Genomic DNA, 72,089 nt, shown 5'->3' on the forward strand with positions numbered 1-72,089 from the left:
TCCCCTTCCAACTTCCAACCTCCATTTTCAACTTTCAACTTCCAATAACTTTCATTTCCAACTTCCAACTTCCAATAACTTCCACTTCCAACTTCCAACTTCCATTTTTAACTTTCAACTTCCAATAACTACTTCCAACTTCCAACTTCCAAATTTTAATTTCAAATTTCAAATTTTAATTTTCAATTTTCAATTTTAAATTCAAAATTTCCTTTTCTAAATTTTAAATAGTTTTCTTAAAACATGAAACTAATTTGAAAAGTTTAATAGATTCTTCAAAAACAATCAAAAACTCAATCAGGAACAAATATCAAAGACAATACAATCAAACACACAATCAAAAATACAATCAATCAATCATAAAACACAGTCAATCAAATTCAATCACAATCATCAAGGACAGTCTAAACTCAAGTAGAAAACAAGCATTAAAAGTAATCAATCAAAGACAAGTGACCTGTTGGTATCATTTGATATTACTTGTTGGGGTTGTTGATCAAGTGGCCTTTGTTTGTTGTCTCCATAAATCGCATATTCACTTTTTTTGGGGGAGAAATGTGGCCTTCGTTTGTTGTCTCCATAAATCACATATTCATTTATCTTGGGGAGAAATATGAATAAACTTTGATGCATGCCATGTGTTTGGAAAAATTGCTATCAATGTATCGACTTTGTTCTTCTCCATTTTCATAGTCTTTCATCATGATACCTAGACTTATGATTTTCTTCTCTGAATCACTTGAATAATTTATGACATTATCTTCCCAAGTGATGTATCCTTTCTTTTCTTTCTTCTCTTTGAAATTCATCTTGTCGGAATTTTCCATTCTTCTTTTAAACACAGGACAATTGAATTTCATGTGCCCAAGTTGATCGCACTTAGCATTTTGGGGCTAAAGAGGAATCTTCTTCTTTCTTCTTTCATCATCGTCTTCTTTCTTCTTTAGTTTTTTTTATATAGTTGCATTTCTCTCTACCATTGTAGGAATAAAGGAATCAAATTCAATGGCTTCCCATATCTTTAGATCTATGGCTTCTATAAAGATCTGCATTCGGCTTTTCCAATAATGATAACCCTCACCATTGAACATAAGAGCCTATTGATAGAATTTTCCTCAGGAAATGGAAATTTGGATAAGACCATATCTATTCTTGAAGTTTTTAAACTTTATACAAGAATCCTTCTCTGATACCACTTGTTGGACCTTGTGGCCTCAATAATCTTAAGAGGGATAGGCTTAGAATGCAGAAAAAGCAACAACAATCAATTTAATAATGTTCTATAAACATGCAAGGCAAAATTTATTGCAATAACATAAATGAGATAAGGGAAGAGAGAATGCAAACACAATTTTATACTGGTTCGGCCACTTCCCGTGCCTACATCCAATACTCAAGCAATCCACTTGAGATTTCCACTATCTTTGTAAAATCCATTACAAATTCTGAACCACACAGGGACAACCCATCCCTTGTGTTCAGGAATCCTTTACAACAAGAGACTCACAGTCTCTTAACCAATCTCATTGAATAAGAAGAATGGAAGAAGAATTCTCTCTTCAAGAGAAGAATATTACAATGAAGATCATGTAAAAATCCTTATAGATTTTGCAAGTGTTTGGCCAAGGATTTCTTTTGGGAGAGCATTTAACAATGAAGTTCTTTTGGAATCCCTCTACTTGTCTTTTGAGAGGATAAGACATTTTTGCCAAGCAAAACTCTCTATATAATTCGTGCCCAAGTCACCTATTTATAGGCCTTTGACGGTCATTCACAAATCTAATGAAAAGATGTGACTGTTGGCAGATTTTCTGAAAACTTTCCACTGGTAATCGATTACAATGTTTGTGTAATCGATTACACAGTTATAATTTGAAGGGTTATTACTTGAATTTGAATTTCCAAAGTTCCGTTGCTGGTAATCGATTACAAACATATGGTAATCGATTACATGTTGAAAATTCAAATTCAGAACTTTTTTCAACAGCTATTTCTCAACCCTGTCTTCTGGTAATCGATTACACTTCCTGGTAATCGATTACCAGAGCCTTGCATGTCTTGAAAGCACTTTGTTTTAAGGCAAGGCTTGGTCTTTAGTGAATCTTGAAACAAGGCTTTGTTTGTTGAAGCAATCTTGAATTATTCTTGAAGCAAATGCTTATCATTTGAAGCAGCCTTGTTAGATTCTTCTTTGACATCATCAAAATCATGTATGTATACATTCACATTTTCTGAAGTGTCGTTGCTGGTAATTGATTACAAACACCTGGTAATCAATTACATGATTCAAAATTCAAATTCAAAATCCTTTTTAAACCTTTTGCTTCAAAATTGTCTTTTGGTAATCGATTACACTGCCTGATAATTGATTACTAGAGCCTTGGATGTTGGAAACAATGTGTTTTGAGGCAAAAGCTTGATCAACCAATGAGATTTTTTTAGGCCTTATCTTTTTCTTGATCTTGTTTGCTTTGACCTTGAATTATTCTTGAAGCAATGCTTAACCTTTGAATGTTTGTTGAAGCAACCTTGTATTAATCTTAAAGTAATGCTTAATCTTTGAATGTTTGTTGAAACAACCTTGTTATTTGATTCTACTTTGGTATCATCAAAACCCTATATTCATACATTCATAAACCCCCTTTTCGACTAAGTTTCCATCTCGATTCATTCGGCTAACTTAAGATATTTTGACATGTAACACATTAATTTTAGTTATTCCCTTAATTTTTTTATCTTTATGCAAATTGTTATTTTGATTTAGTTACTTCAATTCTCCCAACATCCATAGTCTATAAATTTTACTATTAATTATCCAATTGTTGCACAAGTCCCTATGGAGACGACTTTACTTATCACTATTGTTACTTGAGTGATTTGGTACTCTTTGTGGAAGCAAAGCTTCATGATGAATCAACAATGATTCAAAGGTGTTTTGATGATAACAATGATGACAACAAAAGATGATGACAAAGGTGATGAACAAAAAGCTCAAAAGATTAAAGAATAGCTCAAGTGAATCAAGAACAAGTCAAGAGTTCAAGAATCAAGAAGAATTCAAGACTCAAGAAGAAAGTCTACAATCAAGAATCAAGATTAAAGATTCAAGACTCAAGATTCAAGAATGAAGAAAAGACTCAATCAAGATAAGTATTAAAAAGTTTTTTCAAAACTTTGAATAGCACATGAGTTTTTGACAAAACCTTTACCAAAGAGTTTTTACTCTCTGGTAATCGATTACCATATTATTGTAATCGATTACCAGTAACAAAATGAGTTTGAAAAAGTTTTCAAACTGAATTTACAACGTTCCAAATATTTTCAAAAGGTTGTAATCGATTACAATGTTTTGGTAATCGATTACCAGTGTCCTTGAACATTGAAATTCAAATTTAGAAATGAAGAGTCACATTGTTTCACTCAAAAGCTTTGTGTAATCGATTACACTTATTTGGTAATCGATTACCAGTGACTGTTTCTGAAAAATCAAAAGATGTAACTCTTCAAAAAGGTTTTGACTTTTTCAAATGGGTTTTAAGTTTTTCTAAAAGTTATAACTCTTCTGAATGGCCTTCTTGACCAGACATGAAGAGTCTATAAAAGCAAGGCTTTGTTTTGCATTTTCAATCAATCTTTCTAACAATAATCTTGAATACTTTTCCAATCAATCTCTTACAATCCTTTACAAGCCTTGAATCTCTTTGAACTTCTTCTTCTTCTGTGTACTAAAAGCTTTATGAAGTTTTCTGGTTTTCTAAACCTTGAAAACTTGTGCTATTCATCCTTTTCATTCTCTTCTCCCTTTGCCAAAAAGAATTCGCCAAGGACTAACCGCCTGAATTCTTTTTGTGTCTCTCTTATCTCTTTTCCAAAAGAACAAGGGACTAACCGCCTGAATTCTTTTGTGTTTCCCTTCTCCCTTGTCAAAGAATTCAAAACGACACAGTCTGAGAATTCTTTTGATTCTTCCCATTCCCTAATACAAAAGCGTTCAAAGGTTTAACCGCCTGAGAATTCTTTTGTATCCCCTTTCACAAAGTATCAAAGGTGTAACAGCCTGAAATCTTTGTCTTAACACATTGGAGGGTACATCCTTTGTGGTACAAGTAGAGGGTACATCTACTTGGGTTTGACTGAGAACAAGAGAGGGTACATCTCTTGTGGATCAGTTCTAGTGGAGGGTACATCCACTAGGGTTTCAAAGAGAACAAGGGAGGGTACATCCCTTGTGGATCTTTGCTTGTAAAAGGATTTTTACAAGGTTGAAAGAAATCTCAAGGACCGCAGGTTGCTTGGGGACTGGAGGTAGGCACGGGTTGTTGCCAAACCAGTATAAAAACTCTTGTGTGTTTGTTTCCTTCTTCCCTACTCTTTTACTTTCCGCTGTGCATTTAATTTTCGCTTTTACTTTCTGTTAAGTTTCTCTTCTACTCCATATTCTCTTAACAACAAAAGTAAAAGCCTTAAAAGAGTAATTTTTAATTGGTAAAGTTTTAGTAATAATTAATTCAACCCCCCCTTCTTAATTATTCTGAGGCCACTCGATCCAACATTCTTATCAAAATCCCAATAAATTTATGGCACCTTTGTTGGAGTCTTCTATCTCAGTGATTGGATATATTTTTAGTATTTTTTTGGACTTTAAACATTCTTTGTTTTTCTTTCGCATTTTTTTTTATTTTTTTATTCCTAACTCATTTGCTCTAGTTGTTTGTGAAATTTTTTTATACATGATGTCAGACCCTAATTTCGTTCGGGGACTATCGTTTGCTGATATTTTGATTCTTGTTAGCCGAATTATGATCTTAAGCGCCAGTTATAGAGCAAAGCAAGGAATCACTCAGTGTTTTCATCAAGAATACAAAAGGATACCAAAGGTCTTTTTTTGGATTTTTCTGGACCCTAGCTCGCCCAGACTAGCATCTGGTTCGCCTGGGCCATCAAATAACTTCATGGCTGAGAAATTAGCTCGCTTGGGTGAGCTCCAGCTTGCATGGGCGAGCTAGTTACTTCAGGGCTAAGGTTCAGATCGCCTGGGCGAGCTGCAACTGCCCCAAAGTGGCCTTTTGCCTATAAATGGGCATCCTAGGGGGGGTTTAAATGGGTTCCAAGGTTCAACACTTGCGGGAATTGAGAGAGAAGAAGAAGAAAAAGAGAAAGAAGAAGAAGAAAGAAGAGGAAACAAAGCCGAGGTGCTATTGAATTGCAACCGCGATCATTCCCTACATCATTTTCTTGTTCTGTGTTCTTTGTGCAACTATCAGTTAGTTTTATTTTTAGGGATTTAATGTGATCTATGTACCCTTAGGGGTCCCCCTTGTTATCATGTGCACATTCATCTTCTCCATCTGTCATCAATGATCTCATTTTTATTTGTAAAGTTTAATCCTAACCGATCACTAGTGCCGCAAAATTGTCTTTAAAAGAGATTGAAAGTTAATAAACAAAACCAAGATAAAACCAACTCATAACTAAACTTCATTTCATCAAATATCACTTGAGATCGCTTCAAGGTCCAACGCCTTAATGATTCTCTCTGCTTTTCAAAAATTTAAAACGTTGTTTCAAGGTCCAACGCTTTAATGACTTTTTGTGTGGGTGGCCTCCATTTTGTGCAGGTCCAAAGTAAGCATTCCTTCCCACCATATGGTCTCTCTCCCAACTATACACCACCCAATGTCGCACATACTCCGGATGAGAATGTTGATAACTCTGCTCCCGTACCCATTGAGAGTCAACAACCCTAATCTGGTCATGCACATGTCCCTCAACCCATGGGGGAGACACATGAAGTACCCTGAGACCACACTCTAGCTGACTTCGAGCCTTACCTCAGATATGCCACTGAGGGGCAAACATTTTGTGGCATGACCCTGCAAAACACTTTGAGGGGCCCTCAGTATCGCCCACAAACACAACCCTTACATTTTGCAGTGGGAAGAATGTCTCCTGCTATGGTGGAAATGGAGAAATTTGATCATATAGAGGAAAGGCTGAGGGTCATTGAAGGAGGTGGAAATTATGCATTTCTTAACATGGCAGAGTTGTGCCTAGTGCCCGACGTGGTCATTCCTCCGAAGTTCAAGGTGCCAAATTTCGATAAGTACAAGGGGACTACTTGCCCCAAGAATCACCTGAAGGTGTACTGTAGGAAAATGAGGGCATACGCGAAAGATGAAAAATTGTTGATGCATTTCTTCCAGGAAAGTCTTACTGGGGTAGCCATCACCTGGTACACCAATCTAGAATCTTCCCGGGTCCGTTCCTCGAAAGACCTAATGATTGCCTTCAATAGGCAGTATCAGTACAATTCTGATATGGCTCCGGATAGAATGCAGCTACAGAACATGTGTAAGAGGGAGCATGAATCTTTCAAAGAATATGCCCAAAGGTGGAGGGATCTGGCAGCTCAAGTAGCACCCCCAATGATGGAAATGGAAATGATAACAATGATAGTAGACACACTACCTGTGTTCTACTATGAGAAAATAGTGGGTTACATGCCTTCAAGCTTTGCAGATTTAGTGTTTGCTGGCTAGAGGATCGAAGTGGGTCTGAGAAGAGGTGAATTTGATTATGTTGCTTTGATGAATAGGAAGCCTGGGGCAAATGGAGAGAATAAAAAGGAGGGAGAAACCAGTGTTGTGACAACCATTCCTACATGGCCAAATTTTTCACCAGCTTATCAATATCAATACTCAGCCAATATCAGTCATTCTCATTACCCACCAACCAGCCAAGAACACCCAATCATCCATAAAGGTCACCCCTAAATCAGCCACAAAACTCGCCTGTTGCACATCTGAGGCCAAACACCACCCTTAATATGAACCAAAACACCAACCAGGGAATTTATTTTCCAGAAAAGAAGCATGTAGAATTCACCCCAATTCCGGTGTTGTATGCTAACTTACTCCCATATCTACTCAATAATGCAATGGTAGCCATAATCCCAACAAAGATACCTTAACCTCCATTTTCCCGAGGATACAACTCGAATGCAACATGTGCTTATCATGGAGGAGTTTCGGGGCATTCCATTGAGCATTGTATGACCCTGAAACATAAGGTGCAAAGTCTAATTGATTCAGGCTAGCTAAAATTCTAGGGGGACAATCGCTTGTAAATTCTGGCGTTGTCGAGAGACACTATGCATGATACTTAGGGCAATTTGAAGGTTGCTGTTAGATATCTCCAATGACTCATTAGGATTTTTCAAGTTTATGTCATTACTGTAAACAACAGTCATAATGCTAATAATATGGATAAATTTGATGTCTTTCCCTCTCATTCTCTCACAATTATATCTTTGTGTATTTATTTAACATTCACTGGAATGTGAATGTATGTCGTTGGCTTGTTTGCTTAAGTGACTTGCGCTTCTAAGTTATTCTCCAAGTCTGTTCTATCAGAAATTGTTCATTCTACACGTTTGGTGGGGGTGCCTTAAACGACGAGTAAAGTTAAAAAAATGTTTGATTGACTATCTTTCAAATAAAAAATAAGAGGTAAAAACATTCATGTGACCTCATTTTATCATTCTTAAAAGTTGTCTTTTTGAGAGAAAAGTGAGTTGTCAAGAACAAGAGTCATTCAACTTAATATGTCAATTAAAAATCTTTTAAATATTTCTCGTCCTTGAAAATTCATTTTCGATAACATGCATAGTTTCTTCCATTTTCCTTGCTACAAGGTCATGAAAGACAACAATAGATACCTTAGAGCCCTACACTAGGGCAATGAGGGGCACCATGCATGAGCCTCAAGCGAATCTAGGGGCAGATCAGAAGTTCTCACCCGGTAGGTTGAAAACTTGAAAGGTCGGCCTAGGCAAAAATTAGGGTAATATAAAAAGAAGAAAGAATAAGGAGCGTGTTTATCAATGTTTTGTCCCAAAATCCAAACCACAAAAAGATCTAAGTCAAGATTTGAAATGACACATGGCCATGTTTCAATATCCCAAACACTAATTTATCCCTTGCTACCCCCTCCGAGCCAAAGCATATTTATTTTCTAAAAGCAACACCAAAAAACAACAAAAACAAAATAGAAACCCTGAGTAGGAACCGCCGCTAAACCGACAGGAAGAGCAATGCAAACAACACATGCATGAAGTTGAGCAATAATGAAAAGAAAAAGAAAATAAAATCCACCAAAGGCGAGTGAAAGAAAAGAGAGACAAAAGATCTCCAGATTTTACAAGAAAGACACAAAAGTGCAATAAGGATTATGTATAAGACAAAAGGAGTAGAGCCCAACCCAAGAGTTGAAATGAACAAAAGTACAAGCAACGTTCTCAAGGTTCTTTCTCAATATAACCCTTAAACACTCTTTGAGCCTCTTTGATCCTTTCTTTCATAGCCCTCTTGCCCTTGACCACGTTACAAGCCCAATAAAGCCCATGTGGATCAAGGAATGACTAATTTTGTTTTTAAGTTGGGATTCTGGAATGGAACCCACATACGCTAGTGATTGTTGAAATATATATATACATATATACATATATATATATATATATATATATATATATATATATATATATATATATATATATATAAAGAGAATCCTTGAGGTTTCACACTTGCACATTTGAGAAGAAAACTCATCCGACCAAGAGCTCGTGGAAAATGCCCAAAGACAATTGTGATACTAGGGCACATCTAATGTTAGTCGCTCATGTAGACTCCTTAGGATTCCTTTTGAATCCAAGGGTGGCCTTTGTTGTACCAATTCTTTCGGGATCAGCCCATGTCATCAAGTTTCAGCGGGATTGACAAACCCTTGACATCACTCTACGATCTTAAATTAGGAAAGTTTTGCTTGGTCACATACCGAAGTGTGACAATCCATTGCCATCCTTCAATGAGACGCACGATCGATCCCAAAGTCTTATGTTTCCTTACTGTGCAGAATAATAGAAGGTTTTAAACAAAAATAAAGAGACGAACCCTAGGATCAATATTTTAATTGATTGATTAAATGTCAAACGGCTCCACTGCAGTCACCCAAAACTGTCAAGTGATTAAATCAAAACATACACTTTAAGGGAGTTTTGCAAAAGATGGGATGAGTTTACATGAGTTATCACATCTTTTAAAAAGAGACAATTAATCTGTTTTTGTCACACAAAAAAAAGAGAAAAAAAAGAAAACAAAAACTCATTGGATTCACATCCATTGATGGATGAAGATTGTAGGTACCTCCACATCCATTGGATCCACGTTCCACAAAAACTCATCCTAAAGAACATATAGGCCAAGAAATCCCATCTTATTGAGTCGTAGGCTTTTTTAAAGTTTGCCTTGAATATGAGGCATTGCTTCTTTACTTTCACCCCATAACCTTCTTAAGTCTTTTTGCTAGGATCTTGGTTATGATGATCTTATACAAGCAGCCAATTAAGGAGATCAGCATAAAGTCACCCAACCCTTGAGGGTTGTCTTTCTTTGGAACAAGGGTGGGAAAAGATATGTTGGATCCTCAAGGCAAATGTGCATGACGATGAAATTCACTGGTCGCCTTAACAATATCAACCTTAATTACCTCCCAACAAGTCGTGATGAAACTAAAATTAAAACCATCGGATTCTAAATTCTTATCTCTTTCTAGGTGTTGGATAGGACATTTCTATCAAATATTTTTTTTATATTCATTGGTTGCACAATTCAACAAGATTCACCAAACTCAGCAAACCCCCCGTGAGTTACTACGTGTAAACTCCCGATCATGACATTTGACTATGCTCAATAGCCGCTGTTGAATTTCAAAGTTTTAACTGCTACACCACATGTGTTAGTTGCACATATCGTCAAAAAAATAAAATAAAAAACTTCGTTTATTTATTCTCTCAAGTAAAATGATGCATAGCTACACGCAAAGAATAACAGCAATTTCAACATATCAAGATGCGGTGGTTCGCAATCTCGCATTGATACACTTGACCTCACGATTTCAACGTACGTCTTCAATCATAGACGAATTCTCGCCTCATGCCTAGAATTTATTTTTAACGGTGCATGAATCATGATGAATGATGTATAGATGACAGCTAGTCAGTATAAATCGTCTTTGCCAAATTCTCTTCTTTTAGAAACTCGCAAAATTTATAATGATTAACGATGCTTATAAAAATTGGGTAAGGATATGTTCTCCAACTATATAATTCTTTAAATATTTTATGAATAAATATTAATAAAATATAAATACATTATATAGAAAAATAATAAATTATTCTTTTACATGTTATTTGAACTATTCACACACTTTATATAATTTATGTAAATATATTTTTTTCTTTGGAAAATGATAAAGGAGGCTTCAAACATATGATATTAGAGTCTTTTACATTATTCTACTCTTCCCCACTTTGCAACAATTTCGATGCGTGCCTTTTATGTGAGGCCAATTTATATACATACATATAATGTGTGGATACCGGATAGTATGGGTTTATGCCTATCTTAAGTAATAGTAGTGGTTGGGCTCACTTTTATTCGATAGTAAGTGGTTTGGCTCAATTTTTAGATAGTAATAATTGGTTGATTGGTTGTTTTTTTAAAAGAAATAATCCTGTCATTTTATAGCTTTATGGAAAACAAGTGCAGTTGGGTAGAAGAGAAAAACAACTTTAACATTGTTTAATTGTCGTACTTATTTGTATAGACTGATGTCAGAGTCAATTAAATCAAGAGCTATTTGATAAAATGTGTAACTTTTATTTGTTTTTTTATTTATCATTTATGTTCACTGTTCTATAATATTCATCACATCATTAGGATACTATTGATCTTCCTACTTGTCATCCCTCTGTAAATAGGATTAGTTTTTTTTATTATTTTTATGAGAAATGGCTTGAAGTGCGAGCCAACCTTTTTAATTAAAAAAATAAAACGTGGAATGGGACTTTTTTTTTTCGTTTCCAGAAAGATCATTGATAGATGAATAAAAGTACTAAAGAAGGTTATATAATATATAAAATGTTAAAAATATTTAATATATTTTTCAAATTTAAAATAGTTAATAGAAATTACTAAATTAATATTCCTTAGCTTATATTTCTAACGATGTTTGCTAACAATTGAAGACTAATATATAAAAAGTTAAAAATATTTAATATATTTATCAAATTTAAAATAGTTAATAGAAATTACTAAATTAATATTCCTTAGCTAATATTTCTAACGATGTTTGCTAACAATTCAAGACTAATATAGGAAGCTACAAATTTTAAACCCAAGTTTGGTCGTGGGTGTCGGTGAGGTCATCTACTTCCTAAACTAATCACTTCATTTTTTTTAAAAAAGAAATAACATATTGAATAATTCAACGTTACATTAGTTTGGTAAGAAGTAAGAACAAATAATATCAATGTTTCAACTAGATTCATACGCTTTAGATAGTAAAAGGGCGTGTCTAAAATTTTAAATCAATCAATTAAGTAAATAAAAACATATTAAACAGAATTTTGTTTTTTAAGTTCAATTGTATAATATTTATTAAAAAATAAAAAACTAATAAAAATAATGAATCATTTTTGTAATTCTAAATCAGTTCTATGCTTTTTCTAAATAATTATTTTATCACGAATAAAAATTTAAGAATCTTTTTGGAATAATGGTAAATTTTTAATTTGCAAAGCAAAATGTATTTAACATGTAATATTAATATTATAAAATAATTTTATAGCGTAATCTAACACTCTAATAACAGATAACATGTTTCATAAATCAATTAATTTTTATATTAATTATCTAAAAAGATATATAAATAGTAGTTTGTAATTGAATAAATATAAAAGTATTTTGCATTATACATATATAATTATTAAACTCATATTTTTTTACTCAATTTTAAAATACGTTTAACTTTTGTCTCAACCTTTTTAGTTCTATTAATGCAGTTTTTATTTTAAGAACAATGATATTTGGATATATTGAAGAATTAATTCCTTAAATAAATATCAGTATCTAAAAAATTAATTTATTACTCTTAATTTCCAAGGTTCATTATTATTAAAGGATGATATTTGATTTGTGAAATATATCATTAATTATTGTGTACTCTTTTATATGTACGGCGCAATCCAATTTTTAATCTCCTATCTTTTTTTTTTTAATTTGGGAATGGAAATATCTAATCTAAATAATCAGAAAATTCACTCTTAATCTTGGTAATAATATATATGACTTATATGTAAATCCTAAAAATAGGCACTTCTTCCCGAAAAACAAAGTAATTAAATAAAAAATATGTCAAGTATAAATTGTGTACGGATGAAATATAAAAGCTAAATGGTATTGTTGATAGAGAGATATCTCAGTTCACAAAAAATATATACTCAGAAATCTATTTTAAACGATCTCCATCTTTATTTTTTTTTTCTCGAATCAAATCAAATACCTATTACATTTATCAGTTTTCCATGTTATATAGTGTGAAAAAACATTTCACTCATTCCCAGTGGTCCTCTTCAAGCAATTCTCACTTTCTCACAAATGGCCAATCCCTTCCCAACATTCCTCCCCTCTTCCCTCATCTTCTTTTCCTTCTTCTTTTTCTTATTCTCCCCTCTCACCGCCGCCAAAACACACCGTTTCGCGCGCACCATCTCCCCCTCCTCCCTGGGCCTGGACGGGGAGCCTGAGAAACTAAGCCACCTCCACTTCTTCTTCCATGACGTTGTCAGTGGCCAAAACCAGACCGCGGTGCGAGTCGCGGCGGCCCCGGCCACCGACAAGTCCCCGACGCTCTTCGGTGCGGTGGTCATGATGGACGACCCCCTGACGGAACAGCCCGAAGCCACCTCCAAGGTTGTGGGAAGGGCGCAGGGGATCTACGCCTCGGCGTCGCAGAGCGAGCTTGGGTTCCTCATGGCCATGAACTTCGCCTTCACCGAAGGGAAGTACAACGGGAGCTCCCTCGCCGTGCTTGGGCGGAACACGGTGGCCTCCGCCGTGAGGGAGATGCCGGTGGTGGGCGGCAGCGAGCTGTTCCGGTTCGCGAGAGGGTATGCTCAGGCCAAGACGCATTCTTTCAGTGCGGTAGAAGCTATTGTAGAGTATAACGTGTATGTGTTCCATTATTGAGAACGGTTTTTTCTTTTTTTAATAATAATAATAATAATAATTTATTGAAAATTCAAGCATGATTGCCACGGGGAATAATCCTCGACCCTGTTAGTGACGGAGGTCAGACATTGTCCATTGACTGAAATTAGTGTTGTAGTAAGAGGATAAGTGTATGTGTTTCATTTTTTTGTTTATGTTATTGATGCAAAAAATGTTTCTTATACATATACATTCTTGGGGTGTTTATAAAAAGAGAAAAAAAAAAAGAGATGGGTGAATAAATGATTGATTTAGTTAATGACCTAGTGTGATAGGAAAATAAAAGAAAGATAGAGGAATTGAGAGAAAAGAGAGTTGTTGATTGAGTTTTACAATTAGATAGTTATATCATAACTTTAGGTCAGGGGCATTAGTCGCTCATGATCATAGCAAAACTAGAACATAGACATACCAATAAGACATTAAGATGATCATGATCTATTCTCTTGGTGTTGTCTATATTTCATAGCTCTTAAAAGTCCTCAAGGTTTTTTCAAATTTATAAAAAGATAAAGTAAATAAAAGATTATTTTCACAAAGTATAGAGATCTATATATAACTTCACAAAGATATCATTCTAAAAGGGCACACTATGTTCGTGGTAAAATCCACCACGGTCGTGGTCGAAAGTGACACAAAAATTTTGGGGTGTTGTGGATCGACTATCACCCTTATGATTGACAATGATTCTAATGAATTGATCAAGTCACGATGAATTTATCACGATCGTTGTCATAACAATGTTCTAGAGGGTTGTTATTATTTTACTGTGGTTGTGTTGTTTATCACAGTCGTGCTAAATGTACCAAGACCGTGATCAAGTACAAAGCTTTCAAACCTTCATAAAATCGTGTAATTTTCAACTCTTTCACTCAATTAAGTGGTTATACTTTTGCAATACAAACTAGCTAGTAACGAAATGTAAATTCTGCTAAGAAAATACATGAAAAATGACACAAAATCTCGCACAAAATATCACTTTTTAAGTGATTTATCATGAAGCAAGCTTGTTAGCACAAGCATTACCTTCACAATATATGTGAGTGATCCTAAAGTTTAAGTTGTTAGTTGGCTTTTTACAATTCATCCAATGAGTATAAAGAGACCAATGCACTCTTAAGGGATGACTGAAAGCATGAAGTAGAAGCATAAAATCAGTTTCCAACCAAAAGTGAATCCATTTAAAGTGGACAGATTTTTCGATGGCTAAAATGGCTGCCATAGTTTTCGCAAAAATTGTTTAACTGATACCAACATTGCAGGAAAAAGCTCCCTTGAACAGAAGTTCCCTCTATTTATAAAAATCCTACCGCTACCAGCCATACCGGGGCAGCCATGCACTGCCCCATTCGTGTTGTACTAAATCTAGTTGGCTCTCGGCGGCCTCCAAATGACTTGCTTGATGGGCTGGTGCTGTTGCGGATGAGAAGAAATAAAGAAACGCTCAAGGATACCAAAATCAGAAACAAAGTTTGACATGATACTTGAAGAGATGGAACCAGCTAAATGAACACTAGTAGAAATCTCAAAGATAATCGAATCGAACTTGGTCTGAAGATTCTCGAAGCGAGCTTTGAGTCTACAACCCAAATATTGAAGAAGGCAAAAGTTATGGTTGCTAGAACCACATCTAAAGCTTGAGAGGATCTTCTTATCATGCAAATTACCAATAAGATATTAGAAATAGAAGATAGGTCTAGCTTATGATTGATCATCGATTCCACCCAACTCCAAACACAACGAGCAAATGAGCAGGTAAGGAACAAGTTGTTAGCCCATATTTTCGACGAGCTAAAATGTGCTATAAGTATGCATTGGATGTCGTCTCGAGGTTCGAAGCGTATTACAAAGCAAGAGCCTGGTCAGGACCTGCTCGAATCGAAAAGAGAGGAGAGTCTTTAAGAAGGAATTCTCAGGTTCAAAGGAGTATTTACGAAGTACAAAGCTAAGACAAGAAAGAGGACTTCGAGCTATTGGGCAATTCGAACTGGTGTATGGACGAGTCGAAGTCGAGGCAGCAAGAGTTCTGGACTTAGCGTAATTTCTGAACAAATCTTCATCAAATCAGTTCGATCTCGAGCAATGTGGATAACCGTTCTAAGGAGCAGTTATGTGCATGTGAGATGTACGTGGCAGGACACTTGGCATTAGGATAGTGTTCGACCGTTAGGGCAGTTTATTTTCGAATGCCTATATATAGCAATTTTTAGTTAGATTTCAAGGTCGCAAATCATTTCTACAGAATCCTTATACACTCAAAGTATCCAGCGCAGAGAGAAACGAGTACACAAGGAGAATGTATGTTTGTTTGTGAACCATTTTAAATTTCTGTAAACTTTACATTTCGAATGCAATGCAATTTACGCTTCACTTTAGAATTCCTGTCTTTTAAATGATTCATTCGATCGAGTGAACTTACTGCTCCTTTACATTCTGCAATTTTCCTCCCTTGTTAATTTACTTCCAGCCTTTTCGATTCTGTCAAAGAATTTTCCTTTCCTTGCCTAGTTATTTCCAGCATTTCGATTTCTGTTAAACAATTTTACTTTCTGCAAATTTCGAACCAGTGAGTGTTTGTTGCAATGATGAACATTAACGGTTTTATGTTTAAAGCAAACACGCAAATGACATGCTCCTGAGATTCACTAGTTGGTCTCGCAAGCAATTAACTTAGACTAGCGGTTGTTTACCAAATTCCAGTGTAAACAAATTGGCACGCCCAGTGGGACCGGTCAATTGTGTGTTTTGGTTTTAAATTATTTTTAAAGTTTTGTTTGTTGCAGTTGGTTTATTGCCTTCTTAATTGTTTTGATTTTGTATGCATTTAAGAAGTGGGAAATCTGTTCCACACTTAACAGAATTCAAAACTCGTACAAGGATGGCTAGACCACCCCCAAGCAATCGAAACAATGACCTTCCAAATATGGAGGGGCAACCAACGCAAACATCTGTCAGTAATGCCAATATAAATTCTGGTATAGGAGCAATTCCTGACCAAACTGTTGGCACGATTAGTTCAACCGCTTCGACGGTTATGAATCAGACAGGGGTAACCTCTCCCATGACCAACATGACGTTGGCAAGTTCGACCACGTCAGCGTCTGCTTTTGCCCCTTGGAACAACCCTAGTTTAGGGAATCCCAGTGGAAGTCCCTTTCGACCGCCTCAAAACCCTCTATATGGCATGCCTACATCTTTGATGGTAGGGTTGCAAAATTCTCAACCAAACATAGAGAATCTTAATATGTCTTCTCCATCAGGATCTGTAGCGGGCAATCAAGGTAGGGTAATTCCGCAACATTTAACTAATACATCCGTTTTGTCACTCAGACAACAAATGGATGAAAGTAACCATGATATGGTTAACATGTTAACACAACAAATAGGAACTGTTATTAACCCTTTAATTCAAAATACAAATGACAGTTACCAAACGTTAACAAATCAAATAAGTCGAATTGCTGACTTTTTTGGGGCACCACCCATACAACAACCACCAATTCGACAGATCCAAATACAGGCGCCTGTCCAAGAGATACAGATGCCTAATAACCCCGGGATGCAAATGGCTCAAGCACCACAACCAGCGGCACGCATAGAGCCACCAGTCCAACAGGTCGAACCAAACCCTGGTATAGTATTGGTAAATAGGAACCAAAATGCTGATGAAGTAATAGGGAATATTCAACAAAACCGTTTCGATATGCAGAATAACCTAGCCCAAATGGTCGAAACGATTTTGGTGCAGAATGGTTTGAACTTAGGCTTACACAGGCCTAATTTTGTGTCTCCATTATCTGAGTATGTGTTACAGACAGAATTACCAAGGGGTGTGAAAATCCCTAAGTTTACCAAGTTTGCGGGAGAGACAAATGAGTCCACTGTCGAACACGTTGCTAGATATTTGGTCGAAGCAGGGGATTTGGCTAATAATGAAAATTTAAGAATGAAATTTTTCCCTAGTTCCTTGACTAAAAATGCTTTTACATGGTTTACAACCCTTCCTCCTCATTCCATACATAATTGGAACCAATTGGAAAGGATTTTCCATGAGCAATTTTATATGGGACAGTCTAAGATCAGCCTTAAAGAGTTAGCCAGCGTTCGACGCAAGGCACTTGAATCAATTGATGATTATTTGAACAGATTCAGACTCTTAAAGGCAAGGTGTTTCACCCAAGTCCCTGAACATGAATTAGTCGAAATGGCTGCTGGTGGCCTAGACTATTCGATTAGAAAGAAATTAGATACCCAGTATTTAAGGGATATGGCTCAATTGGCTGATAGAGTTCGACAACTCGAACGGTTGAAGGCCGAAAAGGCTAGAAATTCTAAATTCCACAAGAAGGAAAAGGTTGCTTATATCGAAACCAATGACAGTGACCAGGAGTTCGATATTATATATGAAGATATCGAAGACAGTGAGGTTGATTTAGCAGAATTAAAACCTGGACCTCCTTATGTTTGTAAACTCCTTAGACCTTCCAATGGAAAAAACCCTGTTGAACCTAAAAATGATAAATTTATGTCTAAAACTTATACATTTGACATAACTAAATGTGATGAAATATTTGATTTATTGGTCACAGATGGCCAGATTGTTGTTCCTAAGGGCTTGAAAGTACCCCCAATCGAACAACAGAAAAAAAGGGGTTATTGTAAATTTCATAATTTCCTTGGCCATAAAACCTCACGTTGTGTTCTTTTCAGGGATTTGGTTCAAAAGGCTCTTGACGAAGGAAGGCTAAAATTTGGTGAGAAACCAAAGGTTGTTCAGGCAAATGCTGAAACATCCAAAGCTGCCGAAACTCTCTATGCGGAGCCCCAAGAAATAATGATGGTCGAAACAATGGAGGTGTCCCATGTGCAAGTTCAGGATGTATCTGAAGAGGATTACAACGAACAGATGAAGGTTGTTTATCCTCAGGCTGAGGAGGAGTTAATTGATTTCTTGAACAGATGCAAACTCGAAAACAAGATTGTGATGCTCTGCCCTCGCTGCAGTGCAGTATGTGATAAGGAGGCTACTGAGGGCCTCAAGAAATACCAAGTTGTTAACAAGGGGGCAAGGCAGAACCAACGTTTCGATAAAGGCAAAAGAGTTATGGTGCAGTCGAATACTAATCAGAAGTCGGGTCGAAGGAATACTTTCGCTCCTCCTGGTTCAGTGCCGGTCGAAAAATGGATGCACCAGGGACTCATAAGGTTCAACAAAGGGATTATGGAAGTAGGTGGTTCGAGTGGAACGAAGCAAATTGGCCCACAGGAGGCCAATAGGTACTCGTATAGGAACAATTACAAAGGAAAGAATCCTATGACGAGGACCCAATGGCGTAGGTTCCAGCGTCAGAAGAAATTGGCCCAGCAGAACCCGCAAATGGGCCAATATAAAGAAGTATCTAGGAGGCCAGTAAAGGAGAGACTCCTGCCTCCAGTGGATGAAGACAAGATGGAGGATGAGGATCTACTGGATTCTGAGCCAGATTTCGATGTCATCTGTGTGGTATCTATCTTGCCATCTGAATATGATGTCCAATCTGAAGTTACTGAGATCGAAAGTGAGTTCGATCATTTTGATATGGCTGACCCAAAGCCAGTATGTTACTATGTTATGAATAATGGCTGTGTGGAAGAGCAATTAGCTTATTTCGAAAAGCCAGATTTTCAGATGAAAAGTCATCTCAAACCTCTTTTCATCAGAGCAAAAGTTGAGAATGTTGGAATCAACAAAGTGCTCATTGATGGAGGAGCGGCTGTCAACTTAATGCCTCGATCTATGCTCTACAAGATCGGGAAACATGACACTGATCTATCTGCCCACAACATTGTGCTTTCGAATTATGAGGGTAAAACTGGCTATTCTTTGGGAGCCATTCAAGTAGATGTTGCTGTAGGCAGTATAGTTCGACCAACTCTTTTCCTGGTGATACAGTCTAAGGCTAATTTTAACTTGCTATTAGGAAGGGAGTGGATTCATGGAGTTGGAGCTGTGCCATCCACCCTTCACCAGAAGCTCATTATCTGGAGGGAGGATGGGATTGTGGAAAATATAGAGGCGGATCAAAGCTTCTATAAGTCAGAGGTCGATAATGTTACTGCACAAACCTTTGACAAAAAGTTGGCTAACATAGCGCCTTGTGGTGACAAGGAGGCTGTTGTCGAATCGAGTGACAATGTTGTCCACTCTGTCAAACTCCATCCTACCTATGGGTTTATATGGGAGAGGGAGGAAATTAATGCTGTTCCCTCTGAAGATGGAGTCATTCCACCAACTGGGTGGAATATATATGAAGATTAATATGACTGAGGCCACTGCATGGGCCAGAATTACGGCTTATATGGCCGAAAATAGACTAAATACGGCCTTTGAGGCTGAATTTCAACAAAATATGGCAGTTGAAGCCAAGATCGAAGATCATGAAAACAAAGAAACAAAGGATCGAAGACTGGATTGTATTTATGATGATGAGCCGCTGGGTTTTGAGAAAAATCCCATAAGTGAGGCGCCAAAGATGCAGGCTCAAGATCCTTTGGAAGAGGTCGATATTGGAGATGGCTCGATTAAAAGGCCAACTTATATCAGTGCCAATATCACCTCAAGTTTAAAAGAAAAGCTGGTGCCTCTTCTTAGAGAGTTTAAAGACTGTTTTGCTTGGGATTACCACGAAATGCCTGGGTTAAGCAGAAAAATGGTCGAAATGAAGTTACCTATTAAGGAGGGAAAAAGACCAGTAAAACAACTACCAAGAAGATTCGCACCAGAAATCATGTCCAAGATCAAGGAAGAGATCGAAAGGCTGCTGAGGTGTAAATTCATCAGAGCTGCCAGGTATGTCGAATGGTTAGCAAATATAGTCCCTGTCATTAAAAAGAATGGAACTCTTAGAGTATGCATAGATTTTAGGGATTTAAATAATGCTACACCTAAAGATGAATATGCTATGCCAGTAGCGGAAATGTTGGTAGATTCGGCAGCTGGTTTCGAATTTTTAAGCATGTTAGATGGTTATTCTGGTTATAACCAAATATTTATTGCTGAAAATGATGTGTCGAAAACAGCATTTCGATGCCCTGGTGCTTTAGGCACTTATGAATGGGTGGTTATGCCCTTTGGGTTGAAAAATGCTGGGGCCACTTATCAAAGGGCTATGAATTCCATGTTTCATGATTTTATTGACACATTTATGCAAATTTATATTGATGATATAATCATCAAATCCTCCTCAGAAGATAGCCATTTGGATTATCTTAGGCAATCTTTCGAACGAATGAGGAAACATGGATTAAAAATGAATCCATTAAAATGTGCTTTTTGTGTGCGTGCAGGAGATTTCCTTGGTTTTGTGGTGCATAAAAAAGGCATTGAGATAAATCAAAATAAGACAAAGGCTATTCTTGAGACGAAGCCTCCTTCGACTAAAAAACAGCTTCAGTCTTTGCTAGGAAAAATCAACTTCTTGAGGCGATTCATTTCGAATCTAAGTGGCAAAGCTCAGATTTTTTCGCCATTACTTCGACTCAAGAAAGATGAACCATTCAAATGGAATGAAGAGCATCAAAAGGCTTTCGATGAAATTAAAGAATATCTGATCAAGCCTCCTGTGTTAATGCCTCCTAGTCGAAACAAGTCTATGAAATTGTATATTGCTGCGTCTGACAAGACCATTGGTAGCATGTTGGCTCAGGAAGATGATGATAGCATAGAACATGCAATTTATTATCTTAGTCGTGTACTAAATGATGCAGAAACTAGATATACTGCCATAGAAAAACTTTGTCTTTGTCTGTATTTCTCTTGTGCAAAACTTAAGCAATATATAAAGCCTGTTGATGTTTATGTGTATTCTCATTATGATGTTATTAAGCACATGTTGTCAAAACCGATTTTACACAGTAGAATTGGAAAATGGGCTTTAGCATTAACAGAATATTCTTTAACGTACAAGCCTTTGAAATCTGTTAAGGGTCAAATTGTGGCAGATTTTATTGTAGATCACTCAGTGGTCGAAATGTCGCAAGACTATGTCGATACAGAGCCATGGATTTTGTATTTCGATGGTTCGAAACACAAACATGGAACTGGAATTGGAGTTTTAATAATATCCCCCAATAAAATTCCAACTAAATTCAAGTATAAAATCAAAGGGCTTTGTTCTAATAATGAGGCTGAGTATGAAGCTCTAATTACAGGCCTTGAAATTTTAATTAGCCTGGGGGCAAGAAATGTTAATATAAGAGGTGATTCAGAATTAGTGTTGAGGCAATTAACACAAGAATACAAATGTGTTAATGAACACTTAGCAAAATATTTTGTTATAGCAAGTTCTCTTCTGAATCATTTCGATTATATTAACATTGAGCATGTACCTCGACAAGAAAACCGAGAAGCAAATGATTTAGCCCAAATAGCTTCAGGGTACAAAATGTCGAAGGAAAAGTTAACTCAGTTGATCGAAATAAAAGATAAACTGGTGTTACCAGAGCCATTAAGCACTAAATTGCCAATGCCAAAACTTGTGGGGGCAAGTATACCACAAAATAATGAAGATGAAAGTATGAATGATCTTCAGGAAAAAATTCAAATTTTGGCCATTGACAATATGTTAGATAATGATTGGAGAAAGTCCATTATTGAATATTTGGAAAATCCAATAGGCAATGTGGCTCGAAAGATTAAATATAGGGCCTTAAATTACGTGATTATGGGAAATGATTTGTTTAAAAAGACTGCAGAAGGAGTGTTGTTAAAATGTCTAAATGAATCAGAAGCGTACTTAGCAGTTTCCCATGTTCACAGTGGGGCTTGTGGATCACATCAAGCAGGCCATAAAATGAAATGGCTTTTATTTCGACAAGGTTTGTATTGGCCTTCGATGTTAAAAGACTGCATAGAATTTGCTAAAGGCTGTCAGGAATGCCAAAAGCATGCAGGGATACAGCATGTACCTGCTAGTGAGTTACACTCCATAATCAAACCTTGGCCTTTCAGAGGATGGGCTTTGGATTTAATTGGCGAAATCAAGCCTGCTTCTTCTAAGAACCAGCGTTATATTATAGTTGGTATCGATTACTTTACAAAATGGATCGAAGCAGTCCCTTTGCCAAATGTTGATCAGGAAGCAGTAATTAGTTTCATTCAAAATTATATTATTTATAGGTTTGGTATTCCCGAAACAATTACCACTGATCAAGGTTCAGTTTTTACTGGACGAAAAATGAAAGAATTTGCCCAAAAAACTGGCTTTCGATTATTAACCTCAACACCATATTACGCGCAAGCAAATGGTCAGGTCGAAGCAGCCAATAAGATTGTAATTAACTTGATTAAAAAACACATTGCCCAAAAGCCAAGGAATTGGAATAAAACGTTAGATCAAGTTCTATGGGCATGTAGAAATTCTCCTAAGGAATCAACTAATACTACCCCATTTCGACTGACTTATGGGCACGATGCTATACTTCCGGTCGAAATACATTTGCAATCAGCTAGAGTACAAAAACAAATGGACATTCCGATCGACCATTATTGGAAAATGATGTCAGATGAGTTAGTTGATTTAGACGAGGAGAGATTAAGAGCATTAGAAGTCTTGACTAAACAAAAAGAAAGAGTTGCTAAAGCTTATAATAAGAAAGTGAAGTCGAAAACTTTTAATGTTGGAGATTTAGTTTGGAAGGTTATCCTGCCCATGGATAGTAAGGATCGAGCTTTGGGCAAATGGTCCCCAAATTGGGAAGGACCGTTTAAAATAATTCAGATCTATTCGAATGGTGCTTATGAATTAGAGGAATTAATCCCTCAGAAACGTACTTTGAGTATAAATGGTAAATATTTGAAAAAATATAAACCAACATTGCTCGAAGTTAAAATAAGCATAGAATAGACAGAAATAATGGAAACATAAAAATGGCGATAACAGTAAAATTGCCACAAAAGGGCATGTGTCAATATTACATCAAAAGTAGAATCGAAATACAGAATTCGAAATAAAGAAATTATAAGTTCTACTAATGCATGACTAAGTCCTCATATAGTTTCTTCAAGGTGGCCATCTCTTTGCTCAAAACCTGGTCAGCACTCTCCATAGCTCTCGCCTCATCTGCTACCGCTTGAGATGCACTAAAGGCCTTCAGGCCTTCCCTCCCTTTTTCGGCAACCAGCTTCTGAATCGAATCAGCAGCCTTCTCCTGGAGTTCTTTGCGTTTGGCCTGCTCTGTTACAATTTTCTGCCTTAGATCATCGACCTGAGACAGCAAATTTGTAATAGTTGCCTCCCAGGAGGAGATGTTATCATCACAGGCTTTGATCTCAGAAGATCCTTCTTTCGCCTCTTTGGTGAGACGCTCGACTTCACATTGAGCCGCTCGGGCTTTCTCGAGCAGAAGGATATGTGCCTGTTTCTGGGCATCGAGTCTGGCGCCATTTTCGCGTTTTTTCTGCACAGTATTTGCAAATTGATCGATAATGGACTCGATTTGTATAACTTTGCCCAGAATCTCATCAGAAGTAAGGGGGTTATGCAATTTCTTCAAAAAGTTCAGGTGCCCAAAAGCAGCAGAAGGGTTCTCTTCAATGGATTTAAGTACGTCTGCCCGTGCGTATTCCATTGATAACTTCAAAAGCAGGCAATCTTGGCGTACTGTAGAGGTTATATCAGCATCAGATGAGGACGAAGCACCAGGATTCTTTTCACTTGAGGTGTTGGCTTGACTGGTGTTCAGCAGGAGTCGAAGGGCTGCAGCAGGGTCTTCGTCTTGCATTTGAATGAATGTATCCTCTGCGATCCCTATGCTAGCGGAAAGCTTAGATGTCGAAGACGCTGGGAAAATGTCTGAACCTCCAGCTTCAGCCTCTTGTATGGCCTCTTCATCGGAAAAGTGTTCTTCAGATGAACTTCTCTGACTCGATCCCTGAGGACTGCTGGGTCCAATACCTTGACCTTCACCCTGTTCCTCAACATTCACTGCATCCGTCTCAGGAGCAGGAGAGGTTCGAGCACATGAGGGTATTTCTTCTACAGAAACATTTTGTTGTACCTGATTCGAATTGTCATGGAAAAGGTTAACAAATAGTTTCGTATTAGTTATGATTAAAATCATATTAAGAATGATACCTCGACGGTAGGGTGTTCTTGTGGTAAGTCCGGTTGTTCGACAAGGTTGCCCATCTCAGCAATAGAGGGAATAGTTTCTGTTTCAGCGCCGCCAACATCAGTCGAAGGTGGTTGGACGTCAACAGGTTGATTCTCACCTTGTTCTTTTGAAGACTTGGTCTTCTTCTTTTTCTTCCTGACTGGCTCACCACCCTCGACCGTCACAGAAGGTTCAGGCTCGATCTGCTTCACTTTCTTTTTCTTCTTAGGCATTTGAGCCTGGGAATCGCCTGCCTCTGTTTGGTCAGCAGATTTGGTCGAAGTCTCAGGTGATTTTCTTTTTCTTACAAGAGGTCTTTCCTCTTCTTCCTGTGTTATGAGGGAAAAGAAATGTCAGAATATAGACTTAAAAGAGTTATAATATTGACATTAGGAATAAAACTTGCATCTTTTTCTTCGTCGAATTCGATGACCACACGCTTCGAGCGTTTTGAGGTCGTGGTAGTCTCGGTGCTATCATCTTTCTTATGATTCTGAAAAATAAAGAAATATGAGGCAAAGACGTTAAGAGTAAAAGATAAGTTCAGAAGAGTTACCTTCTCTTCTTGTTTCCATTCTTGGATCTTCACCCCAGTGGGTTTCTTGGGTCTCACATCAGCTCGAGACGTTTCAGCAATTTTCTTTGTCATGATTGTTTTGCCTGAAAGTAAGAATATTAGAAAAGGCAAAAATACATATCAATTTAGAAAAATCAAAAGTTAGTACCTCGAGCTTGAAGGTTTGAGCGGATATTCTCGACCGTTGGTGTGTAAAACCACTCTCAAGTCTGAGATCATGATAGTTGTGTCTCCAACCGAACGGCCCGAATAATATTTCTCCCACCAGGTAACAAATCCCATGGTGCAGAAGTGGGAATGGTTGAACTCAAAAGGATGCAGGTATAGTTTTCATCAAGAGAAATCTTCAAAATTTTCTTGAAAGTCTTTTCTGAAAGATTGGCCCCTCTTATGACGTCTCTAGGATCTTCGAACAAGCTTTTGGGACGGATCTGCGAGAGGCCAAATTGTCTTGAACCAAATTAGGACTGGTATCCCAACCAGGCCTAAATAGTTCGATTGAACACCTGTACGACAGGACAGGATCTGTGGATTCAAGTAAATGACCATATTTCATTCACTTCTTCTTCATTGTCCGGATCGACAGCAGGAAAATCGTCAGTGAACCAGCCGGGCCGACCTCTCGACTAATGAATGGAGCATGTTGGGGAAGAATGAGTGCAGAAACTAGATATTACTGCATAGAAAAACTTGTCTTTGTCCTGTATTTCTCTTGTGCAAAACTAAGCAATATTATAAAGCCTGTTGATGTTTATGTGTATTCTCATTATGATGTTATTAAGCACATGTGTCAAAACCGATTTTACACAGTAGAATTGGAAAATGGGCTTTAGCATTAACAAGAATATTCTTTAACGTACAAGCCTTTGAAATCTGTGAAGGGTCAAATGTGCAGATCTTTATTGTAGATCACTCAGTGGTCGAAATGTCGCAAGAGACATGTCGATACAGAGCATGGATTTTGTATTTCGATGGTTCGAACACAACATGGAATGGAATTGGAGTTTTAATAATATTCCCCCAATAAAATTCCAACTAATTCAAGTATAAATCAAAAGGGCTTTGTTCTAATAATGAGCTGAGTATGAAGCTCTAATTACAGGCTTGGAAATTTTAATTAGCGCCTGGGGGCAAGAAATGTTAATATAAGAGGTGATTCAGAATTAGTGTTGAGGCAATTACTCAAGAATACAATGTGTTACTGAACACTTAGCAAAATATTTGTTATAGCAGTTCTCTTCTGAATCATTTCGATTATTATAACATTGAGCATGTAACCTCGAAAGAAAACCGAGAAGCAAATGATTTAGCCCAATAGCTTCAGGGTACAAATGTCGAAGGAAAAGTTAACTCAGTGATCGAAATAAAAGATAAACTGGTGTTACCAGAGCCATTAAGCACTAAATTGCCAATGCCAAAACTGTGGGGGCAAGTATACCACAAATAATGAAGATGAAAGTATGAATGATCTTCAGGAAAAAATTCAAATTTTGGCCATTGACAATATGTTAGATAATGATTGGAGAAAGTCCCATTATTGAATATTGGAAAATTCAATACAATGTGGCTCGAAAGATTAATATATAGGGCCCTTAAATTACGTGATTATGGGAAATGATTTGTTAAAAAGACTGCAGCAAGGAGTGTTGTTAAAATGTCTAAATGAATCAGAAGCGTACTTAGCAGCTTTCCATGTTCGACAGTGGGGTCTGTGGATCACATCAAGCAGGCCAAAAATGAAATGGCTTTATATTCGACAAGGTTTGTATTGGCCTTCAGATGTTAAAAAGACTGCATAGAATTTGCTAAAGGCTGTCAGGAATGCCAAAAGCATGCAGGGATATACAGCATGTTACCTGCTCTAGTGAGTTACACTCCATAATCAAACCTTGGCCTTTCAGAGGAGGGCTTTGATATTAATTGGCGAAATCAAGCCTGCTTCTTCTAAGAACCAGCGCTTATATTATAAGTTGGTATCGATTACTTTACAAAATGGATCGAAGCAGTCCCTTTGACAACATGGTATAATATGATCATTGGAACAGTAATTAGTTTCATCCAAAATTATTTATTTATAGGTTTGGTATCCCGAAACAATTACCACTGATCAAGGTTCAGTTTTTACCTGGACGAAAAATGACAAGAATTTGCCCAAAAACTGGCTTTCGATTATTAACTCAACACCATATTACGGCCGCAAGCAAATGTCCAGGTCGAAGACAGCCAATAAGATTGTAATTAACTTGATTAAAAAAACATTGCCCAAAAAGCCAAGGAATTGAATAAAAGTAGATCAAGTTATATGGGCAGTAGAAATTCCTTCCTAAGAATCAACTAATACTACCCATTTCGACTGACTTATGGGCACTGATGCTATACTTGCCGGTCGAAATATACATTTGCAATCAGCTAGAGTACAAAAACAATGACATTCCGATCGACCATTATTGGAAAATGATGTCAGAATGAGTTAGATTGATTTAGACGAGGGAGAGATATAGAGCATTAGAAGTCTTGACTAACAAAGAAAGAGTTGCTAAGTTATAATAAGAAAGTGAAGTCGAAAAACTTTGTAATGTTGGAGATTTAGTTTGAGAAGGTTATCCTGCCCCATGGATAGTAAGGATCGAGCTTTGGGCAAATGGTCCCCAGAATTGGGAAGGACCGTTTAAAATAATTCAGATCTATTCGAATGGATGCTTAGAATTAGAGGAATTAATCCCTCAGAAACGTACTTTTGAGTATAATGGTAAAATATTTGAAAAAAATATAATACCAACATTGCTCGAAAGTGAGCAAATTGGCCCACAGGAGGCCAATAGGTACTCGTATAGGAACAATTACAAAGGAAAGAATCCTATGACGAGGACCCAATGGCGTAGGTTCCAGCGTCAGAAGAAATTGGCCCAGCAGAACCCGCAAATGGGCCAATATAAAGAAGTATCTAGGAGGCCAGTAAAGGAGAGACTCCTGCCTCCAGTGGGATGAAGACAAGATGGAGGATGAGGATCTACTGGATTCTGAGCCAGATTTCGATGTCATCTGTGTGGTATCTATCTTGCCATCTGAATATGATGTCCAATCTGAAGTTACTGAGATCGAAAGTGAGTTCGATCATTTTGATATGGCTGACCCAAAGCCAGTATGTTACTATGTTATGAATAATGGCTGTGTGGAAGAGCAATTAGCTTATTTCGAAAAGCCAGATTTTCAGATGAAAAGTCATCTCAAACCTCTTTTCATCAGAGCAAAAGTTGAGAATGTTGGAATCAACAAAGTGCTCATTGATGGAGGAGCGGCTGTCAACTTAATGCCTCGATCTATGCTCTACAAGATCGGGAAACATGACACTGATCTATCTGCCCACAACATTGTGCTTTCGAATTATGAGGGTAAAACTGGCTATTCTTTGGGAGCCATTCAAGTAGATGTTGCTGTAGGCAGTATAGTTCGACCAACTCTTTTCCTGGTGATACAGTCTAAGGCTAATTTTAACTTGCTATTAGGAAGGGAGTGGATTCATGGAGTTGGAGCTGTGCCATCCACCCTTCACCAGAAGCTCATTATCTGGAGGGAGGATGGGATTGTGGAAAATATAGAGGCGGATCAAAGCTTCTATAAGTCAGAGGTCGATAATGTTACTGCACAAACCTTTGACAAAAAGTTGGCTAACATAGCGCCTTGTGGTGACAAGGAGGCTGTTGTCGAATCGAGTGACAATGTTGGTCCACTCTGTCAAACTCCATCCTACCTATGGGTTTATATGGGAGAGGGAGGAAATTAATGCTGTTCCCTCTGAAGATGGAGTCATTCCACCAACTGGGTGGAATATATATGAAGATTAATATGACTGAGCCACTGCATGGGCCAGAATTACGGCTTATATGGCCGAAAATAGACTAAATACGGCCTTTGAGGCTGAATTTCAACAAAATATGGCAGTTGAAGCCAAGATCGAAGATCATGAAAACAAAGAAACAAAGGATCGAAGACTGGATTGTATTTATGATGATGAGCCGCTGGGTTTTGAGAAAAATCCCATAAGTGAGGCGCCAAAGATGCAGGCTCAAGATCCTTTGGAAGAGGTCGATATTGGAGATGGCTCGATTAAAAGGCCAACTTATATCAGTGCCAATATCACCTCAAGTTTAAAAGAAAAGCTGGTGCCTCTTCTTAGAGAGTTTAAAGACTGTTTTGCTTGGGATTACCACGAAATGCCTGGGTTAAGCAGAAAAATGGTCGAAATGAAGTTACCTATTAAGGAGGGAAAAAGACCAGTAAAACAACTACCAAGAAGATTCGCACCAGAAATCATGTCCAAGATCAAGGAAGAGATCGAAAGGCTGCTGAGGTGTAAATTCATCAGAGCTGCCAGGTATGTCGAATGGTTAGCAAATATAGTCCCTGTCATTAAAAGAATGGAACTCTTAGAGTATGCATAGATTTTAGGGATTTAAATAATGCTACACCTAAAGATGAATATGCTATGCCAGTAGCGGAAATGTTGGTAGATTCGGCAGCTGGTTTCGAATTTTTAAGCATGTTAGATGGTTATTCTGGTTATAACCAAATATTTATTGCTGAAAATGATGTGTCGAAAACAGCATTTCGATGCCCTGGTGCTTTAGGCACTTATGAATGGGTGGTTATGCCCTTTGGGTTGAAAAATGCTGGGGCCACTTATCAAAGGGCTATGAATTCCATGTTTCATGATTTTATTGACACATTTATGCAAATTTATATTGATGATATAATCATCAAATCCTCCTCAGAAGATAGCCATTTGGATTATCTTAGGCAATCTTTCGAACGAATGAGGAAACATGGATTAAAAATGAATCCATTAAAATGTGCTTTTTGTGTGCGTGCAGGAGATTTCCTTGGTTTTGTGGTGCATAAAAAAGGCATTGAGATAAATCAAAATAAGACAAAGGCTATTCTTGAGACGAAGCCTCCTTCGACTAAAAAACAGCTTCAGTCTTTGCTAGGAAAAATCAACTTCTTGAGGCGATTCATTTCGAATCTAAGTGGCAAAGCTCAGATTTTTTCGCCATTACTTCGACTCAAGAAAGATGAACCATTCAAATGGAATGAAGAGCATCAAAAGGCTTTCGATGAAATTAAAGAATATCTGATCAAGCCTCCTGTGTTAATGCCTCCTAGTCGAAACAAGTCTATGAAATTGTATATTGCTGCGTCTGACAAGACCATTGGTAGCATGTTGGCTCAGGAAGATGATGATAGCATAGAACATGCAATTTATTATCTTAGTCGTGTACTAAATGATGCAGAAACTAGATATACTGCCATAGAAAAACTTTGTCTTTGTCTGTATTTCTCTTGTGCAAAACTTAAGCAATATATAAAGCCTGTTGATGTTTATGTGTATTCTCATTATGATGTTATTAAGCACATGTTGTCAAAACCGATTTTACACAGTAGAATTGGAAAATGGGCTTTAGCATTAACAGAATATTCTTTAACGTACAAGCCTTTGAAATCTGTTAAGGGTCAAATTGTGGCAGATTTTATTGTAGATCACTCAGTGGTCGAAATGTCGCAAGACTATGTCGATACAGAGCCATGGATTTTGTATTTCGATGGTTCGAAACACAAACATGGAACTGGAATTGGAGTTTTAATAATATCCCCAATAAAATTCCAACTAAATTCAAGTATAAAATCAAAGGGCTTTGTTCTAATAATGAGGCTGAGTATGAAGCTCTAATTACAGGCCTTGAAATTTTAATTAGCCTGGGGGCAAGAAATGTTAATATAAGAGGTGATTCAGAATTAGTGTTGAGGCAATTAACACAAGAATACAAATGTGTTAATGAACACTTAGCAAAATATTTTGTTATAGCAAGTTCTCTTCTGAATCATTTCGATTATATTAACATTGAGCATGTACCTCGACAAGAAAACCGAGAAGCAAATGATTTAGCCCAAATAGCTTCAGGGTACAAAATGTCGAAGGAAAAGTTAACTCAGTTGATCGAAATAAAAGATAAACTGGTGTTACCAGAGCCATTAAGCACTAAATTGCCAATGCCAAAACTTGTGGGGGCAAGTATACCACAAAATAATGAAGATGAAAGTATGAATGATCTTCAGGAAAAAATTCAAATTTTGGCCATTGACAATATGTTAGATAATGATTGGAGAAAGTCCATTATTGAATATTGGAAAATCCAATAGGCAATGTGGCTCGAAAGATTAAATATAGGGCCTTAAATTACGTGATTATGGGAAATGATTTGTTTAAAAAGACTGCAGAAGGAGTGTTGTTAAAATGTCTAAATGAATCAGAAGCGTACTTAGCAGTTTCCCATGTTCACAGTGGGGCTTGTGGATCACATCAAGCAGGCCATAAAATGAAATGGCTTTTATTTCGACAAGGTTTGTATTGGCCTTCGATGTTAAAAGACTGCATAGAATTTGCTAAAGGCTGTCAGGAATGCCAAAAGCATGCAGGGATACAGCATGTACCTGCTAGTGAGTTACACTCCATAATCAAACCTTGGCCTTTCAGAGGATGGGCTTTGGATTTAATTGGCGAAATCAAGCCTGCTTCTTCTAAGAACCAGCGTTATATTATAGTTGGTATCGATTACTTTACAAAATGGATCGAAGCAGTCCCTTTGCCAAATGTTGATCAGGAAGCAGTAATTAGTTTCATTCAAAATTATATTATTTATAGGTTTGGTATTCCCGAAACAATTACCACTGATCAAGGTTCAGTTTTTACTGGACGAAAAATGAAAGAATTTGCCCAAAAAACTGGCTTTCGATTATTAACCTCAACACCATATTACGCGCAAGCAAATGGTCAGGTCGAAGCAGCCAATAAGATTGTAATTAACTTGATTAAAAAACACATTGCCCAAAAGCCAAGGAATTGGAATAAAACGTTAGATCAAGTTCTATGGGCATGTAGAAATTCTCCTAAGGAATCAACTAATACTACCCCATTTCGACTGACTTATGGGCACGATGCTATACTTCCGGTCGAAATACATTTGCAATCAGCTAGAGTACAAAAACAAATGGACATTCCGATCGACCATTATTGGAAAATGATGTCAGATGAGTTAGTTGATTTAGACGAGGAGAGATTAAGAGCATTAGAAGTCTTGACTAAACAAAAAGAAAGAGTTGCTAAAGCTTATAATAAGAAAGTGAAGTCGAAAACTTTTAATGTTGGAGATTTAGTTTGGAAGGTTATCCTGCCCATGGATAGTAAGGATCGAGCTTTGGGCAAATGGTCCCCAAATTGGGAAGGACCGTTTAAAATAATTCAGATCTATTCGAATGGTGCTTATGAATTAGAGGAATTAATCCCTCAGAAACGTACTTTGAGTATAAATGGTAAATATTTGAAAAAATATAAACCAACATTGCTCGAAGTTAAAATAAGCATAGAATAGACAGAAATAATGGAAACATAAAAATGGCGATAACAGTAAAATTGCCACAAAAGGGCATGTGTCAATATTACATCAAAAGTAGAATCGAAATACAGAATTCGAAATAAAGAAATTATAAGTTCTACTAATGCATGACTAAGTCCTCATATAGTTTCTTCAAGGTGGCCATCTCTTTGCTCAAAACCTGGTCAGCACTCTCCATAGCTCTCGCCTCATCTGCTACCGCTTGAGATGCACTAAAGGCCTTCAGGCCTTCCCTCCCTTTTTCGGCAACCAGCTTCTGAATCGAATCAGCAGCCTTCTCCTGGAGTTCTTTGCGTTTGGCCTGCTCTGTTACAATTTTCTGCCTTAGATCATCGACCTGAGACAGCAAATTTGTAATAGTTGCCTCCCAGGAGGAGATGTTATCATCACAGGCTTTGATCTCAGAAGATCCTTCTTTCGCCTCTTTGGTGAGACGCTCGACTTCACATTGAGCCGCTCGGGCTTTCTCGAGCAGAAGGATATGTGCCTGTTTCTGGGCATCGAGTCTGGCGCCATTTTCGCGTTTTTTCTGCACAGTATTTGCAAATTGATCGATAATGGACTCGATTTGTATAACTTTGCCCAGAATCTCATCAGAAGTAAGGGGGTTATGCAATTTCTTCAAAAAGTTCAGGTGCCCAAAAGCAGCAGAAGGGTTCTCTTCAATGGATTTAAGTACGTCTGCCCGTGCGTATTCCATTGATAACTTCAAAAGCAGGCAATCTTGGCGTACTGTAGAGGTTATATCAGCATCAGATGAGGACGAAGCACCAGGATTCTTTTCACTTGAGGTGTTGGCTTGACTGGTGTTCAGCAGGAGTCGAAGGGCTGCAGCAGGGTCTTCGTCTTGCATTTGAATGAATGTATCCTCTGCGATCCCTATGCTAGCGGAAAGCTTAGATGTCGAAGACGCTGGGAAAATGTCTGAACCTCCAGCTTCAGCCTCTTGTATGGCCTCTTCATCGGAAAAGTGTTCTTCAGATGAACTTCTCTGACTCGATCCCTGAGGACTGCTGGGTCCAATACCTTGACCTTCACCCTGTTCCTCAACATTCACTGCATCCGTCTCAGGAGCAGGAGAGGTTCGAGCACATGAGGGTATTTCTTCTACAGAAACATTTTGTTGTACCTGATTCGAATTGTCATGGAAAAGGTTAACAAATAGTTTCGTATTAGTTATGATTAAAATCATATTAAGAATGATACCTCGACGGTAGGGTGTTCTTGTGGTAAGTCCGGTTGTTCGACAAGGTTGCCCATCTCAGCAATAGAGGGAATAGTTTCTGTTTCAGCGCCGCCAACATCAGTCGAAGGTGGTTGGACGTCAACAGGTTGATTCTCACCTTGTTCTTTTGAAGACTTGGTCTTCTTCTTTTTCTTCCTGACTGGCTCACCACCCTCGACCGTCACAGAAGGTTCAGGCTCGATCTGCTTCACTTTCTTTTTCTTCTTAGGCATTTGAGCCTGGGAATCGCCTGCCTCTGTTTGGTCAGCAGATTTGGTCGAAGTCTCAGGTGATTTTCTTTTTCTTACAAGAGGTCTTTCCTCTTCTTCCTGTGTTATGAGGGAAAAGAAATGTCAGAATATAGACTTAAAAGAGTTATAATATTGACATTAGGAATAAAACTTGCATCTTTTTCTTCGTCGAATTCGATGACCACACGCTTCGAGCGTTTTGAGGTCGTGGTAGTCTCGGTGCTATCATCTTTCTTATGATTCTGAAAAAATAAAGAAATATGAGGCAAAGACGTTAAGAGTAAAAGATAAGTTCAGAAGAGTTACCTTCTCTTCTTGTTTCCATTCTTGGATCTTCACCCCAGTGGGTTTCTTGGGTCTCACATCAGCTCGAGACGTTTCAGCAATTTTCTTTGTCATGATTGTTTTGCCTGAAAGTAAGAATATTAGAAAAGGCAAAAATACATATCAATTTAGAAAAATCAAAAGTTAGTACCTCGAGCTTGAAGGTTTGAGCGGATATTCTCGACCGTTGGTTGTGTAAAACCACTCTCAAGTCTGGAGATCATGATAGTTGTGTCTCCAACCGAACGGCCCGAATAATATTTCTCCCACCAGGTAACAAATCCCATGGTGCAGAAGTGGGAATGGTTGAACTCAAAAGGATGCAGGTTATAGTTTTCATCAAGAGAAATCTTCAAAAATTTCTTGAAAGTCTTTTCTGAAAGATTGGCCCCTCTTATGACGTCTCTAGGATCTTCGAACAAGCTTTTGGGACGGATCTGCGAGAGGCCAAATTGTCTTGAAACCAAATTAGGCTGGTATCCAACCAGGCCTAAATAGTTCGATTGAACACCTGTACGACAGGACAGGATCTGTGGATTCAAGTAAAATGACCATATTTCATTCACTTCTTCTTCATTGTCCGGATCGACAGCAGGAAAATCGTCAGTGAACCAGGCCGGGCCGACCTCTCGACTAATGAATGGAGCATGTTGGGGAAGAAACTTGTCAAAACTCAGAAAAATCTTCATGTACTTGAGGAACAGCTTTTGTGGGTTTTGATCGAAGGTCTTGGGTGTTAATCGAAGTGCTCTCTGGCCTTCGATCGAGCGATTGGCAACTTCTTCAGCATAATCTTGTGGGATTATTAATCCCATTTCTTGTTCGAAAGTGGCATTAAGCCACAACTGGAGAAGCCACATAGGCCCAGATACTAAGAAGGAAGACCCATCCTTCGATTTCTTCAGGTCATCGCATGCCTCACCAAGCGATTCGTATAGTACTGCTAACAAGAGGCGTCCAAATCCAAAGCTCTGACCTTCATGAATTTGTATTGCCATTGGAATAAATCTTTTGGCTACTTGCAAGGATTTTGTGCAAAAGACGTAGTGAGATAGCCATAGGGTCAAGAAGGCTACATGCTCTTCATCAGAGACTTCCTCTTCGACCGATCCTTTGTGTTCAGCTATATATTTGGAAAAGGTGTTCTCCTTATATACTAGCTTAATATTATCACTAGATTTAGTGGGATCATAAGTTTCTCCGTTAGGCCTAAGGCCTGTGAGAGCGGCTACGTCTAAGAGAGTGGGGGTCATCATACCACATTTAAATTGAAAGGTGTTGGTAGAAGACTCGAAAAAATGCATAGCTGCTATCAGCATTTCTGGTCGATATTCAGGACCAAATCGAGAGAATTGTATTAAGTCAAATATGCCATATGTCTTCCAGAAATCCTCATACGCTTGTTCGACTCGATCAAGCCAAGGTATGTAATCCCTATGGGCTATTGACGGGGCGGATCGAAAGAGTTTGTGGGGTTTGCTTAAACAGTTGAAGTTGTAAGGCTCACTATCAAAAATCCTAGGTTCGCAAGTTGGGTAGCAGGGGAATACCTTGTTCATTGAACTCGAGAGTGACTCTTGGTCTGGCAGAGGTCCACCGAAAGCGTAAACTGTCCTTTCCACTGCGAAAGGGATCATCACCTCCGATTCCCAGATTTCTGTGTGTTCGGCGTCACCTTGTGGTTCTGGAACCACCTTCTCTCCGTCGTTCCTGACTGTAAAACGGTGCCATTTCCCAGCAAACGGAACTGCTTGGCCTTGCGACATTGTGAGAAATCTGAAAAAGGATGATTTTCTCGTGAAGGGTTGGGTAGCTGATAGAATCAGTGAGTGAGAGCTTGGGTTCACGGAGAACAATGGCAGAACTCAGAGATTCGGTGAGTTTGATGATGAGAGGAATAACGATTATCTGGAAATAGGAAGGTTTCGCCGGAAATAATGGAAACAAGGAAGAAGAAGAAGGGTTTCAGAAGCAGAGAAGAAGAAAGGTTTCGGGGTTTAGGAAGCAAAGAAGATGAAGGGGTTTCTCTGAGGTTTTTTGGCGCTATTTATGGAGGTTTTTACTTTAAAAAAGGGAAAATAATATAATAAGAATCAAGGGTCAGAAATCAATCACATCAGATTTCCCTTTTTACTCCCCAGCGTGACACGTGTCCCACTCTGCCTAGAAAGGTGGAATTAATGATGGGTAATGGAGATCGAGGCGACGGTTACACAGTGAACGTGCGATCATGACGTCGTTCCAGGGAAACTGTTAGAAGAAGAGAAAAAATGTCAACTTCTCATCTTTCTTCGATCTCGAGTCGAAGCAGACATTTTTTGGGGGCAATTTGTTAGCCCATATTTTCGACGAGCTAAAATGTGCTATAAGTATGCATTGGATGTCGTCTCGAGGTTCGAAGCGTATTACAAAGCAAGAGCCTGGTCAGGACCTGCTCGAATCGAAAAGAGAGGAGAGTCTTTAAGAAGGAATTCTCAGGTTCAAAGGAGTATTTACGAAGTACAAAGCTAAGACAAGAAAGAGGACTTCGAGCTATTGGGCAATTCGAACTGGTGTATGGACGAGTCGAAGTCGAGGCAGCAAGAGTTCTGGACTTAGCGTAATTTCTGAACAAATCTTCATCAAATCAGTTCGATCTCGAGCAATGTGGATAACCGTTCTAAGGAGCAGTTATGTGCATGTGAGATGTACGTGGCAGGACACTTGGCATTAGGATAGTGTTCGACCGTTAGGGCAGTTTATTTTCGAATGCCTATATATAGCAATTTTTAGTTAGATTTCAAGGTCGCAAATCATTTCTACAGAATCCTTATACACTCAAAGTATCCAGCGCAGAGAGAAACGAGTACACAAGGAGAATGTATGTTTGTTTGTGAACCATTTTAAATTTCTGTAAACTTTACATTTCGAATGCAATGCAATTTACGCTTCACTTTAGAATTCCTGTCTTTTAAATGATTCATTCGATCGAGTGAACTTACTGCTCCTTTACATTCTGCAATTTTCCTCCCTTGTTAATTTACTTCCAGCCTTTTCGATTCTGTCAAAGAATTTTCCTTTCCTTGCCTAGTTATTTCCAGCATTTCGATTTCTGTTAAACAATTTTACTTTCTGCAAATTTCGAACCAGTGAGTGTTTGTTGCAATGATGAACATTAACGGTTTTATGTTTAAAGCAAACACGCAAATGACATGCTCCTGAGATTCACTAGTTGGTCTCGCAAGCAATTAACTTAGACTAGCGGTTGTTTACCAAATTCCAGTGTAAACACAAGTGCTCCGTAGTTTCAAAGTTTTCCCCGTAATTTGCACAAATCGAGACCACTATTATGCCTTTTTCTCGTCCGCAGGGAGCCTATTATGAATAGCTCTACAAAGAACGTTAGTTTTAGAAGGAGGAATAGAAGCATTCCAAACTCTTTTTGCCCACCCAATGCCAGTCTACTTAGGATAAAGAAACATATAAGAATCTTTAAGTTGCAAATCACCAGCATGGGACTTGCTCCAAATCAAGTGATCATCCTCATGAGATATAGGAATGGCCACCTGTAAAACAAGCTAAAAAATATGGTTGAAGTTATCCAAGAGAAAGGAAGGTATATTCCACCTTCCATTTTGCCGAAAATCACTAACAGTAGCTTTCAACACACGATTCCTCCATGGGAATTTTAAAGAGTCCGCAAAGGCAAAACCTATACAATACAACTCTCACACCAAAAATTAATGGACCCATTTCCAAGCAACCAAGTAGCATTTTCCATTACCGTGCCAATGGAGAATTTGATACCAATCCATAAAGAAGAGGATTCATAACCTGATTATTTTTTATTAACTCTTCCCTGTAGCAAGTTACCCCAAGGAAAATTGGAGGAGAGCATGTCCCATCCTAACTTTAACATGGTTGCCCTATTAATAGCATAAACAGACTATAGCCCAAGACCACCTTCCTCAAAAGGCTTAGAAACAATATGCCAAGAAACAATCACATTTTTCTTAATTTCAACAGCTCCGCTCCATATAAAATTCCTTATCCACCTATCTATGTCTTTAAGAAAAGAAAAGGGCCATTAATACACATGGAAACTATGTGTAAGTATACTGTGGACAACAAACTTAATTAGCAACACCCTTCCCATGAAGGAAAGAAGCTTAACCTTCCAAGAAAAAAGTTTCAGCATTATCCTATCAGCAATAGGTTGGAGGTGAACCTTCTTGGATTTTCCTTGGAATAAAGGAACTCCCAGGTAGGTGAAGGGAAGCACTCCATGAGTGAAACTGATTAAATCTGAAATGATAGAAATTCGGCCAGGGGAGATGCTACTGGAGTAAAAATGAGATTTTTCTTTGTTGATCAACTGACCAGAAGCTTCAACATATTTATCAAAGAGGAGCATTATATGCTTTATATTTCTTTTAGTGCCTTTGCAGGAAATTAGAACATCATCAGCATACATGACATGAGAAGAAGTGTTGAAATGCCTTGGGCTGGCCATGAGAGATAGGTGATCGTTCAAGACCAAATTGGAAATTCCTTTACTAACGACCTCTTCCGCAATGCAGAACAAGAGTGGGGGATAAAGGATTACCCTGCCTCACTCCTCTTTGGCGAGGGGAGTAGCCCACAGAATGGCCGTTAACCGAGATGGAGAGCCTGGTTGAGAGAAGAATCGCTTTAATCCAAGATTGAAATTTCTAATGGAAGCCAAAAGAATTCAGAACTTTCAGTCAAGAACTCCAATGGATTGTATCAAAAGCCCTCCAAATGTTTAGCTTGATTGCAAGATTACCACCAATAATCTTTTTATTAAGCAAATTTACGGCTTCTAAAGTTGTATTAATTCAATAAAAAATAGAAAGTCCATTGATGAAGCCCTTTTGATTCTCAAAAACAATATTTGGAGCCACCTTAGCTAGAGAATCTTCGTTAATTATAATTTTGAATTGAAATTGGCTAAGGCTATAGGCCTACAATCTTGAATAGTGTCAACTCCAGGAAACTTAGGAATAAAAACTATTGTGTTGGAATCTAAAGAAGGAAGGACCTAGCCTTGGGAAAAAAACTGTAGAGTAGAATTATAAACATCATTAGAGATAATATCCTAGTCAATTTGGTAGACAAAACCTCCATAACTGTTCGGACCCAGGGCACTATTTTTGTCCATGCTAAAAATAACACTTTTGATTTCCTTCGTGGAAGGTGAGGTAGTTAATTGAAGTGATCTGAATGTTACAAGAAGGGGGATTGGGTTGTGACTTTGTCAACTTTTCCTTAAACTTTCAGAAATTTCACTCAAGATTAACTTGGTGTTCAGAAAGTCTTGACACAAAGGTTAAAGCACTTAGAGAGTTCGACTTTCTAAGTGGTTAGTTACAACACTCGTTATTAAATGTTTGATATGCTTATGAGAACCTAATGTCAATGTGCATTTAATCATGTTTAGAAAATTATTACATAGATAAATGTATCTTTTAGTTGTTATCAAAACACATATTATGTAATGATGATTCAACACTTAGAAAGTTGGTGTGTTGACTGCAATACACATAATGTTGTTACTCAGAATGACATTGTTCAGAATGTTGTGTTTAGAAGTTGTTGTTCAAAATGTTGTTTTCATCTTTTCGTGCACAAAACCATTTCCATGTTTTATGAAAGCTTTCATACTTTGATGCATATGATTGAACTGGTCTAAGACAAATCTTGTTATCACAAACATGATTTAGTTCAGATATGTCATTTTACAAAACAATTAAGCTTGTTATGAAAACCTTCTTATGTATCCATTATGATATCTGTCATTTTGATGCTCAAAATGTTTTGATGTTGATGCAGTATTTATCACAAAAAATAACTCAATGTAAAGAGGAAGGGAAGAAAGAATTTAACACATGGATTTTTATACTGGATGTCAGACCCTAGAGAAGAAAAGAAAAAAGAAGAAGAAAAAAAACAAGAAAAAAAGGAACGAAAAAAAAAACAAAAAAGGAACAGTAAAAAAAAGAAGAGAAAATGTGTAAAAAAAGAAAAGTAAATGAAAAGAAGAAAAAAGGGAAAATGTAAAAAGAAAAAATGTACACTATGTGACCTATTGGACTCTCAAGGAGAGCTCATTAGGTCAGGAGGAGAGCATAGTGCATAAAAGAGGGAAGCATCTGCATTAAATGCATAGAGAAGCAGCACAAATCTCGAGGATGGAGAATTGACCAATGAAAGGGTGAAACTTGGCACCACCATCAGAGAAGTGAGAGGGGTCTCCAGTTATCCCTCATTCCCTCACTATCTTGTCTTCCTTGCTCCCTTCTTTTCCCCTTTGCTCTCCCTTCGTTTCCTCTCGTCAGTGAGCACCTTGGCTGCCACGCGAGGTTTCTATGGGTGAATTGCTATATTCTTCTCGTTGGTGCATTTTGTTTTGGGTTTTCATGCATTATGTCATCTCCTCCATTCTTCCCTTTCATTTGTGTTGCTGCTTCTGCACCTCTCCCGTGCCATTGCCCCCGTGGTGGCCTTGTGTCACTGGGCCTTGCACTAGTGGTGCCGGGAGGGGGGCACCACCCTCCTTGGTGGTTCCCCCTTTGCCACGCCGTTTTGGGGAGTTAGGAACCTAGGGTTTTCCAACCCTGTTGCCTAGTTGCGGGTTGAGTTAGGTCGCCTTGACTCGGTTATGACCCTAGCCCCCCCCCCCCAAAAAAAACAAAGAATATTTCTTTTTGCACCCCCATTTAATATATACACTTCCTCTTCTTTTGGGCATATCCTATTTCTTTTTAGTTCGGAATAAAATACAAACTGCTATTTTACACCCCCATCAACACATGCACCCTTTCTCATTTTGGGCCTAGCCTGTTTTCCGAAGTCTAAATTAAAATAAAATTGTTATGTATACTCCCGGTGTTTAACATATACACCTCTTTTTCTTTTGGGCCCTAAGACTGAAGTAAAAAAAAACTCTTATGTACATTCCCGGTGTTTAACATATACACCCCCGTTTTCTTTTGGGCCCAACCCTTTTCTTTTTAGACAAATAAAAAAACTATTATGTATAGCCCTTTGTTTAACATATACACCCTATTTCTTTTGGGCCTAGCCCGTTTCTTTTATGATGTAGCTCCATGTAAAACTTGTAGGCCTTGGATCTTCTTCATCAATAGAGTCCTTTTCTTCTTGAAGATCAATGACAACAGAATGGAGAAGGAGGAAAGGTGATTGCAGATGCCACTTCAAGGAGAAGATGAGTCAAGAACAAGCCCACCACCATAGGAGACCACGGATAAGAGCTTGAAGGTAGAAGAAGATGAGTGGAGGGAGAGGGGGTCATGAATTTTATGCCTCAAATAAGGTATGAACTTTGAAGTCTAATTTCTCAAATGATCAAAGTTGAAAAAATCCACACACAAGACCTTTATTTATAGCCTAAGTATCACACAAAATTAGAGGGAAATTTGAATTTCTATTCAAATTTCACTTGAATTTGAATTTGAATTTGTGGAGCCAAATTTGGAGACAAAATTTCACTAATTATGATTAGTGAATTTCAGCTATGGTTCAGCCCACTAATCCAAGATCAAGTCCAAGATTCTCCACTAAGTGTGCTTAGGTATCATAAGGCATGTAAAGCATGAAGGACATGCACAAAGTGCGACTATATGATGTGACAATGGGGTGTAGCAAGAAAATGCTCACCTCCCCCTTAGGATAGTCCAAAATTTAATTGGATTGGGCTTCTCCCAATTCAATTAAATTTCTTTCCCAACACACACATCAAATAATGCACTTAATGCATGTGAAATTACAAAACTACCCCTAATACAAAAACTAGTCTAGGTGGCCTAAAATACAAGGGCTGAAAAATTCTACATTTCTAAGGTACCATCCCTATACTATGGAGTCCTAAATATATGGCCCAAAAATAATGAAACTCTAATCTAATATGTACAAAGATAAGTGGGCTCATACTTAGCCCATGGATCCAAAATCTACCCTAAGGCTCATGAAAACCCTAGGGCCTTCTCTTGCATCTCTAGTCCAATCTTCTTTGAGTCTTCTATCCAATGCTCTTAAGGGGTAGGATTGCATCATACCTCCCCATTGAAAAGGATTTGACCTCAAATCTAGAGGTTCTTGAAACTCTGGGCTTATTCCCTCAACAATTGTAAAAAGAATAAGAACATATATATTAGTGGTGTTGGATATGTTAGAGTAGGGTAAGGTCTGAAAACCCCTTTCCTGGGCATCTTCCCATGAGGGAACATGGTTCCTTACCAACTCAATGAGTGGTGCTACAAATATAGAAAAATATGGGACAAACCTTTTGTAAAAGTTTGTTAAGTCATCGAAGCGCCAAATTTCCCTTATACTTGCTGGAGTGGGCCACTCAGGAATGACCTTTATTCTCTTAGGGTCCTTAGGAATCCCTTGATCACTATTTAAAAATTAAGAAAAGTAATGCATTAAAACATACCTTTTTCTGTATTTTCATGTTGATTACTCCTACCAAAAAGTATGACAAACCTAAGGTGTCCTATATGAGCACCTAGGTTTGTATTGAAACCAAAAATAAGAACAAACCTATCTAATGAGTCCTTATGTATGTGAATCATGAAGATGTTAGATGCGTGGGTGATTTTATAAAAGAGGGTTGCACCACTCAACACATTCATCATACCACCTATCATAGGGATTTAGTGCTTCATAATACCTATTTTGGACACCAACAAAACACAAGTATTTAAGCTCTTACAAACCAAACCCCCATCCAACAACTCATTTACTTGAGGAATAACCTTGTTCAAGAGGTATGGCAGTGCTAACAAGTGTTCTTTTACAAAGGAGAATATGTGGAGGTTGTTTAAGAAGGGAAGTTTCTTTAATGTTTATCTTTGTTGAAAAATAACTTTCCTTAGCTAACCTCTTGGAAGAGACACTTACCTCTTCACACTCCTCCTTAACCATTAAATGTTGTTCTTCTTTTCTTTTTCTATTCTTTTCCTCATTCCATTTGAGTTTTATTTGTACTTGATCCTTAGCTACATGTGAAGGTGTTTGAGGATGCAACACAAATTTAGTGCCAAGATGGGTAAGGGTAATCTCATTAGTTAGGAGTTTGTAAATGATCTTTCTATCAAATTGTCATGGCCTTCCTAAAAGAATATGCCCTGCCTCCATGGGAACTATATCACAATTAACTTCATCCTTATATGTCCCAATGGAGAAAGGTACCTTCACTTGTTGGTTAACTATCATTTCCCCTTGCTCATTGAGCCATTGAAGTTTATAAGATTTTGGGTGGGGAATGATAATGAGGTTCAACTTGGTTAACTATCCTTATATGTCTCCTCCTCCTCACACTGTCGTCTCACATTGAACCTGCAACTGCGCTACTGAACCTACAAACGAGTTGGGGTTCGTCACTGCCACGATTAAGGTACGTACTGCGTTGCTGATAGTTTTAGATTTGAGTGTGTTCTATTTATAAATAACTAAGTGTGGTCTAAGTGTGTTCTATTTATAAATAACTGATATTGAATGCAAAATTTGTTAGCTATTACAAATTTATGAGGTCTGAGTGTGTTATGTTTATAAAGTTGCTTTGTTTGCCACTAATATTGGTCAATAAAGTAGCCTCGACACCTCGGTCAAGTGGTGCAATTGCTTCATAGAGCTCCACGTTGAGCTTCAGAACATCGCTACCTTTAGTTATAAAACCTGGGAAAAGTGAAACCATGCTCCCCCACTTGCCAGAATCAGCTACTTGTACTTGTAATATGAGGTTAAGGTGGGGGTGGTGTTCAATTTTTTTGGTGAGGATGAGAATAGAGTATTTGGCTTTGAAGAGTGGGAATCAATTATACATTTGAATGGCAGAGTAGCAGTGGCAGTGGGAACAAAAAGAGCCATCAGAGATGGGTTATGTTATGCTAATGCACTGCCAACCATTATATAATTGGTTCTAAAGTGAGAACATGTGTTAGAACTCAAATGTAACTATAATAATAATAATCATTATTATTGTTACCGAAGGAAAATTATGCCCAAAACATAAAAGATGATTTCAACTTCAGTGTGCTAAAATCTGCATTTTACCAATAAAATAAAATAATATATATTTCACCATAGAACATTCGTGAATTCAGTTAATTAAACTTTATGACTTAAAGAAACATTAAGATATACAAGAATTAATAAGTATTACACATGTGGAACTGTAATGGCCCAAATCATTGACATCTCTAGGGATCTAATCCATCGAAATTGATAGCTTGTGGAACTGCATTTTACCATTATTTGGGCAATTTGGTATAGACGAAATATTGTTTGGCTGTTTCCTGTTTCAAAATAAGAGATTTGACTGGAAAAATGTATTGGACAAAGCTTTGTAGTCACTGCCTCTTCCTAGATAGTGCCAAAATCATTAATCGAATTAAGAACATATGTTGTTGGGAACTACATGGCTACTATTATAACAATATGGCACATACATGTTTTAGCTTGTTTTGTTACAGCAAGCACAGACAACCTCCTAGGCATCCTCGCTATCCCGAAAGGCCAGGATACCATAATCATGCATCCAGTGGAGTTGTTGCCAACAACATCACTACAAATGCAGTCCATGAAGCAACAAAAAACAATGGAAACGAGGAAGATTCTTTTGGACAAAGTTTGAATATCGCACCAGCACAATATCAACGTTTAATTGCTTCATGGTAATTTTGACTAGTGTTATAAGCAATTAACTTCATATCTTCCTCTGGAGTCCAAGTACCTTTCCTCATTCCACTTTTGTCACAAGACAGTGTTCTCACCATCTTTGTGAGAAAAACAAATATACTCGAACTCACTTGAGTGTTTCAATGTTTGTGTTTGCTTTTGTATGTTATTGCACAACTATTCATACCTCCACCTTATGGTATGATTCATTACTATAGGTGGTTATTGAGTTCTTTATTGGATTGGATTGTTGCTTTGTTTTTTAAAAAACCGATGTTAACTGCCAATGTTTAACATCAGTTTTTTAGAAAATCGATGTTAACTGCCAACATTGGTATGAACATATATACCTTTTTCTTTTCGTAATTCTTATTATATAACATTGGTTATTTAAATAATCGATGTTGTAATTTTATGTTAACATCGGTTTTCAAAAACTGATGTTAACGATAATACTTTCAACGTCGGTTAATAACCGATATTGAAAGTCCTAAATAACCAATGTTAAAAGCTTATTTTCTAGTAGTGATTTTTGGGCTTGCCTTCTAAATGCCATTGCAGAATTTCAACTAACTCCCCTATAACATCTATTCAAAAGAAGAAGAAGAAAAAAATAAAAATCAGCAACAACAGAAATTATAAATATAATTTAAGTGGAAACTAATTCTTTATTCTTACCTATTAAGTAATTAGGACATGCACTCCCATTCATCACATCAACAAACATTGTGAAATTGAACAGATTTTTAGGTATGTCAGGTAAGTCATGTTCTTTAATCTTAGTCCTTTTGACAAAACTCAATTTGAATGCATGGTTGTATCAATGTAAGTAGCACCAACATTAACAGAATCTTCCCACTTTTCATGGTCAACATTCTTAATTGACCAATAATTTTATCACCCTATACAATAGTAAAACTCAAAATAGTAATCGTTGAATTAAGAGCCACAAAAGATCAAATCCAAATATTGTATAGAGTCAAATCAACAAAAAATATAATACATATACATTTTTCCTTGTCATCCATTAAGATCATTTCAATGGTATATTTGGGAGACCTTGGTATATTCCGCATGTTAACAACCCAAACAACAATTCTCTATGTTTCCTTTTCATCATTAATCTTCATAATGGAGCTGATTTTACGGTTCATGACTGGCTATAAACTTCTCAAATTGAAACTGATAAAAATAATCAGTTGAATAAACTCTTTTATATTACATTGATAATAAAACATGATGTGATATGATTAAATACATTTAAAATTAATTGAACTTCACTTTTAGCACACCAAAACAAATTAAGTTATGGAAACATATATGGTTTCAAGATATGATAATAAACTTTACTTTTACCACAACAAAACAAACTGATTTAGAGGAACACGCAAGCTTTGTATGGTATCAAGATGTTAGAACTAACTCCACTTTTAGTACACCAAAACAAAGTGCTCCACAAAAATATAGAGTTTGAAGACATCACAATGAACTTAACTTAAAGCACAACAAAACAAACTGATTTACAAAACCTATAAGCATTCTACCAAAAGAAATAATAGAATCATGTTTACATACCAACCCAAACTGGAAAAAAAAAGATATCAAGGAAATATGGTAACTTCACTTTTAGCACACCAAAATTAGGTCATTTATTGCAAACCTGTGATGTAGCTATATATTACGGATGTAGCAAACTCTAATGATTCACCTACAACATAAAGAAACAAAAGCTGTCAATCAAAGTGTTAAATGCAAAAACTTTGAAATAAAAAACATAAAACACTAACACAAAATTAAAATAGGAAAGAAAACATGTGGTTGCTATGACATTATAATATAACAATCAAACCCTAACACAATATAAAAAGCTTGTTGTTTGAATCGAAAACCAAAACACACAAACCACAAACTAAGATATAACTCATAATATCAGCACAATCAGCCATTTTTTTTCTTCAAAAAATGGGACAGAAAATTCGTGAAAATGATTCAGATGCCAAAATACCCAAACCTCATCCAACACTCGAGTCAAACTATAGGTTCAAATGGACATGAGAGAAATGAAAGAAATAAGGTAACTTAAAAATTCAAGAATAATAATAATAATAATAATAATAAAAGACGCCAGATGCGCAAAAATCATTCGAATGCCACAATACCCATGCCTTATCCCACACTTAACTAAGATAATAGGGTCAAATGGATATGGAAAAGTTTGACGAAGAAATGAATGGAGTTAAACATAATGAGAAAAAAGTAAAATAAAAATAGAAGTTAGGAGAGTTCTCCGGATCCGAATACCGCAAGTTGATAATAGATGTAATGGACTTGACATTAATTCGGCTAAGTTAGGAAAAAGGAGACAATCCTTCTAAAATCTGAAGTGCAGCCACTGAGGTATATGCTGTAACGACTTCAATTTTATTTGCCTGTTGATTTTCTATTCTATGCATATTTTTTAGAAAGCATATAAATAAAGCTATAAATTTAATCTTACAAGTTTTATTTGACTTTTCTTTATTATACTATCATTTCAATAGTTTTCCATTTTTATTTTTTTTAGTTTGAAGATGAAAGAACAAAAGTATAATTTTGTTTTGTTATGAAAATCAAATGAACAATTGAATCAAAATGTGACACGTGTAATCAAATATACATTATTTTATTAAAAGAAGTTGAATACTAACCTCAATTATTATTGATAAACAAAAATTAATACTTCATATAAACAAAAATTGATCTTATATGTTAGACTTAAATATAAATAAATTTAACTAATTATATTTTATTTAATGTTATCATTTCTAAAATACTCTTCATTTAATTTTAATTTTATTTTCAATAACTTTTTTTATTCATGATAATAAGTTTTAATCAACAATATTATATAAATAATTTTATTTTTACTTGAGATTAATAAAATTAAATGATATAAACTAATTAATGTAAAATTAATTATTTTTAATTATATATGAGTGAAAAAAGAGTACAAAATAATTTTTATTCCTAATTCACACATATTATGCTATGGTTACATTTGCTAATACATATCTTTATAGTATTAAATATGGAAGTAAAGTATATGCACACATTCATGTACCCAACTACCGTCATTAACACAAGGCAAAAGCTTAGCTTGCTTATAAATATCACCACTCATAGTTGGAATACACAAATACTGCCAAGCACTAGCGTCCAATTTTTCATAGACAAGATGCAATCGCACCACGGAAAGTTCTATGATGTCTCTAGGTCGACAGCCAAGAATCTACTCCACCTGGGATGAGTGTAAAGCACAAGTTCTTGGGTATTCGAACAGCCTATACCATGTAAAGCACAATTTGTTTGGTTGGGTTTCTTCATGGCAGGGAGGAGTGGACCATCCTTTGCATTAAAAACCAGGAATGAAGGTTTTTTTCAACAACATTGTATGAAACAATGGCTCCGTCAAGTGTGTACTTCCTTGAATATCCCTGCACCTTCTATAGTGCTTTCCGACATTAAGTTCAACGACGAAGTAGAGTTTCGAAGGTATTGTGGGACACTCATAAGGAGTTTTGATGGCAACCAACTTTCTCATGTTAGAAGATATGCGTTGACAGACTACGATGCACAAGAAGACGTATGTCTTCTTCCTTCAGACCCTTCTTTCAGCTTCTGGTAAGTGTATTCGAGATCTCAACTACTACAGTGTGACCACCCTTCAAGCAAAGGTGCAGCTGCTAAAGAATGAGAACATGCAGTTACAATTGCGGGCGACATTCTTGTATGACCAACTTCGTCAGCGAACGAAGAGCAACGAGTGAAGATCAGTAAATGTGGGTGGTAGACGTGGTACAAACAAGTAGTGGATGAGGGCAAGACTTAAGTTAATACATTAGATTTTAATCCTATCTAGGATTAAGTGTTTTGTTCCTTGTTTTTTAGTTATTTTTCAATCTGCTTTGTGCATAATGCAGTTCTCTTTGTAGTATTCAATGATGCAAGTTCGAGTCATGTTTTCTTAAACATGGTTGGGGTTTGCACTATATTCAGATTTGCCTTCGCATTAAATTAAGATTTGCCTTCGCATTAAATTAAGATTTGCCTCTGTATTAAGTTAAATGGGTACCTATGTCGTAACACAGTATTATTATTTGACAACAAATACAAGAACATGTTCGAATTTCTCCATTAAGTGACTAAATTTCATAATTAAATTCGAACCTTCTAATAACTGATTTAATGTTGCTAAATATGGACATGGAATTCCCATCTTTCTCACGAGTACGAGGTTTACGAATGTAGTCAATGTTCTAAAATTAAGGCAAATTTAAAAAGACACCAACAAAATGGGGTCTAATTGGTTACTATATAATACGCAATCCCTTACATACTATCGCATCCTTTGTGTGCAATTTTAAAATCCACCTTATGTGAATTAATATAATCCACGTTAGTTGAATTAATATAACTGTTAGCCCATATTTTCGACGAGCTAAAATGTGCTATAAGTATGCATTGGATGTCGTCTCGAGGTTCGAAGCGTATTACAAAGCAAGAGCCTGGTCAGGACCTGCTCGAATCGAAAAGAGAGGAGAGTCTTTAAGAAGGAATTCTCAGGTTCAAAGGAGTATTTACGAAGTACAAAGCTAAGACAAGAAAGAGGACTTCGAGCTATTGGGCAATTCGAACTGGTGTATGGACGAGTCGAAGTCGAGGCAGCAAGAGTTCTGGACTTAGCGTAATTTCTGAACAAATCTTCATCAAATCAGTTCGATCTCGAGCAATGTGGATAACCGTTCTAAGGAGCAGTTATGTGCATGTGAGATGTACGTGGCAGGACACTTGGCATTAGGATAGTGTTCGACCGTTAGGGCAGTTTATTTTCGAATGCCTATATATAGCAATTTTTAGTTAGATTTCAAGGTCGCAAATCATTTCTACAGAATCCTTATACACTCAAAGTATCCAGCGCAGAGAGAAACGAGTACACAAGGAGAATGTATGTTTGTTTGTGAACCATTTTAAATTTCTGTAAACTTTACATTTCGAATGCAATGCAATTTACGCTTCACTTTAGAATTCCTGTCTTTTAAATGATTCATTCGATCGAGTGAACTTACTGCTCCTTTACATTCTGCAATTTTCCTCCCTTGTTAATTTACTTCCAGCCTTTTCGATTCTGTCAAAGAATTTTCCTTTCCTTGCCTAGTTATTTCCAGCATTTCGATTTCTGTTAAACAATTTTACTTTCTGCAAATTTCGAACCAGTGAGTGTTTGTTGCAATGATGAACATTAACGGTTTTATGTTTAAAGCAAACACGCAAATGACATGCTCCTGAGATTCACTAGTTGGTCTCGCAAGCAATTAACTTAGACTAGCGGTTGTTTACCAAATTCCAGTGTAAACAAATTGGCACGCCCAGTGGGACCGGTCAATTGTGTGTTTTGGTTTTAAATTATTTTTAAAGTTTTGTTTGTTGCAGTTGGTTTATTGCCTTCTTAATTGTTTTGATTTTGTATGCATTTAAGAAGTGGGAAATCTGTTCCACACTTAACAGAATTCAAAACTCGTACAAGGATGGCTAGACCACCCCCAAGCAATCGAAACAATGACCTTCCAAATATGGAGGGGCAACCAACGCAAACATCTGTCAGTAATGCCAATATAAATTCTGGTATAGGAGCAATTCCTGACCAAACTGTTGGCACGATTAGTTCAACCGCTTCGACGGTTATGAATCAGACAGGGGTAACCTCTCCCATGACCAACATGACGTTGGCAAGTTCGACCACGTCAGCGTCTGCTTTTGCCCCTTGGAACAACCCTAGTTTAGGGAATCCCAGTGGAAGTCCCTTTCGACCGCCTCAAAACCCTCTATATGGCATGCCTACATCTTTGATGGTAGGGTTGCAAAATTCTCAACCAAACATAGAGAATCTTAATATGTCCTCTCCATCAGGATCTGTAGCGGGCAATCAAGGTAGGGTAATTCCGCAACATTTAACTAATACATCCGTTTTGTCACTCAGACAACAAATGGATGAAAGTAACCATGATATGGTTAACATGTTAACACAACAAATAGGAACTGTTATTAACCCTTTAATTCAAAATACAAATGACAGTTACCAAACGTTAACAAATCAAATAAGTCGAATTGCTGACTTTTTTGGGGCACCACCCATACAACAACCACCAATTCGACAGATCCAAATACAGGCGCCTGTCCAAGAGATACAGATGCCTAATAACCCCGGGATGCAAATGGCTCAAGCACCACAACCAGCGGCACGCATAGAGCCACCAGTCCAACAGGTCGAACCAAACCCTGGTATAGTATTGGTAAATAGGAACCAAAATGCTGATGAAGTAATAGGGAATATTCAACAAAACCGTTTCGATATGCAGAATAACCTAGCCCAAATGGTCGAAACGATTTTGGTGCAGAATGGTTTGAACTTAGGCTTACACAGGCCTAATTTTGTGTCTCCATTATCTGAGTATGTGTTACAGACAGAATTACCAAGGGGTGTGAAAATCCCTAAGTTTACCAAGTTTGCGGGAGAGACAAATGAGTCCACTGTCGAACACGTTGCTAGATATTTGGTCGAAGCAGGGGATTTGGCTAATAATGAAAATTTAAGAATGAAATTTTTCCCTAGTTCCTTGACTAAAAATGCTTTTACATGGTTTACAACCCTTCCTCCTCATTCCATACATAATTGGAACCAATTGGAAAGGATTTTCCATGAGCAATTTTATATGGGACAGTCTAAGATCAGCCTTAAAGAGTTAGCCAGCGTTCGACGCAAGGCACTTGAATCAATTGATGATTATTTGAACAGATTCAGACTCTTAAAGGCAAGGTGTTTCACCCAAGTCCCTGAACATGAATTAGTCGAAATGGCTGCTGGTGGCCTAGACTATTCGATTAGAAAGAAATTAGATACCCAGTATTTAAGGGATATGGCTCAATTGGCTGATAGAGTTCGACAACTCGAACGGTTGAAGGCCGAAAAGGCTAGAAATTCTAAATTCCACAAGAAGGAAAATGTTGCTTATATCGAAACCAATGACAGTGACCAGGAGTTCGATATTATATATGAAGATATCGAAGACAGTGAGGTTGATTTAGCAGAATTAAAACCTGGACCTCCTTATGTTTGTAAACTCCTTAGACCTTCCAATGGAAAAAACCCTGTTGAACCTAAAAATGATAAATTTATGTCTAAAACTTATACATTTGACATAACTAAATGTGATGAAATATTTGATTTATTAGTCACAGATGGCCAGATTGTTGTTCCTAAGGGCTTGAAAGTACCCCCAATCGAACAACAGAAAAAAAGGGGTTATTGTAAATTTCATAATTTCCTTGGCCATAAAACCTCACGTTGTATTCTTTTCAGGGATTTGGTTCAAAAGGCTCTTGACGAAGGAAGGCTAAAATTTGGTGAGAAACCAAAGGTTGTTCAGGCAAATGCTGAAACATCCAAAGCTGCCGAAACTCTCTATGCGGAGCCCCAAGAAATAATGATGGTCGAAACAATGGAGGTGTCCCATGTGCAAGTTCAGGATGTATCTGAAGAGGATTACAACGAACAGATGAAGGTTGTTTATCCTCAGGCTGAGGAGGAGTTAATTGATTTCTTGAACAGATGCAAACTCGAAAACAAGATTGTGATGCTCTGCCCTCGCTGCAGTGCAGTATGTGATAAGGAGGCTACTGAGGGCCTCAAGAAATACCAAGTTGTTAACAAGGGGGCAAGGCAGAACCAACGTTTCGATAAAGGCAAAAGAGTTATGGTGCAGTCGAATACTAATCAGAAGTCGGGTCGAAGGAATACTTTCGCTCCTCCTGGTTCAGTGCCGGTCGAAAAATGGATGCACCAGGGACTCATAAGGTTCAACAAAGGGATTATGGAAGTAGGTGGTTCGAGTGGAACGAAGCAAATTGGCCCACAGGAGGCCAATAGGTACTCGTATAGGAACAATTACAAAGGAAAGAATCCTATGACGAGGACCCAATGGCGTAGGTTCCAGCGTCAGAAGAAATTGGCCCAGCAGAACCCGCAAATGGGCCAATATAAAGAAGTATCTAGGAGGCCAGTAAAGGAGAGACTCCTGCCTCCAGTGGATGAAGACAAGATGGAGGATGAGGATCTACTGGATTCTGAGCCAGATTTCGATGTCATCTGTGTGGTATCTATCTTGCCATCTGAATATGATGTCCAATCTGAAGTTACTGAGATCGAAAGTGAGTTCGATCATTTTGATATGGCTGACCCAAAGCCAGTATGTTACTATGTTATGAATAATGGCTGTGTGGAAGAGCAATTAGCTTATTTCGAAAAGCCAGATTTTCAGATGAAAAGTCATCTCAAACCTCTTTTCATCAGAGCAAAAGTTGAGAATGTTGGAATCAACAAAGTGCTCATTGATGGAGGAGCGGCTGTCAACTTAATGCCTCGATCTATGCTCTACAAGATCGGGAAACATGACACTGATCTATCTGCCCACAACATTGTGCTTTCGAATTATGAGGGTAAAACTGGCTATTCTTTGGGAGCCATTCAAGTAGATGTTGCTGTAGGCAGTATAGTTCGACCAACTCTTTTCCTGGTGATACAGTCTAAGGCTAATTTTAACTTGCTATTAGGAAGGGAGTGGATTCATGGAGTTGGAGCTGTGCCATCCACCCTTCACCAGAAGCTCATTATCTGGAGGGAGGATGGGATTGTGGAAAATATAGAGGCGGATCAAAGCTTCTATAAGTCAGAGGTCGATAATGTTACTGCACAAACCTTTGACAAAAAGTTGGCTAACATAGCGCCTTGTGGTGACAAGGAGGCTGTTGTCGAATCGAGTGACAATGTTGTCCACTCTGTCAAACTCCATCCTACCTATGGGTTTATATGGGAGAGGGAGGAAATTAATGCTGTTCCCTCTGAAGATGGAGTCATTCCACCAACTGGGTGGAATATATATGAAGATTAATATGACTGAGGCCACTGCATGGGCCAGAATTACGGCTTATATGGCCGAAAATAGACTAAATACGGCCTTTGAGGCTGAATTTCAACAAAATATGGCAGTTGAAGCCAAGATCGAAGATCATGAAAACAAAGAAACAAAGGATCGAAGACTGGATTGTATTTATGATGATGAGCCGCTGGGTTTTGAGAAAAATCCCATAAGTGAGGCGCCAAAGATGCAGGCTCAAGATCCTTTGGAAGAGGTCGATATTGGAGATGGCTCGATTAAAAGGCCAACTTATATCAGTGCCAATATCACCTCAAGTTTAAAAGAAAAGCTGGTGCCTCTTCTTAGAGAGTTTAAAGACTGTTTTGCTTGGGATTACCACGAAATGCCTGGGTTAAGCAGAAAAATGGTCGAAATGAAGTTACCTATTAAGGAGGGAAAAAGACCAGTAAAACAACTACCAAGAAGATTCGCACCAGAAATCATGTCCAAGATCAAGGAAGAGATCGAAAGGCTGCTGAGGTGTAAATTCATCAGAGCTGCCAGGTATGTCGAATGGTTAGCAAATATAGTCCCTGTCATTAAAAAGAATGGAACTCTTAGAGTATGCATAGATTTTAGGGATTTAAATAATGCTACACCTAAAGATGAATATGCTATGCCAGTAGCGGAAATGTTGGTAGATTCGGCAGCTGGTTTCGAATTTTTAAGCATGTTAGATGGTTATTCTGGTTATAACCAAATATTTATTGCTGAAAATGATGTGTCGAAAACAGCATTTCGATGCCCTGGTGCTTTAGGCACTTATGAATGGGTGGTTATGCCCTTTGGGTTGAAAAATGCTGGGGCCACTTATCAAAGGGCTATGAATTCCATGTTTCATGATTTTATTGACACATTTATGCAAATTTATATTGATGATATAATCATCAAATCCTCCTCAGAAGATAGCCATTTGGATTATCTTAGGCAATCTTTCGAACGAATGAGGAAACATGGATTAAAAATGAATCCATTAAAATGTGCTTTTTGTGTGCGTGCAGGAGATTTCCTTGGTTTTGTGGTGCATAAAAAAGGCATTGAGATAAATCAAAATAAGACAAAGGCTATTCTTGAGACGAAGCCTCCTTCGACTAAAAAACAGCTTCAGTCTTTGCTAGGAAAAATCAACTTCTTGAGGCGATTCATTTCGAATCTAAGTGGCAAAGCTCAGATTTTTTCGCCATTACTTCGACTCAAGAAAGATGAACCATTCAAATGGAATGAAGAGCATCAAAAGGCTTTCGATGAAATTAAAGAATATCTGATCAAGCCTCCTGTGTTAATGCCTCCTAGTCGAAACAAGTCTATGAAATTGTATATTGCTGCGTCTGACAAGACCATTGGTAGCATGTTGGCTCAGGAAGATGATGATAGCATAGAACATGCAATTTATTATCTTAGTCGTGTACTAAATGATGCAGAAACTAGATATACTGCCATAGAAAAACTTTGTCTTTGTCTGTATTTCTCTTGTGCAAAACTTAAGCAATATATAAAGCCTGTTGATGTTTATGTGTATTCTCATTATGATGTTATTAAGCACATGTTGTCAAAACCGATTTTACACAGTAGAATTGGAAAATGGGCTTTAGCATTAACAGAATATTCTTTAACGTACAAGCCTTTGAAATCTGTTAAGGGTCAAATTGTGGCAGATTTTATTGTAGATCACTCAGTGGTCGAAATGTCGCAAGACTATGTCGATACAGAGCCATGGATTTTGTATTTCGATGGTTCGAAACACAAACATGGAACTGGAATTGGAGTTTTAATAATATCCCCCAATAAAATTCCAACTAAATTCAAGTATAAAATCAAAGGGCTTTGTTCTAATAATGAGGCTGAGTATGAAGCTCTAATTACAGGCCTTGAAATTTTAATTAGCCTGGGGGCAAGAAATGTTAATATAAGAGGTGATTCAGAATTAGTGTTGAGGCAATTAACACAAGAATACAAATGTGTTAATGAACACTTAGCAAAATATTTTGTTATAGCAAGTTCTCTTCTGAATCATTTCGATTATATTAACATTGAGCATGTACCTCGACAAGAAAACCGAGAAGCAAATGATTTAGCCCAAATAGCTTCAGGGTACAAAATGTCGAAGGAAAAGTTAACTCAGTTGATCGAAATAAAAGATAAACTGGTGTTACCAGAGCCATTAAGCACTAAATTGCCAATGCCAAAACTTGTGGGGGCAAGTATACCACAAAATAATGAAGATGAAAGTATGAATGATCTTCAGGAAAAAATTCAAATTTTGGCCATTGACAATATGTTAGATAATGATTGGAGAAAGTCCATTATTGAATATTTGGAAAATCCAATAGGCAATGTGGCTCGAAAGATTAAATATAGGGCCTTAAATTACGTGATTATGGGAAATGATTTGTTTAAAAAGACTGCAGAAGGAGTGTTGTTAAAATGTCTAAATGAATCAGAAGCGTACTTAGCAGTTTCCCATGTTCACAGTGGGGCTTGTGGATCACATCAAGCAGGCCATAAAATGAAATGGCTTTTATTTCGACAAGGTTTGTATTGGCCTTCGATGTTAAAAGACTGCATAGAATTTGCTAAAGGCTGTCAGGAATGCCAAAAGCATGCAGGGATACAGCATGTACCTGCTAGTGAGTTACACTCCATAATCAAACCTTGGCCTTTCAGAGGATGGGCTTTGGATTTAATTGGCGAAATCAAGCCTGCTTCTTCTAAGAACCAGCGTTATATTATAGTTGGTATCGATTACTTTACAAAATGGATCGAAGCAGTCCCTTTGCCAAATGTTGATCAGGAAGCAGTAATTAGTTTCATTCAAAATTATATTATTTATAGGTTTGGTATTCCCGAAACAATTACCACTGATCAAGGTTCAGTTTTTACTGGACGAAAAATGAAAGAATTTGCCCAAAAAACTGGCTTTCGATTATTAACCTCAACACCATATTACGCGCAAGCAAATGGTCAGGTCGAAGCAGCCAATAAGATTGTAATTAACTTGATTAAAAAACACATTGCCCAAAAGCCAAGGAATTGGAATAAAACGTTAGATCAAGTTCTATGGGCATGTAGAAATTCTCCTAAGGAATCAACTAATACTACCCCATTTCGACTGACTTATGGGCACGATGCTATACTTCCGGTCGAAATACATTTGCAATCAGCTAGAGTACAAAAACAAATGGACATTCCGATCGACCATTATTGGAAAATGATGTCAGATGAGTTAGTTGATTTAGACGAGGAGAGATTAAGAGCATTAGAAGTCTTGACTAAACAAAAAGAAAGAGTTGCTAAAGCTTATAATAAGAAAGTGAAGTCGAAAACTTTTAATGTTGGAGATTTAGTTTGGAAGGTTATCCTGCCCATGGATAGTAAGGATCGAGCTTTGGGCAAATGGTCCCCAAATTGGGAAGGACCGTTTAAAATAATTCAGATCTATTCGAATGGTGCTTATGAATTAGAGGAATTAATCCCTCAGAAACGTACTTTGAGTATAAATGGTAAATATTTGAAAAAATATAAACCAACATTGCTCGAAGTTAAAATAAGCATAGAATAGACAGAAATAATGGAAACATAAAAATGGCGATAACAGTAAAATTGCCACAAAAGGGCATGTGTCAATATTACATCAAAAGTAGAATCGAAATACAGAATTCGAAATAAAGAAATTATAAGTTCTACTAATGCATGACTAAGTCCTCATATAGTTTCTTCAAGGTGGCCATCTCTTTGCTCAAAACCTGGTCAGCACTCTCCATAGCTCTCGCCTCATCTGCTACCGCTTGAGATGCACTAAAGGCCTTCAGGCCTTCCCTCCCTTTTTCGGCAACCAGCTTCTGAATCGAATCAGCAGCCTTCTCCTGGAGTTCTTTGCGTTTGGCCTGCTCTGTTACAATTTTCTGCCTTAGATCATCGACCTGAGACAGCAAATTTGTAATAGTTGCCTCCCAGGAGGAGATGTTATCATCACAGGCTTTGATCTCAGAAGATCCTTCTTTCGCCTCTTTGGTGAGACGCTCGACTTCACATTGAGCCGCTCGGGCTTTCTCGAGCAGAAGGATATGTGCCTGTTTCTGGGCATCGAGTCTGGCGCCATTTTCGCGTTTTTTCTGCACAGTATTTGCAAATTGATCGATAATGGACTCGATTTGTATAACTTTGCCCAGAATCTCATCAGAAGTAAGGGGGTTATGCAATTTCTTCAAAAAGTTCAGGTGCCCAAAAGCAGCAGAAGGGTTCTCTTCAATGGATTTAAGTACGTCTGCCCGTGCGTATTCCATTGATAACTTCAAAAGCAGGCAATCTTGGCGTACTGTAGAGGTTATATCAGCATCAGATGAGGACGAAGCACCAGGATTCTTTTCACTTGAGGTGTTGGCTTGACTGGTGTTCAGCAGGAGTCGAAGGGCTGCAGCAGGGTCTTCGTCTTGCATTTGAATGAATGTATCCTCTGCGATCCCTATGCTAGCGGAAAGCTTAGATGTCGAAGACGCTGGGAAAATGTCTGAACCTCCAGCTTCAGCCTCTTGTATGGCCTCTTCATCGGAAAAGTGTTCTTCAGATGAACTTCTCTGACTCGATCCCTGAGGACTGCTGGGTCCAATACCTTGACCTTCACCCTGTTCCTCAACATTCACTGCATCCGTCTCAGGAGCAGGAGAGGTTCGAGCACATGAGGGTATTTCTTCTACAGAAACATTTTGTTGTACCTGATTCGAATTGTCATGGAAAAGGTTAACAAATAGTTTCGTATTAGTTATGATTAAAATCATATTAAGAATGATACCTCGACGGTAGGGTGTTCTTGTGGTAAGTCCGGTTGTTCGACAAGGTTGCCCATCTCAGCAATAGAGGGAATAGTTTCTGTTTCAGCGCCGCCAACATCAGTCGAAGGTGGTTGGACGTCAACAGGTTGATTCTCACCTTGTTCTTTTGAAGACTTGGTCTTCTTCTTTTTCTTCCTGACTGGCTCACCACCCTCGACCGTCACAGAAGGTTCAGGCTCGATCTGCTTCACTTTCTTTTTCTTCTTAGGCATTTGAGCCTGGGAATCGCCTGCCTCTGTTTGGTCAGCAGATTTGGTCGAAGTCTCAGGTGATTTTCTTTTTCTTACAAGAGGTCTTTCCTCTTCTTCCTGTGTTATGAGGGAAAAGAAATGTCAGAATATAGACTTAAAAGAGTTATAATATTGACATTAGGAATAAAACTTGCATCTTTTTCTTCGTCGAATTCGATGACCACACGCTTCGAGCGTTTTGAGGTCGTGGTAGTCTCGGTGCTATCATCTTTCTTATGATTCTGAAAAAATAAAGAAATATGAGGCAAAGACGTTAAGAGTAAAAGATAAGTTCAGAAGAGTTACCTTCTCTTCTTGTTTCCATTCTTGGATCTTCACCCCAGTGGGTTTCTTGGGTCTCACATCAGCTCGAGACGTTTCAGCAATTTTCTTTGTCATGATTGTTTTGCCTGAAAGTAAGAATATTAGAAAAGGCAAAAATACATATCAATTTAGAAAAATCAAAAGTTAGTACCTCGAGCTTGAAGGTTTGAGCGGATATTCTCGACCGTTGGTTGTGTAAAACCACTCTCAAGTCTGGAGATCATGATAGTTGTGTCTCCAACCGAACGGCCCGAATAATATTTCTCCCACCAGGTAACAAATCCCATGGTGCAGAAGTGGGAATGGTTGAACTCAAAAGGATGCAGGTTATAGTTTTCATCAAGAGAAATCTTCAAAAATTTCTTGAAAGTCTTTTCTGAAAGATTGGCCCCTCTTATGACGTCTCTAGGATCTTCGAACAAGCTTTTGGGACGGATCTGCGAGAGGCCAAATTGTCTTGAAACCAAATTAGGCTGGTATCCAACCAGGCCTAAATAGTTCGATTGAACACCTGTACGACAGGACAGGATCTGTGGATTCAAGTAAAATGACCATATTTCATTCACTTCTTCTTCATTGTCCGGATCGACAGCAGGAAAATCGTCAGTGAACCAGGCCGGGCCGACCTCTCGACTAATGAATGGAGCATGTTGGGGAAGAAACTTGTCAAAACTCAGAAAAATCTTCATGTACTTGAGGAACAGCTTTTGTGGGTTTTGATCGAAGGTCTTGGGTGTTAATCGAAGTGCTCTCTGGCCTTCGATCGAGCGATTGGCAACTTCTTCAGCATAATCTTGTGGGATTATTAATCCCATTTCTTGTTCGAAAGTGGCATTAAGCCACAACTGGAGAAGCCACATAGGCCCAGATACTAAGAAGGAAGACCCATCCTTCGATTTCTTCAGGTCATCGCATGCCTCACCAAGCGATTCGTATAGTACTGCTAACAAGAGGCGTCCAAATCCAAAGCTCTGACCTTCATGAATTTGTATTGCCATTGGAATAAATCTTTTGGCTACTTGCAAGGATTTTGTGCAAAAGACGTAGTGAGATAGCCATAGGGTCAAGAAGGCTACATGCTCTTCATCAGAGACTTCCTCTTCGACCGATCCTTTGTGTTCAGCTATATATTTGGAAAAGGTGTTCTCCTTATATACTAGCTTAATATTATCACTAGATTTAGTGGGATCATAAGTTTCTCCGTTAGGCCTAAGGCCTGTGAGAGCGGCTACGTCTAAGAGAGTGGGGGTCATCATACCACATTTAAATTGAAAGGTGTTGGTAGAAGACTCGAAAAAATGCATAGCTGCTATCAGCATTTCTGGTCGATATTCAGGACCAAATCGAGAGAATTGTATTAAGTCAAATATGCCATATGTCTTCCAGAAATCCTCATACGCTTGTTCGACTCGATCAAGCCAAGGTATGTAATCCCTATGGGCTATTGACGGGGCGGATCGAAAGAGTTTGTGGGGTTTGCTTAAACAGTTGAAGTTGTAAGGCTCACTATCAAAAATCCTAGGTTCGCAAGTTGGGTAGCAGGGGAATACCTTGTTCATTGAACTCGAGAGTGACTCTTGGTCTGGCAGAGGTCCACCGAAAGCGTAAACTGTCCTTTCCACTGCGAAAGGGATCATCACCTCCGATTCCCAGATTTCTGTGTGTTCGGCGTCACCTTGTGGTTCTGGAACCACCTTCTCTCCGTCGTTCCTGACTGTAAAACGGTGCCATTTCCCAGCAAACGGAACTGCTTGGCCTTGCGACATTGTGAGAAATCTGAAAAAGGATGATTTTCTCGTGAAGGGTTGGGTAGCTGATAGAATCAGTGAGTGAGAGCTTGGGTTCACGGAGAACAATGGCAGAACTCAGAGATTCGGTGAGTTTGATGATGAGAGGAATAACGATTATCTGGAAATAGGAAGGTTTCGCCGGAAATAATGGAAACAAGGAAGAAGAAGAAGGGTTTCAGAAGCAGAGAAGAAGAAAGGTTTCGGGGTTTAGGAAGCAAAGAAGATGAAGGGGTTTCTCTGAGGTTTTTTGGCGCTATTTATGGAGGTTTTTACTTTAAAAAAGGGAAAATAATATAATAAGAATCAAGGGTCAGAAATCAATCACATCAGATTTCCCTTTTTACTCCCCAGCGTGACACGTGTCCCACTCTGCCTAGAAAGGTGGAATTAATGATGGGTAATGGAGATCGAGGCGACGGTTACACAGTGAACGTGCGATCATGACGTCGTTCCAGGGAAACTGTTAGAAGAAGAGAAAAAATGTCAACTTCTCATCTTTCTTCGATCTCGAGTCGAAGCAGACATTTTTTGGGGGCAATTTGTTAGCCCATATTTTCGACGAGCTAAAATGTGCTATAAGTATGCATTGGATGTCGTCTCGAGGTTCGAAGCGTATTACAAAGCAAGAGCCTGGTCAGGACCTGCTCGAATCGAAAAGAGAGGAGAGTCTTTAAGAAGGAATTCTCAGGTTCAAAGGAGTATTTACGAAGTACAAAGCTAAGACAAGAAAGAGGACTTCGAGCTATTGGGCAATTCGAACTGGTGTATGGACGAGTCGAAGTCGAGGCAGCAAGAGTTCTGGACTTAGCGTAATTTCTGAACAAATCTTCATCAAATCAGTTCGATCTCGAGCAATGTGGATAACCGTTCTAAGGAGCAGTTATGTGCATGTGAGATGTACGTGGCAGGACACTTGGCATTAGGATAGTGTTCGACCGTTAGGGCAGTTTATTTTCGAATGCCTATATATAGCAATTTTTAGTTAGATTTCAAGGTCGCAAATCATTTCTACAGAATCCTTATACACTCAAAGTATCCAGCGCAGAGAGAAACGAGTACACAAGGAGAATGTATGTTTGTTTGTGAACCATTTTAAATTTCTGTAAACTTTACATTTCGAATGCAATGCAATTTACGCTTCACTTTAGAATTCCTGTCTTTTAAATGATTCATTCGATCGAGTGAACTTACTGCTCCTTTACATTCTGCAATTTTCCTCCCTTGTTAATTTACTTCCAGCCTTTTCGATTCTGTCAAAGAATTTTCCTTTCCTTGCCTAGTTATTTCCAGCATTTCGATTTCTGTTAAACAATTTTACTTTCTGCAAATTTCGAACCAGTGAGTGTTTGTTGCAATGATGAACATTAACGGTTTTATGTTTAAAGCAAACACGCAAATGACATGCTCCTGAGATTCACTAGTTGGTCTCGCAAGCAATTAACTTAGACTAGCGGTTGTTTACCAAATTCCAGTGTAAACAATAACCCATATATTTATTTGGGTAATTATATTGACCAAGTTTGACTGATTGGTGTTATTACAATTTTTTTTAAAATATAATAAGGGAGGCACCGATAAGACTAAGTCTACGTATTTGTTTTCTGTTGACTACATGATTTCTATTTCGAGACAAGGAATATATGTGAAAGAGAAAAACCTCGTCACCTAAAAGCGAAAATGCGACCCTACAATTTTAGTTTTTCCTCCTCAGCGACGCTCGTATTTTGCACCTCCCTCCATAAATGAACGTTACATAGAGACAAAGCTAGATTCTTGGGGCAAAGTAGCATTTATTGCAATTGAACATTCCTAAAAGCTTGCAGTAGTTCTCCTTTCGCTGAACCTCTATGTAGAAGTTGAGATATTTTCATATAAGCGCAACCAGTCATGGGAGATGGTTTTTCGGATGGGTAAGGCATTGAAGCTCATCGTTATTTGAAGTGGCTATAACATCGTTACTGAGTCAAGCCTTTTCGAGTGATGGTGTTCTGGTTTTCGGTTGAGATATGAGCATGCACAAGCAAGTCAAGGTGGCTATGGAAGCTAACAAACAGCTCGAACATGAAACTCCAACCCCTGCTTTGGAAGTAGATCAACAAAATGCTAGTGCGAGTGTTGGCTTGTTGGTCTTTTGTCTTGCTTTGAGTTAAATGATATCATATGTTTCTCCTTCGATATCCATAGTTCTATGCCTAACTTCGATGGTGTTTATCACCAGGTGGCAGCACTGCAAACTACGATCATCAATGCAGTGCTTAAGGAGTTAGGCATTCTTTGAACTACTTCATACTACGAAGGTGTTATTTTGGTTGTCATGTTGTATATTTTACCATGCATGATATTAAGGTTTAAATTATTTATTATCGGTTGCGATGGAAACAACAATGAAAGTAATGAAATTTGATATGATATTTTAGGAGCTGAAAATGGTTGTGTCTACACTAACCTCCAAGATGGGAACTTTATCACTATTGATCATTATTACACGGTATGGTATAAGGGACCTCCGTGAGTGTGAGAATAAACGTCAGCATGAAAAATCAAACAAGGGAGACCTTTCTTCACCAATGCAGCTGGACACTCCGACGAACATTGGTGACCAACCAGAAGGTGGTGCTGATGAATATATCATGATGAACACCATAAGACACAGTAGTATTTTAAGTGACTTATAGACCATTTGTCTGGATGATTTTGATTCTACCTTGCCACAACGGAAAACAGGTGGAGGACTCAGCAGATTTATACGCGTAGCCAGCCAAAAATTTCACCCATAACTGGAAATAAAGTGAAAAACAATAAGAGTGCGTGGGACATCAATTGAAAAAGAAGCTTCTATTCAAAAAGACAAAACTCCAACCACATCCCGACAATAACAGCTTCCTAGCAAGCTTGCATCTTTATTGCACGTGTATAATTTCTTTTACCATCATTGTATGTATTTTGTAGTATTGATATATTCTTAGGGTTTCACACAAATACTTAACCTTGTCATTGACCATGGTAGGAAATTGACGCACCAACTGCTCGGGAACAAGTGTCACCTAACTTTAGAAGGAGATTGGCCATTCTGGTTTCACCCACCATCACAACTGACATTCATGAAGTTATGAAGACCCCTGAAAAGCGTTTAGTTGGTGCTTCCAACGTTACTCTAGAAGTTGAAAACCAACACACCCAGCAAAAAAGAACTCTGACAAGTTCTGAAGTCCTGCAATCGAAATCAAAGCAAACCTTATCCCCAGCAACATCAACACGAGAACATTAGAACATTCCCCTCGTAAATAACTAAATTCAGCCTCTAAATTATTATAGTCAATATAAGTCATGTTTAGTGTTTCTATTTTAATGTGTAATTTTTAATATTTAAAAAAAATTAATAACAGTGCACCATATGTATCTTCAATCCTTTATATGACATGAAACTTTCAATGGATGAGGTTCAAGTTTGAGCCTATGTTTTCAACATCATTAAGCCACCAGAGTAAGCAACGAGGATGCTTGCCATTGATTATTATTTGTAATTCATGTGTTTTGTTAACAGAACCTTCATTTCATATAGGGAGGTCGTGTTTGTTGTTGGAAAGCATCTGGCAACAAGGGGGACTTCAAGGATCTTCGCCCAAGTGGCCTCATTGATGCAAAGGTGGATTTTTTCTTTCTATCGAACTAGAATAAGGTCACCCATTTAGAATATTTAATTTGTTACATGTTGATACAAGTTTACTGTTTTCATTGTGGGTAGATAATTCATATACTAGATCTCAAGATCAAGTGGTCACAAAGTATGAGAAGTTTGAAAATAGTTTGGTGCCTCACACCAAATTTTGCGGTCAGTTAGCATTTATTATCCACACTAGAATGTTTAGTGTATCATTGTCAAATTATAAACTGACCAAGTGGGACACTTATTTGTAATTAATGGGATTTGATGCATGGAAGGAGTTTCAAGACGTGTTTCAAACATATGCTAATGAGTGGATGCCTTCTTATGACAATCTTTCACTGGTATATGTTAAATTTCATACTACTTAATTAAAATTCACATATTGTTTAAAATTTGCCTTTGGACTTGTGACACCAACAAAACGGCATATAACATGAAATCATGCATATATATGTTCCTATTCGAGACAAGGGACTCCATTACTACTTGATGGTTGTTTGTTTAAAGACTCAAAAAGTTTACCATCTGGATTGTTTTTTTATGGAGGAAGTTCTACGGGGAAGAAAAGAACACATACATAGAGTGATAACTCTTTTGTTTGAACTCTAAAATTGGTTTCAATTCATTCTTCAACAAAATTTGTTTTACTAAGTTAATTTCATTAAAATTAATGCCAATTTTTTGATATTATAATGAAACGCATTCTAAAACCGGAGGTGATAATCAAATTTACCAAAGCGCTTACTTACTGGCCTGCCTGTCGTCGAACCTCGTGGAATACCAAATTGTGGCAACAGGTAAGCCTTTATTTTCTGCCATTGATAAACACCTATTGACTAAGTGTAGTAATTAATTTTTTTTCAAGTCCGAAGTTTCAATTAAAACCCAGGTATGAGGCTGACATAATAACATGTTTTCATAGTGATCAGTCTGGATTGTGGGTAATTAACTGGATGAATATGGAACACTGCTTTGTCATAACCCTCATTGGTCTGGTGAGTCATACGACTATAAATAGTGGCTCATTCCTAAATAAAAAATAATTTTGTAGTTCATTATTATTATACTCATATGTCATATTGATTACTGCTGTTTTCCTGTACAGCTCAACGATCGACTTATTAGGATGAATATAGCAATGCAACTACTATTAGGAGGCCGCAACCAGAACAAATTGTCACTTGTGATTAAATCCCAAATGCATTGGGATGCAATGACCAGTACGGGATTAATCAAGTAGTCTTTACAATTGGGCACAATTCTGTGTGCAATTTTTTGTGTTGTTGTGCTGCAAACTTAGAAATCTATTTTTTTGTGGAATGACACTTTGTGTATGTGATGCATAACGTTTGTTGGGCAGCCAGTTGAGTATTTTTCTTGTATTTGTTTATGAACACTAAATTTGTAATGGTCTCCATGTGATGGTTTAATATGGTATTAGGTTTTCTGTGCATTAAATTATTTCCCATGTGCAACGTCATGTTTGTTGGGCTCTTGCTTCAATTTATAGCACTGCTAAATTCGGGTTCATATAAACAAATTGAACCATTTTACCACGAACCATGAACCAATTCCAACCACAATGAAAAATATATCCTATTGGCAAAAATAAAACAAGTCGTACTGCCAATGGCATTGAAGCATACTCCTAATGTGCCTAATAATGGCCACTGCAAACTTCATATATGCATCATCTGACTAAGTCAATTTTGGGTTCATATAAACAAATTGAACCATTTAACAACAAACCATGAACCAAATCCAACCACAATCTAAATTAAAAATAAAAGCAAAACATCAATTTGTGAAGTCACATTCATAATTCAACCAAAAGGAATACTTCTCAAACAACATAACACTCATTAGGAAAGCCACGTTGCTCTAGTTGTGTCTTGTGCAACTTCACTTGTTGTTGAGGCTCTCCATGTTTCCTACTCAAGAACCAAATTGTCAGCATATTCCATCAGAACATGCTACAAATTAAATTAAAAGGAGGATTAAAATTCTCACTGTTTCGGCCATTGAACCCATTTCTCCTACTTGTGAAATTAGTCCATCAACTCGGTTGGCAACAGTACAAGAGCGTTTATTATGACTGGTGCCACCGCATTTTGTACACTTATGTTCCTTCTAGTTGTACCCATCCCATAATTCCTTGTGCGTCCGATACCCTTAGTTCAAATAATAGGAAGATCAAGTACATCATCATTGGCAACTTCAGTCTCAGCAGCATCATCAGTGGTTCATTTCACCAGTTCCATTTTGATGTTTCAATGTTAGGCTTGATAGTTCACTGGTGAGAACATTAACCATATGTTTGTACTCATGATCATCACAATGAGCAAGTGAAGCAATTTCCCTAAACAAAAACTGCAAATGGGCATGTCGTGCAATTAATTGGAAATCCCAAGACGATAAACTCTCTACATATCTACCCTTAATTCTTTGTTTTGCATTCTTTGCCTACCTATCTAACACTAGACATTTAGAGATTTCATCAAACCACTACTAGAAAATACAAATTTAACATCGTCAGTTTAACATTGACTTTTGCCGAAATCAATATTAACATAAATGCGATGACATAATTATAAATAATGTGAATTAGTTAAAATCGATTTTCTGAAAAATCGATGTTAACGTAAGTTTGTTAACATAAGTTTTTATTAAACCGATGTTAATTTATCAAACTGGTTTTATTCACAAAATCGATGTTAACATTTATATCGCTTGGTTAACATCAGTTTTTAATAGAAAACCGATGCGGAAGATACATTTTAAAAATATTACAACGTGAGCCCTATTTTTCTCGTGCTCTCTTCTTCGCGATTGTATCTCTCTCTGTAGCACACTTGACACCTCGTCACCGCCCCTGACGTCTCCAAGGTCAGTTGCGAAACCCTCACCGTTGTTGTCTTCTAGTGTCCCCCCTTGATTTCCACCATCAAGCGACAACTCCGAATTCAGGCCATCTACGAAAGTAAGCTCCTTGATTTTCTGTGTTATTTTCATACTTCGTCAAATAAGTAAATATTTCACATAAACCAGAAAACCAGAAGCTACATTAGGCTTTGGTAGAACCAGAAACCTAAAAGGCTTGCCTCTCTTCATTTTGGCCCTGATGAATGATCTATGTTGTCCTTCTTGTCTTCCTAGCATAACGAATATCTCAAATTACAACATAGCAGTCCAATCACTTAACAAAAAAAATAAAATAAATAGAGAGATGGATGCTGATAAGAAAGAAAGCAAAAACTACTTGAAACAATAGTTCCTTTTGAATCTTCTTTTGCTCCTTTGGGTGCACCTAATTCCACACTTGAATGGGAAGCACAGGTGAAGGACCATGGAACTACTAATCTTTCCATATAGTTTCTCATGTCTCCCTAACCCCAAATTTTATGTGTGTATAGCTATAGCAAGTTCTAATATTCAAGAGCTTATTAGCCTATATAGCTATCTATCAATCAAAAAAGGGTACCTAGAATGAGGTTATATTTAGGTTCCTATTTGTCTTTATGAGCAAGTTAGAATGATTTACATGCGGAAAGGAAACTATTTTCAATCCAAGTTTGGTATGTTTATATATAAATGATAATGGAGTGGGTGTGTTAGATCAATAGAGTGGTTAGTTGGTTAAACTGTACAACTCAACCTGCTTTAGGAATTTGTATGAAAAATAAAAATAGCATTCTTTTGCAGATTTTTCACATCCTTGCATTATTATTGAGTCTTACTTAACTTGTGTATATCAACATCATACAGTTAATTAACATTAGCTTTACAAAACTAATTTTGGTGATATTCTTAGATTTGAAACGCTATGCAGAAACTTATCTTACATGAAATAATAATTTTTGGTTACCTTACATGAAATAAAAAATAGTAATTTTATTATTGCTGGTACAGGAAAAAATAAAAGTTTCATATTATTTGGAGTTAAGCATCCACTTGGTCGTTGGACGTTGTTAAAGAGAATTAATTTTTCCAAGTAATGACGTAATTAAAACCATTCCCCGCAGTTAATCAATTTCTGGTTTTAGAGATAATTAATATTGTAACAATTTAATTTGAAGAAAATATTTTACTGTAAATTTATCATTTTACCTTACCTAAATACAACAGAAGCGGCTACGAGCTGAGCTGAGCTTCACAAAGTGGATAGTTTCTTCTTCCCAACATTGACGATACTCACTGTTTTCTAGTTAACAAGGCAAGCTCTCTTTTCTTTTGTTTGGATTTCAATTTTCCTTGGTTGAATATATGATTATGCTTATCTTGTTGGTTGCATGGATATGATTTTTATGTATAAACCCCAACTCTGCTTTGGTCATTGGAATTGAAGCTTGAGCTATTCTGCTTTGGTTTGATGGGTTTGCTGTTGATTGATTCATAAGTCAAGATAGTTTTAATTATTTTTTTTTGACACTCGTATTGTGGTGAGTTAAATCCTATCTGTAAAGATAGTTTTGTGTGGACCTCCTTGCGCAGTTCTGCTTGATGTCACTCACCCCTAGTTCATTAAACATTGTTGTCCTATAACTTCATTCAATGGCTATTTGGGAAGGGATTTGAGTAACTATGGAATTATATTTCTTTACTTTAAGTTGCAACTTGTATTTTCAGTTAACTGAATAGTTCTTGAGCTGTCACTTGCTCATCTAATAAAGTCTTTGACATGGCGTGTTCTATGTAGTGTCTGAATCAATAGAAGATGCAACAATGTAGTGTCTTAAGCTGTTTTGTTATACCGGGATGACCTCCTAGTCAAATTTAAGACATTAAGTCATTGTCCAAACAATCATGGTTTTTGTTCTAAGTAACATTAATCCCTGCTAATGTTTGACTTGCCTACATGTCATTGAACACACTCTGTCACAAATTGGGGGCCATGCCATATGAAATTATTGGTCGATGAATGAACATTAACTGCATATAAAGGAACAGTAAGCTTTTTATATATAGTCTCTACTACAACTGCTACTTACACTATTTTGTGACAGTGTGTTAAGTATAGAAAGATTCACATTTACTAGAATGGGGAAAGTCCTACTTCATGTTATAGTGGTATAAAGTAACCTCGGTTTGTGTGGTATATCTATGATCGCTTCCTTGTCCCTTCTAATCTAAGTTCCAACATAAGCATATAGTATGTATGTATACATAGGTATTTTATTTATTTATTAAACATAGGTCTGTCATGTCATAGTGAGGCTAATCAATCAGCTCCATATCTTTTGTTTTACCTTTTCTCGTTGAAGTATAAGCATAGCTGCACAGCTTGAGGAACTTGCTAATTGAGGGAAAGAGAGATAGCTAGTCACAGGTCTACTACTCTAGTATATCTAGACATTACGAATATGGCATGCCATGGCTCTTTTGACCATGTCATGTTGTTTGAAAGTTTTCGTTTTTTTTTTTATTCAGAAGAAGGAAATTAAATACACACATTTCAGCTACTCTTCTTTTCTTGGTGTTCTGCTACGCCATCAGAAGAGTTGGAAATGAAAAAATAAAATAAAAATCTATGGGTTGTAAATTGCTAGCTGAAGACTAATGAACCATATTTATCAACTTTGAAACCCAATACTCTTGATAAATATTCTAATGGAAGACCCAAGTCTGATGTTTTAAAAGGACAAACTTATAGAAAGTTTTGTAGGTATTATTGTTGTTGTCTTTAAATTAGAATTAGAGTTTTATTTTAGTAATTTGTATAATTTTAATGCTTGTCTTTGTTATGCAAATTACTGAAGCTAGTACCTTCAATTTCTAATTGGAAAAAAATACCAACAACACCTAAAGAATTATATCTAATTAGTTTTACCTGTTTTATAAGTACCAAAGGGTTAAGTATCTCTCTTAGAACCTTTAGATGTTACTTATGCACAAGTACAAGAACCCTCCGTGGATTTACTAACTATGGGTGTATTAGGTTTAAAACATGAAAATAGAATATTTTTTTTTAATTAAATTAGAGCCTAAGAAAATGTGGATCCTAAAAAAATATAAAATTTCTTTCTAATATTATTTATTTCCTCTATAATATTATTTATTTCCTAAAATTTGAATGGTTTTCTCTTTCATGCACTTCTTTCTCTGAGGTTTTTGTGGTATTTGTGATTGTATGTGGCTTGTTTTTCCTTTTAGTCTAAAGAAGGAACTGGCTGGGAAAACATGGAATATGGTTGTTGGGATCGAAAGTGGGTCTTGGGTTCACTATTAGAAAATACACTTTCAACATCGGTTATTTAGAACATTCTACATCGGTTCTAAAACCGATGTTGAAAGTGCCGATGTTGAATGTATCAATGTTAACATCGGTTTTGGAGAATCGATGTTAACATGTATATGACAACATCGGTTCTCTAAATACTCGATGTTAAACACATTGAACAACAACAAAAAAACTGTACGCATGATGAACATTGACATCGGTTTTCCAGTAAAACCGATGTTAATATGTTATATTAACATTGGTTTTTTAGCAAAATTGATGTTAATGTAATACATTAACATCGGTTTCCTACGAAAACCGATGTTAATATATTCCATTAACATCGATTTTGCTAGAAAACCGATGTCAACGTTGATAATGCATACACTTATTTGGTGTAGTTCTTTGTGTATAACATCGGTTATGTGTACATAACCGATGTTAATATTCAAATGTTCACATCGGTTATTTATAACTAACCGATGTTAATGTACAACAGTTGACATCGGTTATCTACAAATAACCGATGTTAAAATACAAACGCTGACATCGGTTATACACAAATAACCGATGTTAATATACAAACGTTAACATCGGTTTTCTATTACAACCGATGTTAAGGTTCATATCGACATCGGTTTTTGTAAATAATCGATGTTGTTTATGATATTAACATCGGTTTTTGTTAATAACCGATGTTGTTTTCAAGTATTTTTTTTATATATACTTTATGTTTTTACAGTAAACCCAAAATTGTACCTGTCAAATGCAATTTCAGGCCCAATTCATAGCAAATAAACATTTTATTTTGCTTTCAAGCAGTTTTAATGATAATAAACATCAAATAATTGATTTATCATAAAGAACAATCATCAAATGAATTCAATGTTCATGTTACATAGAAAATGTAAAAAATGTTAAACCAAAGTAAACTAAAGCTAAAGATAATGTCCCTAAATCCTAGGCCTGATCTCTAACTCGGAGATAAAATTATGCCCACTGAATCCGCAATGCTTTTAATCTCTCTGGCTCCAATGGTCTAGGATCGTTAAAATACTGCATGATGAAATAAATCATAATAAGTTAATAATGTAATACAAATTATAAATAAATCAATTTTGTTTGAAATAAACTTACCGCTTCCCAATTATTCTTAAAAGTTCCTAAAATGATAGTGGACATCCAATGCATCACATAGTAGCTGCACTCAGTACTTCCTTTTTGTCTATTACACTAAATACATAATGAAA

General features: G+C 37.3%; 4 protein-coding genes across 4 annotated transcripts; 1 reads left to right on the forward strand and 3 right to left on the reverse strand.

The window, feature by feature from the left end:
* Window positions 1-12,414: 12,414 nt before the first annotated feature.
* On the forward strand, window positions 12,415-13,292 carry LOC114391940 (dirigent protein 22-like). Its single transcript, XM_028352965.1, has one exon. The coding sequence runs from the start codon at window positions 12,495-12,497 to the stop codon at window positions 13,083-13,085; it is 591 nt and encodes a 196-aa protein (XP_028208766.1). The 5' UTR covers window positions 12,415-12,494; the 3' UTR covers window positions 13,086-13,292.
* A 9,822-nt stretch (window positions 13,293-23,114) lies between these two features.
* On the reverse strand, window positions 23,115-24,999 carry LOC114374436 (nuclear autoantigenic sperm protein-like). Its single transcript, XM_028332074.1, has 5 exons — window positions 24,965-24,999; window positions 24,796-24,899; window positions 24,646-24,732; window positions 24,221-24,568; window positions 23,115-24,143 (listed from the first exon to the last, which is right to left on the reverse strand). The coding sequence occupies exons 2-5, from the start codon at window positions 24,886-24,888 to the stop codon at window positions 23,115-23,117; spliced, it is 1,557 nt and encodes a 518-aa protein (XP_028187875.1). The 5' UTR covers window positions 24,889-24,899; window positions 24,965-24,999.
* A 7,368-nt stretch (window positions 25,000-32,367) lies between these two features.
* LOC114374453 lies at window positions 32,368-36,453 on the reverse strand. Its single transcript, XM_028332096.1, has 5 exons — window positions 34,219-36,453; window positions 34,050-34,153; window positions 33,899-33,985; window positions 33,474-33,821; window positions 32,368-33,396 (listed from the first exon to the last, which is right to left on the reverse strand). The coding sequence occupies exons 1-5, from the start codon at window positions 35,831-35,833 to the stop codon at window positions 32,368-32,370; spliced, it is 3,183 nt and encodes a 1,060-aa protein (XP_028187897.1). The 5' UTR covers window positions 35,834-36,453.
* Window positions 36,454-57,465: 21,012 nt separating this feature from the next.
* Window positions 57,466-61,551, reverse strand: LOC114374473. Its single transcript, XM_028332117.1, has 5 exons — window positions 59,317-61,551; window positions 59,148-59,251; window positions 58,997-59,083; window positions 58,572-58,919; window positions 57,466-58,494 (listed from the first exon to the last, which is right to left on the reverse strand). The coding sequence occupies exons 1-5, from the start codon at window positions 60,929-60,931 to the stop codon at window positions 57,466-57,468; spliced, it is 3,183 nt and encodes a 1,060-aa protein (XP_028187918.1). The 5' UTR covers window positions 60,932-61,551.
* Window positions 61,552-72,089: the final 10,538 nt, after the last annotated feature.

Source organism: Glycine soja, chromosome 2 (assembly GCF_004193775.1).
Source record: "Glycine soja cultivar W05 chromosome 2, ASM419377v2, whole genome shotgun sequence".
NCBI lineage: Eukaryota > Viridiplantae > Streptophyta > Magnoliopsida > Fabales > Fabaceae > Glycine > Glycine soja.

What these genes read in the sequence shown, in the direction of transcription:
- LOC114374473 (XM_028332117.1), bottom strand. Translation starts at nt 60,931, where the DNA reads ATGTCGCAAGGCCAAGCAGTTCCGTTTGCTGGGAAATGGCACCGTTTT. An exon ending in AATGGAAACAAGAAGAGAAG is followed by an intron (nt 59,084 to 59,147) that starts GTAACTCTTCTG and finishes TTATTTTTTCAG; the next exon opens with AATCATAAGAAAGATGATAG. An exon ending in AAGAACACCCTACCGTCGAG is followed by an intron (nt 58,495 to 58,571) that starts GTATCATTCTTA and finishes AATTCGAATCAG; the next exon opens with GTACAACAAAATGTTTCTGT.
- LOC114391940 (XM_028352965.1), top strand. Translation starts at nt 12,495, where the DNA reads ATGGCCAATCCCTTCCCAACATTCCTCCCCTCTTCCCTCATCTTCTTT.
- LOC114374436 (XM_028332074.1), bottom strand. Translation starts at nt 24,888, where the DNA reads ATGACAAAGAAAATTGCTGAAACGTCTCGAGCTGATGTGAGACCCAAG. An exon ending in AATTCGACGAAGAAAAAGAT is followed by an intron (nt 24,569 to 24,645) that starts GCAAGTTTTATT and finishes CTCATAACACAG; the next exon opens with GAAGAAGAGGAAAGACCTCT. An exon ending in AAGAACACCCTACCGTCGAG is followed by an intron (nt 24,144 to 24,220) that starts GTATCATTCTTA and finishes AATTCGAATCAG; the next exon opens with GTACAACAAAATGTTTCTGT.
- LOC114374453 (XM_028332096.1), bottom strand. Translation starts at nt 35,833, where the DNA reads ATGTCGCAAGGCCAAGCAGTTCCGTTTGCTGGGAAATGGCACCGTTTT. An exon ending in CTCAAACCTTCAAGCTCGAG is followed by an intron (nt 34,154 to 34,218) that starts GTACTAACTTTT and finishes TCTTACTTTCAG; the next exon opens with GCAAAACAATCATGACAAAG. An exon ending in AAGAACACCCTACCGTCGAG is followed by an intron (nt 33,397 to 33,473) that starts GTATCATTCTTA and finishes AATTCGAATCAG; the next exon opens with GTACAACAAAATGTTTCTGT.